The sequence below is a fragment of the Lissotriton vulgaris genome, chromosome 4_1, assembly GCF_964263255.1.
Source record: "Lissotriton vulgaris chromosome 4_1, aLisVul1.2, whole genome shotgun sequence".
Taxonomy (NCBI): domain Eukaryota; kingdom Metazoa; phylum Chordata; class Amphibia; order Caudata; family Salamandridae; genus Lissotriton; species Lissotriton vulgaris.
Window position 1 is genome coordinate 476790073 of NC_141691.1, and position 72089 is coordinate 476862161.

Below are 72089 nucleotides of genomic sequence, written 5' to 3' on the forward strand. Positions count from 1 at the left end.
ATGAAAGCACTTAGCAAGTACAAAAGATCACTAATCAGGAAGCACTAAGGAAGCAGGTGCCAGCTAAAAAAATATTCTGTGACACATTAATCAGCCCCAAATTAATTCAGGTCACTTGAGGCAGGGAAGGTGTGCTTGCGTTGCCACAATAATGTACACTGACTGGACAACCAGAGGGTGCTGTGATGAAACAGAGGGTGGCATGGGTGGGCCAGAGGGTGGCATGAGTAGTCAGAGAGTGGCAGTGGTGACAGAGAGTGGCAGTGATGAAGAAGAGTGTCCCAAACAGGCTGGACACGTAGAAACAACAAGTTCGCGAAACTTGCGACCCGACAGGTAAGTTCGCAATTTGCGAAAGTGTACAAAACCCTCGCGAACTGGCAGAAACCCGCGCAAACACAAAAAAAAAAAATCCGCAAATTCGCGAGAATTCGCGGATTTTGCAGATTGCGAGTTCGCAAATCCGCAAAATTCGCGAACGCGAGATTCGCAAAATTCGCCCATGCTTATCTATAATGCTGCTAGGTTGGACGTTACAAAATCTCCGTTCAAGCTATGTGCCTTGGCGTCTAATCAACACCACGTCATTGATGCTGGATTTAACCTTACAGATAAAAAAATCTCGTTGGCACACAGGGGAGCAGACTATACGGTGCTGAGCATAGAAAAACTGGAAAGATTACCATTTACTGTTTCTGGGAAACCAGCCATAGAATGGATAATACATGGCACCATTACGTTACCAGTGACGATTTTCCAGTTTCAGTACTGCTTAAAAAATATACCAGCAGGCCTGTATGAAAGGTTGGGTAAAAAATACGTAAAGTCAACCTGGGATTTACCATACACACACAAATGTTGGAGTGGGCGAAAAGAATAAGCATGGGCGAATTTTGCGAGTTCGCAATCCGCGAATTTGCTGATTTGCGAATTCGCAATCTGCAAAATTCTCGAATTCGTGCGAATTTGCGGATTTTTATATTTTTGCATGGTCACAGGTGTTCGTGGGGTGCTTTGCGTGTTCACGGGTGTTCGCGGGGCGCTTTGCATGTTCGCAGGTTATTTTTTTTGCCTGGTTAATCACTGCCACCCTCTCGTTTTTTATGTCCTTCTGCCCTCTGTACCACTCGTTTCTGTGCCCTTCTGCCCTCTGCCTCACTAATTTTTTGTCCCGTTCTGCCCTCTGTCCCACTTTTGTGCCCTTCTGCCCTCAGCCCCACTTGGAATGGCGCCGGCAAGCTGCCAGCGACATTCTAAAATAGCTACAAAGAGCTTCAACAGGAAGCACTAATAGATAAAGTAAAGCAGGTGCTCCAGTTGAAGGTCAAATTAAGTTACACAATCATTAATCACCCCAAGTTTGGGGTGATTAATGATTGTGTAACTGAATTTGAGCTTCAACTCGAGCACCTGCTTTACTTTATCCATTAGAGCTTCCTGTTGAAGCTGACTTTTGTAACTATTTTAGAATGGCTTTGGCAGCTTGCCGGTGCCATTCTAAAAGAGTTACAAAAGTCAGCTTGAACTTTTGACCCAATCCGTTCCGCTCGTGTAGGTTGTGGGAAATTTGTGAATCTCGCGGATTGCGAATTTACTGAAAATCTGCAAAATCCGCGAGCGGAACGGATTTTCCGCCCATGCTTAGAAAAGAAGTAATTCTTAGTGGTACACAATGTAACAGCGCACTAAGCGGTACACTTTTATGTCAGGGTATTAAATTACATGGAGTCTGTGATGGTTCTTCGACCAACTTATCCTGCCACCTGCAAGGTTCTCCAGCAGCAGTGATAGATCCAATTTTTAGGCTGCTTTCCAATGGGAGATAATGTTGAATGATCACATCTGTTGTGGAATGATGCCAGGAATTGCCTATCTTGTAACTGTGTCAGCCAGGGTCACTTGTTGTATGTAATGTAATGTAAAGGACACTTTTATAGCGCTCCTATCACTCCAAGGAGTATCTTGGCACTCACCCAACCCAGATGGAGGGGTTGGAGGGAAAAGAGAGTTGTAAGAAAAAAAGAGATGTAAGTATTGTTTCCTAAAGCTAAGACAGACGGGGAGTCGCCGTTATGGCCTTCACTGAACATCTCTTCTATTCAAATTGATACTTTAACCCCTTCGCTGCTAGGCCTTTTCCCCTCCTGTGCAAACCCATTTTTTGGCGATTTGGGTCAGTGCACACTTAGGCCCCTGTAACTTTTTAACCACAAAACGTATCCACACCAAATTTGTGTCCATTTCTTCTAACATCATGGGGATTCCAAAGATACCCAGGGTTTGTGGATTCCATTGGAGGGGTCTCAGAAATTAAGCAAAATACAGTAACATTTCTGTTTTTTTCAGAAAAATGGGTTAAACGGGCTGCAAATGTTATCAAAAAAGGGTTTCTGGGGCTAAAATCAGCATTTTCTCAGCTTTTAGGAAACAACAGTCTTTTGTCAGAGAACCAACATTTTTCACACAGTTTGGGCATTTTTCTGGGACATAGCCTATTTTTGCTATTTTTAGTGCTTTCAACCTCCTTCCAGTTAATGGTAGAAATGAGTTCAAAAGCAATATTGGATCCTGGAAAGCTATACATTTTTAAAAAGTATACAAAATTCTGAATTCAGAAAGGGGTAATTTGTCCAAATCCATGAAGGTTTCTTTAGAGAAAGTAACAGTTAAATATTGGAAAAATTGAAAATTAGTTGAAAAAACAGCCTTTTGTCTCAACATTTTCACCTGTAACTTCTTGTAATTTTGTCAGATCTTTGAAAAGCAATATACCGTTGCATCCATTAGACCTTTTTGGTTGTGGGGATATACAAGACTTGTAGTTTTGCTAAGAACCCATTGAACCCAGAGCCAAAAACTGAGCAGCAACTTGCAATGGTTTTATATTATGTACCGGGTATACAGCAATTATTCTGGGAAAATGTATACATGGAAAAATTGGTATGAAAGACACCTATGTATTTCTGAATTGGGTACAAATTATAGAGTTTAGAAACAGTATATATTTCCAAATTTTCAAAATTGGGAATACTCATACTAGCATGAGAATTATTGGTCATTTTTCAAAATGATTTTTTTTTACACATTGTACTTCATTTTGAAGGGAGAAATGCATGAAAACTCAATAGGTAATAACAGTTGATTTACAAATCTGAATTACCCTAAGTCTCCCGATAAAAACAGTACCTCACTTGTGTGGGTCGGCCTTGTGCCTGCAACAGCAAACATGGCAAAATGCAACGGGGTCATACCTCAATTTCGCAGCTAAAAATTGACCCTTTTTTGGCAAAGTGCCTACCTGTAGTTTTTGCACCCTAGCTCTGCCGGCACCTAGGGAAACATAGAAAACCTATACATTTGTGAAAACTAGACACCCAGGGGAAATCAGGATGGGGTAACTCAACTGCCTCCCAACAGGGTCTGTTACACAGAATCCCTTGCAAAGCTACATAATTTACAAAAAAAAGCATTTTCCTCACATTTCTGTGGTGGAAAGTTCTGGAATCTGCGTGGATCAACAAATTTCCACCCACCCCGCATTTCCCAAAGTCTTCTGAGAAAAATGGTACCTCACTTGCGTGGGTATGCCTAGTGCATGCGTCAGGAAACAGCGCAAAACACAACGCGGTCGCACTTCAATTTCGCAGTGAAAAATTGCCCTTTTTTGGCAAAGTGCTTACCTGACATTTTTTAACCCTAGCTCTGCCGGTACCTCTGGGAACCTATCAAACCTATACATATGTGAAAACTAGACACCCAGGGGAATTCTGGATGGGGTGACTCGACTGCCTCCCACCAGGTTCTGTTACCCAGAATCCCTTGCAAGCCTAAAAAATTGGCAAAACAACGTATTTTCCTCACATTTCATGGTGGAAAGTTCTGGAATCTGCGTGGATCAACAAATGTCCTCCCACCCCGCATTCCCCAAAGTCTTCTGAGAAAAATGGCACCTCACTTGCGTGGGTCTGCCTAGTGCCTGCATCAGGAAAGGGCACAAAACGCAACATGGTTGCACCTCTATTTCGCAGAGAAAAATTGGCCTTTTTTGGCAAAGTGCCTACCAGTCGTTTTTGAACCCTAGCTCTGCCGGCACCTCGGGAAACCTAGCAAACCTATACATTTTTTAAACCTAGACATCCAGGGGAATTCAGGATGGGGTGACTCGACTGCCTCCCACCAGGTTCTGTTACCCAGAATCCCTTGCAAACATAAAAAATTGGAGAAAAAAAACGCATTTTCCTCACGTTTCTGTGGTGGAAAGTTCTGGAATCTGCGTGGATCAACAAATTTCCACCCACCCTGCGTTCCCAAGAGTCTTATGAGAAAAATGGTACATCACTTGCCTGGGTCTGCCTAGTGCCTGCGACAGGAAACGGCACAAAACGCAATGTGGTCGCACCTTCATTTCGCAGTGAAAACTGGCCCTTTTTTGGCAAAGTGCCTACCTGTAGTTTTTGAACCCTAGCTCTGCCGGCACCTAGGGAAACCTAGCAAACCTATAAATTTTTAAAAAGTAAACATCCAGGGGAATTCAGGATGGGGTGACTCAACTGCCTCCCACCAGGTTCTGTTACCCAGAATCCCTTGTAAACCTAAAAAATTGGAGAAAGAAAACGCATTTTCCTCACATTTCTGTGGTGGAAAGTTCTGGAATCTGCGTGGTTCAACAAATTTCCACCCACCCACTTTCCCATAGTCTTATGAGAAAAATCGTACCTCACTTGACAGGGTCTGCCTAGTGCCTGCAACAGGAAATGGCGCAAAACGCAAAGTGGTCGCACCTCAATTTCGCAGTGAAAACTGGCCCTTTTTTGGTAAAGTTCCTACCTGTCGTTTTTTAACCCGAGCTCTGCCGGCACCTAGGGAAACCTAGCAACACTATACATTTTTGAAAAGTAGACACCCAGGGAAATTGAGGATGGGGTGACTCGACTGCCTCCCACCAGTTTCTGTTACCCAGAATCCCTTGCAAACCAAAGAAATTGGAAAAAAACACATTTTCCTCACATTTCTGTGGTGGAAAGTTCTGGAATCTGCGTGGATCAACAAATGTCCACCCACCCTGCGTTCCCCAAAGTCTTATGAGAAAAATGTTACCTCAATTGCCTGGGTCTGCCTAGTACCTGCGAGAGGAAACGGCGCAAAACGCAACGTGGTCGCACCTCCATTTCGCAGTGAAAACTGGCCTTTTTTTGGTAAAGTTCCTACCTGTCGTTTTTGAACCCGAGCTCTGCCGGCACCTAGGGAAACCTAGCAACACTATACATTTTTGAAAAGTAGACACCCAGGAAAATTGAGGATGGGGTGACTCGACTGCCTCCCACCAGTTACTGTTACCCAGAATCCCTTGCAAACCTAAAAAATTGGAAAAAAATGCATTTTCCTCACATTTCTGTGGTGGAAAGTTCTGAAATCTGCGTGGATCAACAAATGTCCACCCACCCCGCATTCCCCAAAGTTTTATGAGAAAATTTTTACCTCAATTGCCTGGGTCTGCCTAGTACCTGCGAGAGGAAACGGCGCAAAACGCAACGTGGTCGCACCTCAATTTCGCAGTGAAAACTTGCCCTTTTTTGGCAAAGTGCCTACCTGTCAGTTTTGAACCATAGCTCTGCCGGCACCTAGGGAAACCTAGCAAACCTATACATTTTTAAAAACAAGACACCCAAGGGAATTCAGAATGGGGTGTCTTGACTGCCTCCCACCAGGTTCTGTTACCCAGAATCCCTTTGTGGTGGAAAGTTCTGGAATCTGCGTGGATCAACAAATTTCCACCCTCCCCGCGTTCCCCAAAGTCTTATGAGAAATATAGTACCTCCCTTGCCTGGGTCTGCCTAGTGCCTGCGACAGGAAACGGCGCAAAACGCAACGTGGTCGCACCTCAATTTTGCAGTGAAAACTGGCCCTTTTTTGGCAAAGTGCCTACCTGTAGTATAATTTGAATCCTAGCTCTGCCGGCACCTACGGAAACCTAGCAAACCTATACACTTTTGAAAAGTAGACACCCAGGGAAATTCAGGATGGGTGACTCGACTGCCTCCCACCAGGTTCTGTTACCCAGAATCCTTTGTAAATCTTAAAAAGTGTAAAAAAAAATGTCCTCAAATTTCTGTGGTGGAAAGTTCTGGAATCTGCGCGGATCAACAAATTTCCACCCACCCAGCGTTCCCCCAGGTCTCCCGATAAAAATGAAACCTCACTTGCTTGGGTAGGCATACTGACTGCAACTGGAAAAGGCCCAAATTGTACGGTGGAGACTTAAAAATGACCTATAGCAAAAGTACCTTATTTTTTGGGGGGGACACCTGAGTTTTTTGCCCCATGTTTGGCGGCCATCTTGGGAAACTACCAAACCTAAACAGTTCTGAAAGCTAGATACCCGGGGGAGTTCAGCGAGGTATGGCATGCATGGGTCCCCCAACGATTTCCTACCCAGAATTCCCTGCAAACCTTAAAATTAGGTTAAAAAAACACTTTTCCATACATTTTTGCGTGGGATCTCCGTGCTGGCACAAATGTCCTACCATCCAGCGTTCCCCTTGTTCTCCCGAGTGAAATGATACGTCACTTGTATGGGTGGTTCAAAGCAGAACAGGCCAAAAATGTATTTTAAAAAAATTGTAGCGTTCAGTATTTACAAGAAAACACCGAGAATTCTACTGTTTTGGGGTCATTCTAGTCACAGGCCTTTGGCCCACCCACACATGTGAGGTATCATTTTACTCGGGAGAACAAGGGGAACGCCGGGTGGTAGGACAATTGTGCCGGCACGGAGATCCCACGCAAAAATGTATGGAACAGTGTTTTTTTAACCTAATTTTAAGGTTTGCAGGGAATTCGGGGTAGGAAAATGTTCCGCGACCCATGCATGCCATACCTCGCTGGACTCCCCCGTGTGTCTAGTTTTTAGAACTGTTTGGGTTTGGTAGTTTCCCAAGATGGCCGCCGAGCCCCAGGTCAAAAACTCATGTGCCCCCCCCAAAATATGGTACTTTTGCTATAGGTAATGTTTAAGTCTCCACCGTACGATTTGGGCCTTTTCCTGTTGCAGCCACTATGCCTACCCACGCAAGTGAGGTACCATTTTTTTCGGGAGACCTGGGGGAACGCTGGGTGGGAGGAAATTTGAGGATCCACGCAGATTCCACAACTTTACCACACAAAAATGTGAGAAAAAAAGCAATTGTTTTGCAAAATTTTAGCTTTGCAGTGGATTCTGGGTAGGAGAATGATGAGGGACCCACGCAAGCCATACATCGCTGGAGTCCCCCGGGTGTCTAGTTTCCAGAAATGTATGGGTTAGGTAGGTTTCCCTACATGGCCGCCGAGCCCCGGGCCAAAAACTCATGGGAACCCCCTTGCAATTCCAGGTTGGTTAGTGATAGATACTTTTGACGACGCATCGTTAGGTTTTGGGCCCTTGCCTGTTGCGGGTCCTAGAGCCACCCACGCAAGTGAGGTACCATTGTTATCGGGAGACCTGGGGGAATGCTGGATGTGATGAAATTTGTGTGAGCCCAGTGATGCCACGCTTACCCACACAAAAATGTGTGAAAAAAAGTAATTTTTCAGCTAAAATTGATGTTTCCAACAGATTCAGGGTAAGAGAACGTTGGAGGATCTGCGCAAGCCATACCTCCTTGGAAGCCCCCGGGTGTCTACTTTTCAGACATTTGTGTGGGTTTGGTAGGTTTCCCTCGATGGCCGTTGAGTATGGGGCCAAAAACCCAGGTGTCCCCGATGCAAAAGTAGGTGATTTTAACATAGGTAATTTTAAAGTTGCCTCACTACGTTTTGGGCCCTTGCCTGTCGCGGGTACTTGGGCCTCCCACACAAGTGAGGCACCATTTTTATCAGGAGACCTGGGGGAACCTTGGTGGGAGGAAATTTGTGTGAGCCCAATGATGCCACGCTTTCTAACACAAAAATGTGTGAAAACACAGATTTTTTAAGCAAAAATTGAGATTTGCAAGGGATTCTAGGTAGGGGAACATTCGGGGGATCAACGCAAGTCATACCTCCTTGGAAGCCCCCAGATGTCTAGTTTTCAGAAATGTGTGGGTTTGAAAGATTTCCCTAGATGGCCGCCGAGCACAGGACCAATAACCTCCCTTGCAAAACCACATTGTTTTGACTGAATTAAATTTTTCAGTTCAACAGCGTGAGATTCTTGGGACAATATTGCATGGAAATTGTGACAGACATTTTCAAGTTTGCAGGTCATTGTGGATAAAAAAATAACTTATAATTCACAAGAAAGACATGACCATATACTCCCATGGTTTAACAATAATATCTACATTTAGTAAGTTAAATATAGCTGTAATGTACATCTTAACAGAGTTACTCAAAAGTCAAACATTCCAGCACGGCTATCTATTCCTCAAACACACACACATACTGGTTGGATTTGGCACAAGGGCGAGTGATGGTACAGTACATAAAATTTTACTAACAAGATATATCACAGAAATGAAATGCTCTGTCAATAAATAAATGCATAAAAACCAAACCAGTGACTCGCAACTCGTGAGCTGTAAAGCCACGACAAGGCACCAACTGTTTTACAGGCCATTCACGCACCTTTCATACCTGATACACACTAGACCATTGACACCATCCGGAAGGAAAAGCAACACATTACAACATTCACAAAAAGGGACAAGGTACACCCTACTTCAGAAAGAGAAAAAAGACAAATATTACTGCACAGCCATCTAATCCGCAAGCACACACACATACTGGTTGGATTTGGCACGAGGGTGAGTGATGATTCAGTACATACAATTGTATTCGCAAGTAATTTCACAAAAATGAAATGCACTGCGAATAATTGAAAGTATGAGAAACTGAACCACAGACTCACAGCTCGTGAGCTCTAAAGCCACGTCAAGGCACCAACCTCTTTATAGGCCATTCATACACCTTTCATACGTGTGACACATACAAAACATTCACACCGCCAGCCGCGGGCCCATCACATTACAACACTCACACCAGCAGACAGGGCCATTCAAGGGCCCATCACTTTCACACGCCCACATTCCTGACACAGCAACTACACATAATGATGGACTGGGTGGAGTGTCGCTCAACTAGCAGAGTGTGTAGTGACCAACAGAAAGTAACTACTCACACACAGCCAGCCGAGCGCCAGTCCACACACACCACCATCCAAGCACCAGGCCATGCACACCACCAGCCAAGCACCACTCCACGCACACCGCCAGCCAATCGCCACTCCACTCACACCGCCAGCCAAGCACCACTCCACGCACAACGCTAGCCAAGTACCACTCCACACACACCGCCAGCCAAGCACCACTACACGCACACCGCCAGCCAAGCGCCACTCCACGCACACCGCCAGCCAAGCACCACTCCACGCACACCGCCAGCCAAGCGCCACTCCACGCACACCGCAAGCCAAGCACCACTCCAAGCACACCAACAGCCAAGTGCCACTCCGCCACACCGCCAGCCAAGCGCCAGCCTACGCACACCACCATTACATTTTGAATTTTTTTAAACAAAACAAACAAAATAATTGCAAATAGATAAAAATCTAGTAACACAAAATCTGTAACTAAATACATTGCTCAAATGCCAACCATAAAAAATACAAATTATTTAAAAAACACAGACCAGGCAGTACCTTTTACCACTCATGGATACTCTCAAAAATTCTTTTGTGTGTGGTAAGCTCTATAACAAGCAGACACACACAGCCCAGGGTTAGAAGGACACCCAGGGAAGTAAAGACGAGTCTCCTTCCGCAAACCTCTTCGCCAACAGACTCTACATCTCCTAGCGGGAAAGTCTTTTGTAGATGTAGGAGGAATATAATCAGGAAAGTGGCGATCTTTCAATCGAGTCACATCCTCCACCTCTCCAAATCTAGGAACACTTACTTGCTCCACAACAACAAGGCTAGATATCACAGAGTGCTGAAACTGAAGAAATGTCAACTTTGACCCAGGAGAACACTCCTTGAACACAATAAAAGCATTGAAAGATGCTAAGTTGAGGCATGTACACATCCCTCCTGTCCACGACTTTCACAGCTAGTAGTTCGCCACAACGTAAGGAATTGCACTGACCCCTCTGAAGTTTCTTGCAAACAAGCTCCTTTGGAAAACCTTTGCGGTTAGAGCAAATTGTGCCACATGCAAAAGTGTCCACTTTAAACAATTCCTTAAACAATTGCACAGCAGTGTAGAGGTTATCAAGGTACAAATGGTGGCCTCTGTTGAACAGTCTTCTAGCAAGATCCCACACAATTTTCTCTGACACTCCAAAAGCGGACGGACAACCAGGGGGGTCAATAGTGGAATCTCTACCAGTGTACACACGAAAATTAAAAACATACCCTGTCTTACTCTCAGACAACATATACAGTTTAATTCCATAGCGTGCCCTCTTGCTAGGGATATACTGCCTAAAAACCAAACCACCTTTCAACAAAACCAAAGACTCATCAATAGAAATTTCTTTCCCAGGAATGTAAATCTCTGAAAATCGATCAAGAAAGTGATCAAGAACAGGCCGAATCATAAAAAGACGGTCACAGTCAGGGTGACTACGTGGCAATGCCAAAGAATTATCCACAAAATGCAACATGCGTAGCAAAAGTAAGCTGGAAATATGGCTGTTGCCATCAAGGGACTGGTAGACCAATATGAAGCCAGGTTCGGCTTCTTTAACAAACCCATCAATAAAGTCAAACCCAAAAACTTCTTCAGCTCTTCCAGATTTGTGGGAGTTTACTGGGTAGCTCTAGAGTGGGGCCTAAGTTTGTCACTGTTGACCCTCAAAAACTGTTCAGCATACAAATTAGTCTGCTCAACAATCTCACCCAAAAACACATCATCCGTAAATAACTGAAAATACTGTATAGGCAAAAAGTTTTCACAATCTACTCTACACCCTGCATCACCGCTAAAGGCAGGCAACACCGGCTGCACCATGTTAGGATCAACCCAGAATCCAACACTTCCAGTAGGAAGACTAGCAGCCTCAGGCTGCAATCCAGATGCCTCTTGCACGATCGGCACAGCAGTGTCCTCCTCTAAAACAGGCCCTTCATCTGCACTGAGAGTACTTTCATCATCCGATGATTCCATGTGGAAAGAAAACTCACTGTCAGAATCTTCCCCATTATCAACTACAGAGAGAGCTTTCTCTAAATTAATACGATCCATTTCTCGTATTCGTTCTGCAGTTTCCAATTGCGTGACTTTCCATGCTTCATTAAAAGTAGCATAAATGCCAGCGTATATGAAACGTTTATGACGTGGTTTTTGAGGCCCTAGTAAGAAGTCTCTCAAATCAGCGCCATTTTTAAGTAAAATTAAGTGTTGTTTAACCTCTGTAAGTGTAGATTTCTCTAGCCATTCGAGGCATAGTTTTACTACACTGCATGTTGTTACTATCGCTGGATGTTGTCTCTGGACATATCTTGGGTCTGGCCTAGTTACTGTAAACCCTTGTGTCTTGTTCAGGAATCTATCTTTACAGTTATTTGTGTCTGTGGGCCAGATTAACAATTTTTTCCAATCAGGATCAGTTCTGTTTTTGAGTAATATCGATGCTATGTCGACCCCTCCCTTTGAAGTGTTTTTACTATCAGCTGTAGGTACAGGTATGGACGGTTTGTTTATATCTTGGCTTGGCCAAGACAGGATGTTTGTTGAACAGTGTCATTCAAAAACATTATTTGTTCAGGAATAATACATGCTCGAAATAAAGCTTCTATTCCCTGTACTTGCCAGTCTTTGGCGCACCAGACAGTTTTTGTTTCTATGTTGTCTCTCCAGGAGTTGAAATCTAACGAGGACAGCTGGGCATAAAATGCTGCTGAATAAATTTGCTTTGTATTGATTAACATACTTTTCATTCCTGTCTTATTAACATTTTTAAAGTAAAATGTTTCCGGATTTGTGGTATCAAAACCTGAGAAATATGGACATTTTTCAAAAAAAAAATTTGAGCTACCCTTTGGTGGCGTTGAACAATGTTCCTATTGATTATAAGTATAAACATTTCTAGGCTTTGCAGATTTGTGCAAGTAATAATGACCATAGTGATTGTAACAATACATTTGTTCATAATCTGATGAAACTTCTAAATATTCATGGTTTGTAAATTTTGCAGACATCTCTAAATCTGACATCATATTATTAACAGTCTCAAAGTCCCAATCATCATAAAATGTGCTGGGTGAAACAAAATCACTCAAGGAAACCTTGAATTGATGTGGAATATTCAGCAGCTCGGCCGGACCATAAATGGCGTAATCAGTTCTATCCCATGCTATACCACCAGGTATGGGAACGGCTGTGATGTTCACTGATGACAGGTCTCTTTGTTCACGATGAGATGATTTGTGCTGCTTCAGGAGCAAGTTGATGTTCTTACTTGTTGTGTCCATTTTACTATATTTCCCATCTATCAGCTTTCCCAAACTTAATACAAGAATGAGCCAAAGTAGGAGAAAAAGTACGCCTAACACAATCAAAAATTCAACCCATGGTGAAACCAGATAAGTCTTTTCTAGTTGCTGAAAAAGTTCTGTTTCTTGGTCTTTGAGTTTTGTTTGCTGGCGTTGTTTCGTGTTCACTGGGATGCTCAGAAAACGCATCAAAATTGATGAAATAGCCAGAGGTAGTTCTGTCAATTGTTGGAATTGCATCAGGATTTTTTGAAATCACTGGAGCTACCGGATATTTTGTCATATTAGTATAATCAGATGCTACATCATTGTAGACAGAAGTGTCTTGACAAACTTATTTGGGTTTCAAAAGGCACAAGTTCCATTGCTTTGTTGCATAGTCCTTCTTTCCTCACTGCAGATTTCTCAAAGGTGATGAGTCTCTCAGTTTGAACCTCTTGGATAGTAGCAAGATTTGGTCGTCTGCTACATCTTTGGAGTCCACTGGGCCTACTACTTGTTATCGGCCACATGATGTGGTTTTTTCCATGTCGATTGATACAAACCGGTTCTCCTTTCTTCCAGCAAGGGACGGCAGTAACACTGTTCTTGTTCCGTGGATTGCTAGCACTGGCACTGGTTTTCTGTATGAAGGCCCACATTCCTTCTTATCTGTGACCTTTTCTCTGACTAGATCCCCAATCTTTGGAATCCAGACAGGCCCTGCTGGGACAGGTGGTTTTTCTTCTGTGGTCAGTGGCTTCTGTAATGTGTTGCTCAGACTTCTTCATGTTTCAATTAAGTCCTGTAAGACAGCCAAACGGTCTTTGATATCAAAGGGTTTTTGTTCTACCACTGAAGTATGACGATCGAGGTCTTCGACAATCATTCTAGTACCAAAAATAATTTCATATGGAGTGATTATTTATTTATTTATTATTTTTTTTTTTTTCATTTCTTATATAGCGCTGGAATCAATCCCGTAAGGGTATCTCCGCGCTTTGCCAGCTATAGAATTATCAGATAGTGTGACATAAGAGGTTAAAAGGACAGAAATGCTTCTTGATAAAGAAGGGTCTTTAATGTTTTTCTGAAGGACACGTGGTTAGTGGTCATTCTTACATCAGTGGGGAGCTTGTTCCATAAGGCAGGTCCAACCGAGGAGAAAGCACGGTCTCCTTGTCTGGATTTCTTAGTAGCAGGGGTTTTTAGAAGGGCTTGATTGCTTGAGCGGAGAGACCTGCTAGGCTGGTACAGCTCAAGGGATTGTGACAGGTATTTAGGACTTTCTACATATAGGCATTTGTGGACCGTACAGCATATCTTAAAGTTGATCCGCTGCCGTATGGGGAGCCAATGTAGTTCTTTCAACAAGGGCTTAGAGGGAGTCCTGGCCGGTGCACTCATGACCAATCTTGCTGCTGTGTTCTGGACTACCTGCAAACGACCTACTGCATCTGCGTTTGCTAATGTCAGCAGGCCGTTGCAGTAGTCCAGACGACTGGTAACCAAGGCCTGTACAAGTGTCTTCCTATAGGTGGCAGGGAGGTATGGGAAGATTACACCCAGAGAATTTCGTGGCAGATTGTTTAAACTATGTGGGACACTTATTAGATGTTTGACCCACCCGTCACCCGAGCCTAATACCCTAGTTGTTATAGATTGCTTTATGTCCCGTTTTTTTCTTTCCACTACAGAATTTCCCTCAGGATGGAATGGACTTGAGTACCACAATGCAACGTCTATATTGGCCATGGCCTCTTTGTAAGCTTGAGAGCTAAACGCAGGACCCTGGTCAGAATGTAGCGTGCCGATTGCGTATCGGCCAATAAAGACTCGCAATTTTTTATAACAGTTTGGGCATCAGCCAAGCGCTGAGGCTACATCCAAATGAATCTTGAGCATGAATCCACTGCGACCATAATATATTTATAGTTACCATCCTTTGTAAGGGACCACAGTGGTCCAGGTAAACACATGCTAATGGTTTATCTGAAATTAAAAGGGGCGTCTGCGCCGGGCGTTTCACTGTTGAAACATTCATTTTCTGGCAAATTTTACATTCCAAAACATAGTTTCTGGTCTGTTTCCTCATGCGCGGCCACCAGTATCTTTGTTTTAATAATGACACTGTGGCAGAAACACCTGCATATGCAGAAGCGAACCCTTCATGTGCTGCTAAAATTAGGCCTAATCTATGTTCCATGTTTGGAATTACACTATCCCCCACTCCAGGATTTGAGCAAAAGGAAAATTATTTACATCAGTTATATATGAGTACTTGAGTGGAAAGCCTTTTGGTAACGTTTTACCGCTGTATTTGTTGGAAGCGGTGACAGCCTGCATTATTTTGCTGTCTGTTTTTGTTTTTGAACGAGTGATTGCAGCTACGGAAGCTGTTTGCACAGCTGCCTTCAGGGCTTCAACAGCCAATGAATTCCCTTCAACATGAACGCCATCATGCTGATGACTCAGTGTATGATTCATGTGAGTCTTTTGCAGTTCTTTCTGTAATTGAACTACTTGTTCCCAAAGCAACTTATGCTTGATTGGGACACCTATTGCATCTTTGAAACCATTTTGAACCCAGTTCTGCAAGTATTCATTGTAAGATTGGATGCAGTAATACGAATCGCACACTATGAATGTCGGGAATTCGTGATCGGTATTTTCAAGTGCCATCTTGAAAGCCTGTAGTTCAGCTCGCTGAGCTGTATAGTCTCAGAGATTGAGTTTTTGTGACTACGGGTCTGAATTTACCATCACGCCTGCGACCTTTAACAATCGCGCACGCAGCACTACAAGCTTGTTTACCCCAAATTGCTGGCTGTGCTGATCCGTTTGTATAAATTATACATTCGTACTGTTCTACAGGCAGAATTTCAGTTGGCAGAGGACATTCTTGTTCGTATTGTAGAAATTCTTGAGTTTTCAAGTAGGGGGTTAAAAATGTATTCCACGTCGGTTGCAGCAAGAGAGTTAACCCATTGTATCCATCTTGGATGTAAAGCCTTAGCATTCGGATTGCTTGCTTTTGTCACTGCCTCTAAGGCAGGTACATGAGTAACAACCATTATGCGTTTACCTTGTGCGAGAGCTCTCTCTTGTGCTACTGCAGTTTGTACCGCTGTCAGAATTTTTTCTGTTGAAGTGAATTTCATTTCAGCTTATGTGTACAAGTGTGGTTTGTAAGCAATTGGTACTTTTTCACCTTCATTAAAGGTTAAGTACGTGAATCTACATCTTCCTGGGATTATTCTGATTACAAGATTGCGTACGTTTACGCGTGTCTGTAAATGTGATGTTGCTAACATGTCTGTTTGCACTGAACGCAAAATTTCTGTGTGTTTTTGAGTTCAATTAGTTGGTTTGAAATCAGGGTTGATTAATTCATAGGAAGGTTTAACCCTTTCGGCGTAGTTTAGAATGTAAGTTCTTCCGAAATTCAGGAAATCTAGAAATGCCTATAAGTTTTTCAGCATTTTTGGAGGTTGGAGCAGCGCACACTTTTCGAAAAAGTTTGCTTCCAGGCTTTTGCCTTCACTTGATAACTCATATCCTAGAAAAAAGACGTTGAGGTGGGCAATTCTTGATTTCTTAAAGTTGAATTTGTACCCTTCAGTGGCGAATCCAAGTATAATTGTATTCACTCAAGTGCCTGTCCAAATCATCGTCTGTTAGATAGATGTCGTCGACATAAGATAATGCCTCATCATCATACGTTTGCAGTAACTCTGTTACTCTGGCTGAAAATAACCCTGGACTGTTCTTTAATTCCTGGGGGAGACGACATAAGTGACGCTGTGTCCCAATAATTGAGAAAGCAGTCAAGTTCCTGCTTTCAGGTGCAATGTTTTGACAGAAGAAACTGTTAGAATTATCTAATGTGGGTTTATATTTTTTGCGCATAATGTTATTCATCAGTGCTGCACTGTGTGCAGTTTGTACTGCAAAAGTTTTGCAACAAGAGTTTAAATGTCTGTAGTCCAAAACTAGGCGATATGTATTGTCTGGTTTGGAGACAGGAAACAAAGGATTGTTCATGGACGAGGTGCATTTTTCAATCACCCCTTGATATTCAAGTTGATCTAAGATCCCCCTGACCTGTTTTTTAGCTTCTTGCTTAACTGGATACTGCCTCTGTGCAGTTGGTTGAGTTTTTAACTGGATTTTATGGTGAGGAGAATCCTCATCCCATCCTACATGATTTTTATATAATGCTGGTGCCTGGGCTACTGTCCATTTTCTGGCATAGGTGTATTTTAAGTGAATTGGAATATGATTAGAGAAGGCTGGCATAATGATGTCTTCGTCATGTGGGCACTCCCTGACATGTTGGTGGCCAGTCCTTTTCAGCTAGAAGAATGTCATAACCCTTAGAGAGCTTCTCCCAAAAGAGTGCTCTTATTTTCCTAGTTATGTCCCCCTCCATCCGAAGCGTTACTTCATATAATGGGGTACACTAACCCTGGTATCAGCTGTTTCAACTTGAATGTACTCATTCAAGACTACTGTCTCCATATGATCCTTCAAGAACTTGTGAGCTGTGGTGACTTCTGCTGCGCTGTCCAGCATTGTCTGGGCCCACTCCCCGTACTTGAGTTGTGTCCTCAAGATCCTTGGCATGTCTGATTTTTAGACCTGCTACCTTCTTCTTGGTGAATTGGGTTTTCTTATTTTTTGGAACGTGTTGATCGTCTTTAGACTTCACGCGTTCTTCCTTGTGTTCTGACCGTCCTCTTCTTTCCGATTTCTGTGAGGAAGTCTGAAAGGTACGAGAGGAACGTGTATCAGTATCTTGATATCTATCAGGTTTTCTCAAATTATCCTTGTTCCTGAGGTTATACCTCTTTTCAGAGGGCTCCTTTTGAGGAGACCTACCTCTGGATTGAGAACGCTTCTCTTTAGGAAGTGTCTGTCTAGTATATTCCCACTTTTTTTAGGAGTAGTGAGAGTGTTTTTAATAAAGACCTTTACATGACTTTCTGTTAGTTGGGGCTTAACTGGTTTTCCGACCCAAACTATCTCTACCTAGTTCTTCATAGGATTTTTCTATTATTCTGGCCAGTTCATATGGTTGCTCAGTTACATCAAGTTCTTTAAATTTGTTGGCGGATCGCCACAGATGCTGCTTCACCGCTCCCACCTCCCAGCTGCTCCTCCCTCCCTATCTCCCTCTTAAGGTGGCCGCACAGTGGCGTAGAAGCGACCTCTGACCCTGCTCGCAGGCAGGTTGCTCCCCACGCCACCACACGGCCGCCAGCTGCCTCGGGCCTGCTCCCTGCCGCCCGCCTGATTTGCCGCCGTTTCCCGCTCCTTCCCACCGCTGCGTCCCTGCGGCCCTGCCCCACTGTTCCCCATTGGCCACCCCGCTCTGGCCTCCCAGCTGCTCCTCACTCCCTATCCCCCTCCTATGGAGGCCACGCAGCGGCGGCACCGCTGGCGCGCCAAAGGCACGACCGTCCGTGCCTGGACCGAAACCCAACACAAGAACCCCTGGACCCCGTGAACGCCACAACACCAGACTCCGCTACGACGCCAGCACCATCCACGCACTCAACGCCGGCCGAAACCACACCTGCTTCCAAGCCGCCCTAAAACGGACTCACTGACCTTTCTCCTGCCACACCTGCAGCTTCACCTGTGACAGAACCACCAAACCTCCAAGGACTGGACCCAACCACCTCCGCTGCATACTCCTCAACACCAGCTCCACACGCAAACACGCCGCCGAGCTCTGGGATCTGCTCGGCACCTCTGCCCCAGATGTGGCCTTCCTGACCGAGACCTGGTGGAACGACTCCTCGGCACCCAACATCGCCATAGCCATCCCGGACGGCTACAAGATCACCCGCAGGGTTCGCACCAACGGAACCGGAGGAGGAATACCCATCATCCACAAGTCCACCCTCAAGGTCCCCACCCATGCAGATGACACCCTCAACACTGCCGAACACCTGCACTTCCAGTTCCACACCGACCCCAACACCACCCTCAGAAGAACACTCATCTACAGACCGCCCGGAACCCGAGCTCAATTCAGCGACTCCATCGCCGACCTCGCCATCACCCACGCACTCGCCTCCACGGACTACTTCCTCCTCGGGGACCTGAATTTCCACCTAGAGAACAACAATGACGCCAACTCCGCCACCCTGATCGACAACCTCGCCAACCTCGGGCTAAGACAACTCATCACCGCACCCACCCACGCCGCTGGCCACACGCTGGTCCCCGACTTCTCTACAGGCACCCACGTCGCCCTCGACCACACCACCGAACTCCACTGTACCGACCACCACTGCATCCATTTCACCTTCAATAAACCAACCACCCACCACCTCACCGAACAGCTACCTTGCCGCTGCTGGAGCAAGGTCACCGAAGACCAGCTGATCACCACCCTCACCCAAAACCCACCCACTGACCCCACCAACCCAGACACCGCAGCTCGCAACCTCGGACAGTGGATTGACAACTGCGCCAACACCCTCGCCTCACTCAAGAAACCCTCCAACAACCACTCCAGCAAGAGAGCCACCTGGTTTTCCGACGAGCTGCAGACCTCCAAACACGCATGCCGGAAACTGGAGCAGATATGGCTCCACGAACGCACACTGGACAACTACGCAGCCCACAAGGAGGCCACCCGCAGACATCATCACCTCATCAGATTAGCCAAGAGATCCCCCTTCAAAGACTGCTTGGATAACAATGCACACGACAGCAAAGAGCTCTTCAGCATCGTAAAGGAACTCTCCAACCCCAGCGCCAATACCAACGACATACCGCCCACACTAGAACTGTGCAACTCACTAGCTATCTTCTTCCACCGCAAGATCGCTGACATCCATGACAGCTTCAACACCATGACTACGCCAGACCCCAACTCCCCTGTGAACACCACCAGCACCAACCGCCTAACCTCCTCGTCCAACGTCAACAACGACGAGACACACAAGGTCATGAACTCCATCCACTCAGGCTCTCCGTCAGACCCGTGCCCACACCACGTATTCAACAAAGCAGACGCTGCCATCGCACCCCAACTACGGAAGGTCATCAACATCTCCTTTGAAACAGCGAAATTCCCGGAAAGCTGGAAACACGCCAAAATGAAAGCCCTCCTCAAGAAGGCCAAGGCGGACCCAAAGGACCTCAAGAACTTCGGCCTATCTCCCTGCTCCCGTTCCCGCCGAAGGTCATCGAGAAAATCGTCAACATGCAACTGGCCCGCCACCTGGAAGACAACAACATCTTTGACCCGTCCCAGTCCGTTTTCAGACGAAACCACAGCACCGAGACAGCCCTCATCGCCGCCACAGACAACATCAGGCGCCAACTAGACAACGGCGAAACATCAGCCCTCATCAACCTGGACCTGTCAGCCGCCTTCGACACGGTCTGCCATCTAAGCATGAGCGGAAAATCCGTTCCGCTCGCGGATTTAGCGGATTTTCAGTAAATTCGCAATCCGCGAGATTTGCGAATTTCCCGCAAAATCCGCAAACGAAAATCCGCGAACGGAACGGATTGGGTCAAAAGTTCAAGCTGACTTTTGTAACTCTTTTAGAATGGCACCGGCAAGTTGCCAGAGCCATTCTAAAATAGTTACAAAAGTCAGCTTCAACAGGAAGCTCTAACAGATAAAGTAAAGCAGGTGCTGCTCAAATTCAGTTACACAATCATTAATCACCCCAAACTTGGGGTGATTAATGATTGTGTAACTTAATTTGACCTTCAACTGGAGCACCTACTTTACTTTATCTATTAGTGCTTCCTGTTGAAGCTATTTCTAGCTATTTTAGAATGGCGCTGGCAGCTTGCCGGCGCCATTCTAAGTGGGACAGAGGGCAGAAGGGGACAAAAAATGAGTGGGGCAGAGGGCAGAAGGGCACAGAAACAAGTGGTACAGAGGGCAGATGGGCATAAAAAACGAGAGGGTGGCAGTGATTAACCAGGCAAAATAAACCCCCGCGAAATTGCAAAGCGCCTCGCGAACACCCGCAAAGATGCAAAGCGCCTCGCGTACACGCAAAAATAAAAAATCTGCAAATTCGCGCGAATTCGCGAATTTTGCGGATTGCCAATTCGCAAATCTGCAAAGTCGCGAATTGCCAATTCGCAAAATTTGCCCATGCTTACTGCCATCGTACTCTAAAGACACACCTCCTAGAAGCCGGAATCCAAGAGAAGGCCCTTGACTGGACCACGTCCTTCCTTTCTGGCACAACCCGGAGCGTCCGCCTCCCGCCCTTCCGATCCGAGGCCACCGACATCAGCTGCCGTGTCCCCAGGGCTCATCCCTCAGCCCGACGCTGTTCAACGTCTACATGGCCCCCCTCACACAAGTGGCCCGCCAACACGACCTCAACATCATCTCCTACGCCGATGACACCAAGCTCATCCTCTACCTCACCAAGGACCGCACACCGCCAAAACCATCCTCCACGAAGGAATGAAGGCCGTCACCGACTGGATAAGGAACAGCCGTCTGAAGCTGAACTCGGACAAGATGGAGGTACTCATCCTCGGACCCACCCCCTCAGCCTGGGATGACTCCTGGTGGCCTACCACACTGGGAATAGCACCGACACCCACCGACCATGCACGCAACCTAGGATTCATCCTCGACTCCTCCCTCTCCATGTCTAAACAGGTCAACGCCGTCTCCTTCTCCTGCTACATCACCATCCGCATGCTCCGCAGGATCTACAAGTGGATCCCGTCCGAAACAAGAAGAACGGTGACACAGGCCCTCGTCAGCAGCAGACTGGACAACAGCAACACACTCTATGCAGAAATCCCAGCCAAACACCTACGACGACTACAACGCATCCCAAACGACTCCGCCCGACTGATCGTCAACGTCCCCCGCTGCAGCCACATCATCCCCCACCTGAGAGACCTACACTGGCTCCCCGTCGACAAGAGGATCACCTTCAAGCTCCACACACACACACACACACACACACACAAAGCACTCCACAACGGCGGACCAGCCTATCTGAACAGCAGACTCAGCTTCTACACCCCCACCCGCCAGCTCAACTCTGCAAGCCTCACCATCGCCGCTGTCCCCCGCATACAATGAACAACCTCTGGTGGCAGATCCTTCTCCTACCTCGCCGGCAAGACCTGGAACACCCTCCCTACTCACCTACGGCAGACCCAAGACCTACTCCCCTTCAGAAGACTCCTTAAGACCTGGCTCTTCGAGCAGTAGCGTCACCCCCTCCTCTCAGAGCCTTGAGACCCTCACGGGTAAGTAGCGTGCTTTACAAGTACTCTGATTGATTGATTGATTGATTCACCTTTAATATTAGCTAATATTATAGCTGAGACCTGCTTGAAATCTTTAAGTAATTTCATACCCAAATTTAAAGCAGGCTCTACCCCGTATTCATTTTGAATTTGTTTCAGGACGTCTGGTGTTACCGCCACAAACGGAACAACATGTGTTTTTGTGTAGATTGCAGCAAAGACTGTACCCCAAGTGTCGCAGTCCTCCAGGTGTGGTGCGATCCCCATCGGTAAACAGATTGTTAAAATTATGTGGTTCTCAGGAGGTGTACTATCAGAAAATACTGCCTCAATTTGAGTATTTTTTTGAGCTATCCAAAATGGAATTTGTTCCTTTTTTGCGGGCAATTAACCAATGACTGATTGTATAGTCTATGGTGTAATTTTATTTGTGTTCCCTTGGTAAGGGGTTTGCTGTGGAATCCTTATAGGAGGTTGGACTGTTAGAGTCCGCATGACATATTGAACCAATTGTTTTTCAATTAGTTGTTTTAGTTGAACTAATAGGTCTGGACCTGACATTTCTTCAATGGCAGGATGTGGTGTATAGCTGGCTAGTACCGGCCATGTTGCTCCTGGTCTACCTAGTGGACCGAGCCTGGTAATGTGATTTTGATGTTGTAGGGCGCCTTTAACCAGAGCTGATGCTCTTGGTAAGTTAGTGGAATTTCAATGTCCTCGAAAGGAACGTATTCCATTGGATTCTTCTCTACTTTGTAGAAGTGAAACACATGCGATACTGCAATCGCTTCAAGGAAGATTATCCATGAATAGAATACCTCTATCTGCCGATATTCGTGTGCCTCTATAACAAAAATTACCCTACCACCTCTTGATGATAGGCCATTTTGTATAAGCTGTATAACAATGGTTTTCCTTACGTTTTCCAGGATGATTACAGCATCTGCATTGGTTTTTTGGAAACCTGTAATGTTTAAACCTGGTCGGGCTGTAGCTGCAGCTCTACCGGTTCTGTTATTGCTACCGGTCTCGGTGTCGATATCCGACATTTTGTTGACTGAAAGTTTGCAGAGAAAGTTTCAAGGAAACAAAGATAAGGTACACAATATTTTGGAACACTGTGTCCTTCAACGTTGAATCAAATCAAAAACTAATACATAGGATTTTCATCCTACTCAGTAATGGCGGATATTTTCTCCTTTTACCCACTCCAGACGTCCATTGGAGTATTTTACGGGAAAAAGGGATCTCTGAGAAAAGCACAACTGAGTTACTCTAGTATCTAGCATTAAATTAGTGCCTTATCAAACGTTGGGCGCCATGTAGTGTAGTCCCTATATTCCCAATAGGCTCTGAGCATTGGAATAATATATCCTATAGATGTGACATCGGACTTAAGTCGACTAGGTCTCTATCGAATATATTATACTTATTTGTGAGTGCCAGGTAGCTCAGCAGTCACTAGAAACTTTCTCGAATACACAATTAGGGATTAGTTTCTGACAACCGCATAAACATGACAACTTTGTTTCCCCAAGTTAAAACGTATCTTCAGAGTTGTGGAAACAATAGATAGATATTTCACTCAGTCAATCGTGCATGCTTCGTTTCAACAGAGGTGCAGAAAAATAGAGAGACAGGCATTTTCAATAAAAGTATTTATTGAACAGTCTTCTTTCTCAGGCAGAAGAAATGAACTGCTACAATCGTAATACTGGCTGTAAGGTATTATGCGTATTGCAAGAAGAGTATTATGAAATTATACTGTAAAAGCATGGTATGGTTTCTAAGCCATAAACTACATACATAAATAACAAAGACTAAAAGGACCCAACTGGTGCTTCTAAAATACGCCTACCCCGATGTACTTAACCTAAGTCTAGTACAAGGGAAGAAGTAAGTGAGGTGTAGCATAGGTTTAGTTTTCTTTGCCAAGAATCTATCCAAGATTTCTCTTAGGGTCTAATCAGTTCCGTACTTTGGTTTAGAATGAAGGAGGTCTGGTATCTCTGTCTCGGGAATCGATTTCCCAAAACCCCACAAGGGGAGCTAGGAAACACTGGAGCTGGATTCTCATAGAGAGAAAGGCCTCTCTGTCAGTACGTCAGCTGGAGGGTGGGCTGCCTTCGGCACTTGCTGTAGCGAGCTGCGTCGGGCAAGTAGATAGTCGAACTACTCCAAACCACTGTGTGTTTGCTAGGGCAAATGTAGGCATATTTATACCTTGAAGGTGCTTGGTTTGACGTAAACTCGGACATAATAACGTCACCAAAGAACCCCAAGGTAATGGTAGTTCTTTGAAAACGCCATGATTTCTAGGTCAAATCAATATTCAAGAAAGAGGAGGTCCCTGACTGCTGAAGCCGAGTTTTCCAAGAAATCGTTTTGGCTTTTTGGAACTAGTGCAAGTAGCCATGCCTGTATTTGGACTGGATGGGTTATGTTTAAATATGGTTATGATTTCAATGCCTATATAAGGACAAGGTGAATTCTACCTATATAAGGACATGAATCGGTAAATTACACTTGGGTCCAAAAATGCTATAAAACAAGTGAGCCCGTGAACCACATCTGGGCATACCCGAGACGTGGGTCCCGTGCTCTCTATGCCACTGGAATCAAGCTATCCTGGCTGATGAAGGGTGAAACTCTGAAACCGGTCCTAAGATGCTTGTTTCTGTTGCGGGGATTCAGCTCATGCACAAGACCTCAGTAAATAGTGGTGTACCAAAAAACTCACCTCATTACCCAGAACCCTAACCGTCTAGCATCAGTGTCTCATTAGCTCCCCGTCCTACACAGCTCATTTTTATTCTCATACCAGTCCACAACGTGAGTAATCAGAGACACGGAAAAGTTTAAAATATTTAATTTAACAACGTGCTCTAGATGCAGTATTTTTGCTAAGATAAGCAGGCATATGATTAAAAATAATATGATCAGCATTGTTACAATTCCATAAAACACAAAAGGAGAAATCATATTATAATGATAGTGGACATAGGTCCTATAGCGTCTTGTGAACCACCCTCTCCTGCTAGGAACTAGGGGGCATATTACCAACAACTAGCGATAATTATCGCTATGTTGGCTTAGCGGCAATATTATTATCGCCGAGCTCCGCCTATTTTTATCGCAGATAAACCTTGTTATTATCAAAGTTGATCTCAAAAGCGATAAAAATCGGCCGAAATGCATGAATATCGTTGAAAAGTCAGCGATATTCATGCATTACCGAGCTAATGCTCTTAGCCATGTTATCCACCTACCATTGGATAACATGGCTAAGAACTGCTCTGGGCAGGCGTTAGCTTTTGGAGATATTCGCGCTTAGCGCGAATATTTCCAAAAGTAGGTAATAGGAGATAGCGATGTTAGCGACTGTTTACAGTCGCTAACATCTTGGCACGCCCACTTTGCATGTCATTAGCGATAAATATCGCTGACATGCAAAGCGGGCCCCAAGATGATCGCTTTCTCCTACTAGCTGTTGCTAACTGGTGTTAGCGACAGCTAGGTAATAGGGCGATAAAATTATCGCCGCTTTAGCGGGAAAAAATTCTGCTAAAGCGGCGATAAGGCCCTTGGTAATATGCCCCTCGGTTTTATAATAATAGAAGAACTCTTAGGCTTGAATGGGGAACCCCATACCTCCAAGATCAGCAGAGGTGAATCACATCTCAGGATCAGCAAAGCTCTTGGTGTCTGGAAGAGGTTGTCGTCCAAGTGCCCAATTCATGCATGCAATGTTAAAGGCACTAGAATGTCTGTTGGCTGCAGCTGTGTTCGTGCTGTGTCTAGAGTGTGGACCGATCAACCGGAATAACAGCCTACATTGTTATGTTGACCTTGAAGGCTTCTGCACGCAGTGTAAAGACTATGGTCGCGATGTAAGCCTAGGGATGTGCAAAATAGACCGTTCTCATGCGAAGGAAAGTTAAGCAGTTTAACTTACAACAACAGTTACATGTAGTGTTGTGTGCAAAAGCTGCAAAGTGGTAAAATGGCGTTTAACTTCTAATACTCCTATGCTAACATAGCAATGTGTGGCAGCAGGGCCCTGCCTTCACTACATTTCCAGTTCAGGGAGTACCTGGCCTGTCATTTCGGGCTGGACCGTTGCCATTGGACGCAGGGTGAAGACTGATTTGCCTATGGCTGGTTCAAACTGGAATGGTATGGGGAGCAAAAAAAAATTATAGATTTATGCCCAAATCTCTGTACTTGGGTGAATGTATGACATTGTTTTGCATTCTGTCCATCAATTCTAATTTTTGCTTATTTAGAGTTTGGCGGGTGCCGAACATCTGCCCAAAAGTGGCAAATGTGCCAACACCCCTTCTTTTCCTGCATCCACCATTCTGTAAATAAAGCCATGTGTCCGCTTTTTAGCGAAGGCCATAATAGCTTGTACAGGGGGAAAAAGCCACGCATTTAAATTGTCGAGGTTTATCCTGCCTCTTTTGGCAAACTCCTATTCCACAATGACAAGCTGACACCTACTGCGTGCACAAGTATATTCAGGACAGCCTTGAAAACTTTAGCGAGAGCTACCTGCTGATGGGCTGGTTGAACCAGTTCCCTCAATTTAATATGGTCTGGGACTACCGGCCACCCCTCCCTGTCGTGAGCACCACCACATCAACCCCTAAAGTAATTAGTCATCCAAGGAGTTTTCTTTGGAAGGCGGGGGGTTTCACAACCCCCGGCCGTATTTATTAAAATATGAAAACAAATTAAAAATTGTTAAAATAAAACATTATTTACACAATCAACAATATGCAAAATTCTGACATTAGATTTACAGCAATGTAGACAGGTATGAAAAAGGGCTATTCTTAACAAATGTCTAATACAGCGTGTTCCTAACCGAATCTAACATCCTACGTATGAATTTTGCATCATAACATTTTTGGGCCTACGGCAAGATCGCTAACCGGTGTCAGATCCTTATTTTCCAGCTACGCTCTCACGTATGAGTGCGCATGCACGACAGGGCCCGGTTACCGGTAAGTATGGGCGAAATTTGCGAATTCGCGTCGCGCGAAATCGAATTCGCAATCCGCAAAATCCGCAAATTCGTGCAAATTTGCGTATTTTTGGTTTTGTGCGTGTTCGCGGGTTTTTTTGCATGTTCGCTGGGCTTTTTGCGTGTTTACGGGCCGCTTGAATGGCGAAGTTGCCCATGCGGTCGGTTATGGGCACAGCACCCTCTGGTTCACCACTGCCACCCTCTGGTTCATCACTGCCACCCTCTGGTTCACCACTGCCCCCCTCTGGTTCACCCCTGCCCCCCTCTGATTCACCCCTGCCACCCTCTGGTTCACCCCTGCCACCCTCTGGTTCACCCCTGCCACCTGCTGGTTCACCACTGCCACCCTCTGGTTCACCCCTGCCACCCTCTGGTTCACCCTTGCCACTCTCTGGTTCACCCCTGTCACCCTCTGGTTCACCACTGTCACCCTCTGGTTCAGCACTGCCACCCTCTGGTTCACCACTCCCACCCTCTGGTTCACCCCTGCCACCTTCTGGTCTTTCTAAAAACCACTGTGTGAGGGGCGCCTAGGGCCTTGCTGATAAGTCGACGGCGTCTCGATCCGTGGAAATTAGGATCATCTTCAGGACTGGATGGGTTGGTGGCAGTGCTGTAAGGAGGAGGAAGGGCTTGTGTCAAAAGGGGTTAAAAACACCAGAAGGGTGTAGGTAGCGTGCATCAGGATGTGGGTCTCACCGTATATCGCGTTTGGTAGGCCATGTGAGGGAGGCCGGTTCGTGGGAATACTCCGCTTTGTCTGGAGAAATTGCAGGGCTCTTCCAGTGTTGAAGGCAAAGGAGTAACCCGTTAATCTGCTGCTACTTAGTGGGCTTTGGATCTAGGAAAGGGAACAAGAGACCCTAATAAAGAACGGGTAGAGGAATCGCTGACAGAATCGGTATCAGGGGCAGAGACCGCCAACTTACCCAACCAGTTGGCATTCCCACGTTTGAGAGAGAAGGTAACAGACACGGATAACGGTTTTTAAAAAAAATCAAGGAAACAACGCCAGTTTCATCCCACCTCCTGTATAATTAATTATTACAGAGATCTAAGGAACTTCAATTTATTGTCTGAGTCGGCTGACCAGCAGTACTTTCCAAAAAGGACCAGGCCTCCGAGTGGAGCAAGGTCCGCAAAAGGCTGTCCTACATCTACACAGTCCTGATGAAGACCCGTTTCTGATGCGCAAAATCAGTGCATCGCTCCCCAGGGTCGAAACGTCGACGCATTCCCTTCTTGCATGAACCAACTATTAAAAATCTTTTAGGACCCAAGAATTAATTGATGTACCTACTGGATTATTGTACATATAGTTGTCGTTACCAATAAGTCTATGAATTGACAATTTTACATGTTGTTTTAATTGTGTACCAGTCTTGCACAGAATTTATGTGTTTTGAATGTTTTATGGACAGCAACTTGAACACTTTGATTCAAATACAGAGAATATGAAAGTGTAGGAGTAAAACTTTATTTTTGCTTTGTGGTCAGTGTGGTTGATTATATTGGTATAGGTACCACTGTCTTTGTACCCTAATTAGAGACGAAGTATACAAATAATACAATTGGAATACTATACTACTGTGTATTTCTGTCCGACAGAACCATTATTATTTATTGTATTACCCACCCAGGTTCTGAGGGTTACAGGGTCACCCCATTACACGTAATAACTTACCCAACCAAGCATGGTTAAGGTGTGGAGCAATAGCAGGTGCAATCCCGGTGCGGCGTGGTCCGCGGTGCTATACGATCTGAATTAGGCGTGGTCCACAGGGTAAGGGGAATACATCTGTTAACAAGGGAGAGTCGATGAGAGACGCTGTATAGGTAGCATATCGTGAAGGAAGGTAGTAAGGAGCCCAGACAGGCAAGTAACGTACCTTTCCCAAAGGACTGGACGGCGCGAGTGAATCGCTTTCCCGGCGTTGCTGGGGCAACCGGGTGATAGAATCAAAGCTAAATAAGGATAGGGCGATGGGTAGCGTTGAATGACGTGGGAACGGGTGCATTCATTAGACCCGTGGTGATAGGTGGAAAAAGAAGGGCGGGACTGGGAGGCGGGACGCAAAAAGGGAGGGGGGAGCCGGGACGGCAATACAGGTATGCAATGCACTCAGATCAAGGAGCGAGTCTAAAGGAAGGGGGAGGGGGAGGGCACGGGAAAGAAGAGGGCGGTGTACTGAATTCAGGTGGAAAAGAATAACTGGATGGATGTTACTCCACGCAACATTAGTACACAAAAACATGAAAAACTGCATGGTCAGTAAGGAGGCATACTGGTAACAATACATCGATTGAGCAAGCCCTAACAAGGGTGATACCCACAGAATACATATGGACAATATTAGTTCGTGTAGGGGGGCAGGTCAGAACATAAGGGAATTTAGTACACTGGGGGAATAACTCGGTCAGTACACAAGTACTTAATGGTATAGTCAATTAAGAGGCATACTGGTAACAATACATTGATTGAGCAAGTCCTAGCAAAGGTGGTACCCACAGAATAAATATGGACAATATTAGATCGTGTAGGGAGGCAGGTCAGACCATGAGGGAAGTTAGTACACTGGGACAGTACACAGGTACTAAATGGTAATGGTCCCGTTCCACTCATCAATAGTGTTAATACCAATATTGACAGAGTCACATAATGTCATCCACTTACATTCACTTCTATTGAGGAGCGATCTCATGTCTCCACCTCTGGTTGGAAGTGACAATTGTTCGATCACTTGCCATTTGATGTCTGTATCTTTATGGTTTTTGTCCAGATAATGAGACACCAGTGGCGCTGTTGTTACTTTACAATTGATCCGGCTTTTGTGTTGAACAATCCTGTTCTTGACACTCTGGGTGGTCTTGCCAATGTAGATTAATTGGCAAGGACATTCGATGGCATAGATCATATTAGTAGATCTGCAGTTCGTGTGGTTTTTTAAAGTATAGGTTCTGTCTTTGTATTTAAACACTTTGGTATTGGTGGTAAGGTCACATACCGAGCAATTCTGGCATTTGTAATGGCCCAGGACCGGAGGTAGGCCCCATGCTGCAGTGAGGGTGTGGCGGTCCGTTGCTTTTTCAGGCCAGCTAATGGCATGTACCAAGTGGGACGACAGATTATCCCCACGTTGATATGAGAAGAGAGGTTCCTCTTTGAAGGGAGCAAAAGGGCGGAGGATCGACCAATTCTTTTTAATTATTCTGGCCACTTTGTTGCTACTGGGGCTGAACTTAGAAAGAAACGGGATTCTTTTGAGGGTTTTTTTGGTTGACCGGTGAGCAGATGTTCACTGTGGCAATACCACATTCTCTTACGGGCTCTGGATACAAGCCGTTTAGGGTATCCTCTGGCAATACGTTTTTTGCAAGGATATCAGTCTCTCGTAAGTAGTCATGACGCCACTTGCAGTTTCTCCTGATGCGGAGAAATTGCCCAAAGGGCAAACCATCTCTGAGTCCTCTTGGATGGTAGCTGGTATATTGGAGCAATGTATTTCTTTCTGTCTGTTTGCGGAACAGACGGGTACCAAGTTGGCCATCCTCAGCATGGATGGTGATCTCTAAAAAGTGTAAGTCGTTATGTGTGCATTCACATGTAAAACAAAGATGTTCCTGGGATTGATTTAGCTAGTCAATAAACGGCAAATTAATCTGCCCCTCGCCAGGGGAACGGAGCGAGTCTGGGGAACGCGGGTACAAGAGGGCGCCTTACGCGCTCTCCAGGCCTTTTAAGCTCTCTGATCTTGGGGGCAGACCAGCACGCACTGTCCCGCCCCCTCCTGGCTCCCCCCCCTTGCCCCGGAAGCACTACTAGTGCCTCCGGGTCAACGATAGGGGACCTGACCAATCGGTGGTGGGGCACCCCCCCAGCCACGTTATCAAGATGCGGCAGGAAGGGGGGGCACGTCCCACCACCGAGGATCCAGGGTAGGGGGAAGCCGGGCCTGCCATACGTGCATGGGGGCCGAGCATCCCCCCTTTCCTTTCTTGTTGTGCTTAGGGTTGGGAGTCCACCTTCTTAGCGCCATGAAATCCTTGGTGTAGGAGCGTTCTGCGAATGATTGTGAGAAGTTGGCCTGGTAAGTGATGTTCACTATTCTAGTGAGCACCTTGTACCAGTCCAAACGACCCCTATGGTTATTGGTTGTAAGTCAACCTTATAGACCAGCTATCCTATTGGTAGCATGGACAAAAGCAGACTTAGGCTAAACTCAAGAGGACATGTGAAGCCAGCTGTTTTACCACATGCAATCCCTTTAATACCAAATGAAAGGACACCACACACGTTATATATTATAAAATATATGTATTTATTACCTGAATAATCCTCTGTACTATTTATGAGGACAGAAGCACAAGCGTTAAACAAAGAACTTCATATAACATACAAAAGTTGCACAAATATGGATAGGATATAGTGGCCACTCAAACCATATACTAAAATAGTGGTATAAGAACCATACGTATACTATATCTAAGCAAGGGGTGATTACACCACCTTGCCCCAGCTGAGTGATCAGCCAGTTGTGTCAGTTTGGATGGCCAGCCAGGGGTGGCAAAAGATATGCCGCAGTCCCTGGTAGGCCTTGGATGCACCTATGCCCTGGGTACCTATAGTACACTGTACAGGGGCTCATAAGGTGACCCAATCACAATTGCAGATGTACCTAGGCTACATGGAGTCCATTTTAAAGAGAGAGCAGATAGCCTGGGGCCCTGATTAGCAGGATCCCAGGCCAACTAAGTCGAAAACCAGGTAAACACTAGGCAAAAAATCGGGGGTAACCATAGTCAGGTATCCACCTTCCTACAATGATCACAGAATAACACCTTGCCTTGGAATGTTCTATGGTATATGGAAAACGGGGTTTTAACGGAGAATGGAACGCGGACCTCTCACTGCAGTTTCAAAGTATTCATTCCACTGTAACTTCATTCCCCTAGAACCTGCAACATTAGCTATAAGTTCTGTCAATGACCAGACAAGTCAACGCCGTCTCCTCATCATGCTGTCACATCCTTCGCAGGCTTCGCAAGATCTTCCGATGGATCCCGACCGAAACCAGGAAGACGGTCACCCAGGCCCTCGTCACCAGCCGACTGGACTACGGAAACACCCTCTACGCCGGAACCACAGCCAAGCTACAGAAAAGACTCCAACGCATCCAGAACGCCTCCGCCCGACTCATCCTGGACATCCCCCGACGCAGCCACATCTCCGGCCACCTGAGGGACCTGCACTGGCTCCCCGTCAACAAGAGGATCACGTTCAGGCTCCTCACCCACGCACACAAGTCTCTCCACAACCTGGGCCCCAAGTACCTCAACGACCGCCTGACCTTCTACACGCCCACCCGCCAGCTACGGTCTACCAGCCTCGCCCTCGCCACCGTACCACGCATCCGAAGAGCCACCGCCGGATGCAGATCCTTCTCCTACCTGGCGGCCAAGACATGGAACTCCCTCCCCATTAACCTCTGTTGACCCAGTACCACCTCGCCTTCAGGAGACAACTCAAGACCTGGCTGTTCGAGCAGTAGCGGACCCCTTCCCCCAAGCGCCTTGAGACCCTTCCGGGTGAGTAGCGCGCTATACAAGTGTTAGGATTGATTGATTGATTGATTGTCGCATTATGGGCATTTATACTGCCAGCAAATAATAAGTCCTCTTAGCTCTGTACCTCCGTTTAAGAGATGAGTCTTTGAATCTTGGGATGGACACCATTCAGAACAAAGATAACTAATAAATCGTACAGCTTCTACTATTCCGGGACAGTACAAAATGACTAGATAAGGGGGCGTGGCTTGGACGGCAGGAGGTATGGCCGCCTGAACCGAGTGCTCTGCGGAGAAGGGAGAGCGAGCTCGGTGCCTACATCGCTTCCAGCGGCGAATACCAAGCCAAAACCCAGGATCCGGTGACTGGACCCTAGCAGCACACTTCAATGCCCTGATTTCGGGCCATGTTCACTTTTTAGTGACTTTGCGGGCCTTTTGGTCGACCACGCGTCCCTCGTCCGGACTCTGCTCAAAATGGCGGCGCCCTGTCTCAACTACGGCGCCTGACCCTCGAGTGTGCCGGAGGGGCTCTCACTGGATTCTACGACCTCCCGCCGGCATTACAGGTCACACAGCCCAGGTTAGACCCCAGCCAGCGGTTGTATGTCGGAAGGGGGTGAGCGAGTGATCGGCGGTGATAGTGTCTTTCAGCTCCTCGCGCCTGACTCTAAAATGGCGGCGGGGCCACCAGCGAGCTTCACGAGAAGACACACCGACCCATGGTGAGCTCCTATGCCTATGCCTGTACCTGTGCCTATATGTTTAAGCCCATGTGGGGAGTAACTCACTGCTGCAGGTCTACCACAAGTCAGCACCATCGTGTGCTAAGGTGCTAATTGTCGGTGGCGCTGATAGTGATAGTGATCCACTTAAAGATCCACTTAAAGAACGAGCTTACAGATGCCTACAGACCTCGATGTGCTTCAAAGCCCTCCACAAGCCAATCTGCGGCCTTCTTCAGCCATCTGATGTCCTAATCTACTGCCAAATGAAGGTATGTGCAGCCCTACCTGCTTCGCCACTTCTCTCGTTGGTGGCCGGTGCCTAAGCCCATTTCTTTAAAACCACTAACATCCTAGGTGGAGTTCTACTTCCACGTTCTACAAGAGCAGCCATTACCCAGGGTCATACGGCCTCCTTTTGCGTGGGTGCCAGTCGCGACAGCCAGCAGCGTCTTCCTACAGTATACATGGTCTGGCTGGCCCCTCACTAACGTGATCAGGGATCAGCATCGGTGATTCCACTGCCATCTCTCAGCATGTATGAGCCCGGCCTCGTCAATAAGCAGTGCCTTTCTACAGCGATTAAGTTCGAGCAGGCTTCCAACGAGGGGGAACTCAAACCAGGCAACAATGGCAAATATAGAGGACAGGAATAACCCAAAAAAAGTAAAACCTGGAAGTCTGTTGGACTCACCCATCAAAAGTAAGACCGACATGGCAGCCAATATAGAAATGATCCTAAAGAAGATGGCAGATCTACATGAACTTTCCAAATCTACCAAATCCAACACCGACTCGATGCAACTGGAGCTCACTGCAATCAGAGCGGATATAAATGTGATTAATATTGGCTTGGGCGCAGCTGAGCAACGAATAAGCGACCTGGAGGACATATCGAGACAATCAGTCGCCAAAATCAAAAATCTAGAAAAGATCACGGAAGAGATGAAGCGCCACAATGCAGAGTTGGAGGACAGGAATAGAAGAGGCAACATCAAGATCTTTGGTGTGCCGGAGAATTCCGAAAAAGATGCGGATTCCTGCGTGGCTTTCCTCGAATCATGGATCCCCATGATAACCAAATTGTCCTTCCCACACGGCCTTGAACTGGATAGGGCACACAGGATCCCCACCTTCACTGCAAAGAACTCCAATGGCCCTAGACCGCTGATCTGCAAACCACTTAGATTCCAACACGTAGAGATGATCCTCCAATTCGCGAGAAGAAACCACGCCATCACATGGGAAGGCCATAAAATCATCTTCACACAAGACTACTCTAGAGACACGGTATCAATCCGCAAAGGGTTCCTGGAGCTCAGAGACAGGCTAAGATCCAAAAGCATTCCTTTTTCTTTTGCTGGACCAGCGAAATTCAGGATCATCGCCAACGGCCATCCGAGATATTTCACAGACCCCAAAGCCCTTGCAGCTCTTCTGGAAGATCGGCAGGAACAAGAAATGGACCTAGCGTTAGGCCTCTCGAACAAGAGGAAAACTTGATGTCATATGTTTTCACATGCAATCAGGCTCATTCTCAGTCTCGAGCGCAAATGTAAAGTGTCATTGTCGTGCTTTATTGGTGCTAATCATTATCTCGCGGTTTCAGGTCTCCACATGTCTCCACAGGTATCCTCATCTGTAATGTGAGTAGGCCTTGTGCCCCATGCATCATTATTATTATTACGCGTTCTTATCACGTTCGTTGCATCGTCATTTTATAGGCTTCGTTTTTGCAAGTTGGCTTGTGCCCAGATAGAAGATGGTTACTTTGATGTAAGAATATTGTTCTTTATTGCTCAGAAAATGCTCCTATGTGCTCACCAACACAGGACAGTTTCAATGTTTTGGATTTCTAGACTATAGAGTTAATGGATTTGTCATGCTTTAATGATGCTAGTCATTAACTTGCGGCTACAGGTCTCCACATGTCTAAACAGGTATCCTCATCTGTAATGTGAGTAGGCCTTGTGCCCCATGCATTATTATTATTACGTGTTCTCCTCATGTACGTTACTCCGTCATATTATAGGCTCCGTTGATGTAACAATATTGTTCCTTATAGTTCAGAAAATGCTCCTATGTGCTCACCATCACAGGACAGTCACAATGTTTTGAATTTCTAGAGTATAGATTAATGGTTTTATAAAGTTATTCATTCCGCCCATGCTCAAGAGTAAGTTCGAGGGCATCATAACTCACCGTCAGGGATGGTTGCACTAGTTGTCTGATGTACATTTTCAAGCTTTATCCCAACAGTGTTTTACTTTATGACTGGAAGCTTCTAGTTATCTTCTATGTATCCCTTAACTCCGCCTTGCACGGGTCTGCCGTCGCACTCCCGACGTACGTTTTGGGGGGGAGGGACAGAGGGTGGGGGTGGGGAGCAGGGGAGGGGGGGGGGGTAGGAAGGGGAGAAAATGGAGCTGAAAGGGTCCAAAGTGCCCCTATGTCCTTTCAGTACGTTCTATGCTGTTTTGTCCTTAAGGTTACCTATGTCACAAATGTCATTTGTATTTTTTTACAGTCCACTATGAGTCCACATATTGTCCCTCATGTTGAGCAGCCGGGGGGTTTGTCCACTGCCTGCCTTAGGTCACAGCGCACTACCTCAACGACGTTCCTCATCCCCAATGGCTAAGACAAACTCGTTGGCCGACGACCTCACAATAGTCTCTCTCAATGTTAAGGGCTTAAACCACCCGGTAAAAAGGAGGAAAATTCTTGATTATATCACCAAGTCAAAGGGTGACATTATTTTGCTGCAAGAATCCAAATTGTCCGAGGAAGACCTACGTTTCCTTAATATTCATTGGGCGTCACACATCCTGTCCTCACCAGCTTCCCACAAAAAAGGAGGGGTTATTACCATCCTAGCGAAAAAAGCAAACCTTACTCTAATCTCACACTCACACGACGAAGTAGGCCGGCTGTCCATTACTAATCTTCTCAGGGAAGATGACCCTATTCATGTTCTAAATATATACGGCCCAAACGCAGACGACCCAGATTTCTGGGAATCGGTCTCACAGTCCCTAGAACCTATCCCTACGGATGATCTGTTGATAGTGGGAGGTTACTTTAATCTCCCCCTGGACCCGATCCTCGATAGGCAATCCAAATGTGCCTTCCACCATTCCCGCTCACATGACGCCCTCCTTCGCATATGTGACAGATATCACCTGAAAGACTCGTGGCGCCTACAAAATCCAGACGGTAGAGATTACACGTTTTATTCTGCACCTCACAATTCCTATTCACGTATCGACTTCATATTAGTTTCAAGCCCCTTCACTCACCTTATAGAGGAGACAGAGATAGCCCCCAAACTAGTCTCTGATCACGCATGTATCAGAACCAAACTGGCTGGCTCCAGATCGATCTTACCACCTAGGAGATGGCGATTCAATGACGAGACACTTACAGATCCCGCAAACAAACTATTAATATCGGAGGCCATAGAGGATTATCTCTCTTTAAATGACACCCCCGACACTACACCTACCACCCTGTGGGATGCTCTGAAGGCCACAATCCGCGGGACCATCATCACAATTAGGGCAAGAGTAAACAAGACACTCAATAAAGAGCTAGTAGATCTAGAGCAGCAGATTGCCTCACTCGAAACCCAACACAAAGCCAACCCGCTTGACCCTACCGTCTTTGATACTTTGACCAAGAAAAAATATGAATATAACACCATCACCAGCAAACGGGCGGGGGTATGGGTTAACCGATTCAAGGCCCTGAAACTGTGCGAGGGCAACAAAGCAGGGAAACTGTTGGCCTCCTATCTCAAACACAAACAGAAACTGACTACCATATCGTCCATTAAAGACTCAGGCAACGTCACACACACCAAACAATCTATCATCCTTGACACTTTTAAAAAATTCTATGAAGACCTTTACAAAAATGACAAGGTCCTAGATGAAACTGCCTGCGCAAATTACCTCTCTTCACTCCACCTCCCGAAAATTTCGGAATCTGACAAATCCCATCTGGCCTCCCCAATCTCTGGTTCGGAAATCAAAACAGCGATTAACACACTGAAGAACAATAAAGCCCCCGGCCCAGACGGCTTCACCGCACACTTTTTTAAGGCCTTTGCGGACCAAATTAGCCCCCCACTCCTAAAACTCTTTAACTCCACTGCAATCAATGGCGGTGTATCTCCTTCAATGAGCGAAGCCACAATAATAGTACTGCCAAAAGAGGGGAAGGACCCACTACTCGCTAAAAATTACCGTCCCATATCGTTGATAAATCTGGACTGCAAGATTTATGCTAAAATCTTGGCGAGCAGACTAAACTCCATTCTCCACAAAGTAATTAGCCCCTCGCAGGTTGGCTTCCTAAAGAACAGGACGTCCAACGACAACACTAGACTACTATGCCACATCCTAGAAAAGGCAAAATCCTCCTCCGCGCCAATGGTAGCAATAACCTTGGACGCGGAAAAGGCATTTGACAAGGTTTCATGGTCCTTTCTGCGCCAGTGTATGTACGCCTTCAACCTGGGCGATACCTATACCAGGATGGTGATGGCCCTCTATTCGGCGCCTTCGGCCAGGATTGCTATAAACGGCACCCTCTCGGAACCGTTCCGTCTCTACCAGGGTACAAGACAGGGCTGCCCTCTCTCACCAGCACTCTTTCTCTTGGCCCTTGAGCCCCTCATTACAGACATAAAATCTAATAGAGACATCGCGGGTATCTCCTTTGGGGACACGTGAGTCAAGTTAGCTGCATATGCAGACGATATCTTGATTGCGACCGAAAACCCTACTACCTCCATTGCTGCCCTAATGACCTCGATAGACAGATACTCCTCCCTCTCCGGATACAAATTAAATAGGGATAAATCCGAAGTAAAACCTCTAAATGTCCACACTTTGAAAGAGGTGTTGGGCGACTCCGGCCTTCTTTGGCAAACAGGAGTGATTAAATATTTGGGAATCGAATTCACGGATGAGTTATTGAGTACCCTTAAACATAACGAAAACAAAATCCTGAACAAAATCAAAAATCTGCTGGACGGCTGGTCACCCCGTTTCATCACCTGGTGGGGCCGTATCGAAACTATAAAAATGATGATATCACCCTTGGTTAACTACCTCGTCACGATGCTCCCACTCGTCCTCTCCAAAGAATTCCATGCTAAAGTAGATAAACACATCTCGGATTTTCTATGGCAGGGCAAAAAAGCGAGAATTAGTTTAAAAAAACTTCGATTGGATAAGAAACTGGGAGGAGTTAATCTGGCGGATTTTAAAACATACCAAATAGCATTCTTAGCAAAACAGGGGTCTTACTGGATATCCTCCCAACCGGACTATAGCCCAGTTTGGCTGTCTGTAGAAAAAGCGATTCTGAAGGGGCTCAGCCCAAGCGCCCTACTCACTGTCAAACCCAGCCCCACCCTAGGTCCAGGTCTAATCTTCAAAAACACGAAAATGGCTCTCTTAAAAGTCAGTAAATATTTACCACATCAATTCCGAAATTCACAGTGGGAGTCTTTATGGCACAACACAACCATCACATACAAAGGGAAACCTCTCAATTACCAAGCCTGGATAGACAAGGGCGTCATATTCCCCCACCAACTCGTCGGAAACGCCCTACCCCTAACCTTTAAAGAAATTCAGGTTAAGTTCCTCCTCAATAATATTGAATTTTATAACTTCCTACACATTAAAGTAGCTCTAGCAAAGGCTAATCTGAAAGATGCCACTCCTTCACTCCTAGACTTATTCCCCTCCCTTAACAAACAAGGACACCAAGTCTCTAGCTTGTATAAATTAATGCGTCCGCAAGCGTCCTCCCTAAATGCACCCATCCAACAATACTGGGACTCATTCTCCTCCGTACCGAACTCGGACACGATTTGGGCCAGAACGTGGGAATCCACCACCCGCCACAAAATATGCCCTACACTGTCTCAAACCAAGTTCTGGCTTCTACATAAAGCATTCTGGACTCCCAGGAGGTTGTTTCTTCATAAAATCAAGGACGATGACACGTGTTGGAACTGCTCAGGGGTGGGTGGAGATCTGGAGCACCTAGTCTTCAAATGCCCCTGTGTTATCTCGTATTGGGACAAGATCTTTGGTTTCGTGAAGGAAGTCCTCCATATTACTCTACCAAGAGAATTCTCGTCGCTTGTACTAGGTTTTGCCAAAGCCGTCACTCTCAACGAAAACGATAGAGCCCTACTGGACCTGCTGCTGACGGCTGGGGTTAAAATCATACTTAACAACTGGAAAAGCACGAACAAAGCCTCCTTTCCTCACTGGTTGAACTGGGTATCGTACTTGAGAGGTGCTGACAATATATCCTTGACCTCCTCCCCGTGGAGACCCCCATCGAGGAAAATCTGGTCCTCGCTGGACACTCATTTTGATACATACAAACCTCCTTGAATCTTGTTTACAAGGCCCAAGAGCGTGTCATCACACAATGTTTCATACTGATTGTTAGCCAATCTATGTTTTTGCACATTCCTAACCACAGAGTGATGACTCCAGCTCCCACATGTCCTACAGGTTTGGGTTACGAAAATGTTCAGCTTATGTAGCCTCTGCGATAGTGGGGTGGTGCCTAGCTCCTTCAAGGTCAGGCTTTACATGACACCAGTTATCATCGGAATGTATGTGGACATTTTAAGGGTATCTTATGTAACGTGATGGACTCATTGTTTTATGTTTTATGGACTCATTTGCATTATTGGTGACAATTTTCTGTATTCCTATTCATGTGACTGTAACTATTCGTACTGAACCGACTATTCCTGTACTGATGATTCTCTTTGCAGCTCCTAATAAAAAATCTTTTGAAATCAAAATGACTAGATAATCACATTTAGATTTTTTTAAAGTGCTAAAGTTGTTATTCAGATTTTATTTACACCTAAAATTGAAACATGTTTTCTTATGGCATTGCCCCTTTGGAGAATTTCAGCATTGTGTCTATTTATTGTCTTGTATGTTTGTTAATCCAGTGTGACTTTTACCTTATGCTGCTTATATGGTCACTGACCGAAATAAAGTATTTACTGAGATTAGATAATCGGAAAAATGGCTGTGTGCTCTTTTTTGACCCACCCAGAAGTCCTGAAAGAATGTCACTATGAGACATGTTTCTTTGCAGCACCTGTGGCATGGTCTGTCTCCGCTGACATCCGAGTATTGCTGGTCTGATAAGGGATTACCGAAGGAGGTATCAGACGAGGTGGCATTTTATCACAAGTTAAATCGTTCACGCGCCGGATTTAGAAATATCCCACATAATGGAAATACCTAGCTCAGGGGCCAGTGTGCAATCAGTGGGCTCTGAATGGAACAGTACCCCAGGCAGCTGCAACATGGCGGGAAACTAAAGACCTGTATTCCAACTGTCATTAAATAACGGCTTCACTGAAAAGCCCACCTATTTTTTTTAACAGTGAAGAAAATGATTTCATGTCTAAACGAACAGAAAATACAACACTTATTTATTTATAACATCTGCGCAATTAAAGCCAATCTATGAAGGAAATTACTGAGAAAAGTACTGCAAACGTAAAATGGCAAAACGTGTCTACTTAGCTTTCTGGCACCTCAAAAGCATACAGGTTCTCGCTAAACCGTTATTAAAATGTGGATATGAGTTTTTATTCTGCGGTCGAATTGTTTCCTAGGGCAGCACGAGGTTATTACGACTGAGCAGAACAAATCAACCGCTCCTGGATACTGAGCAAGCGTGTTTATTGCTCAGAGTCAGCAAGAGCGATAAATCGATTAAACTCCACCAGAAGGTGAAATCAACCTATATACTTGTATGCGCTGCAGTTCGGGAAGTGCCACCTAATCGATATGCTCTGGCCAGAAGTAGGATATATATTTGCCCTCTCATAGAAGCCACAAGGACATCCTTATTCTGGAAGTGGGACGAACACACACATTTTTTAGTATTCTGTGTACATTAAGAGTCCACGATACATTACAGCAGCAAACAATTTTCACAGCTGTCATCAAGCTTGCTTGCGAAGCAGCAACATAAATCAACACACACTACACGACTCGGAGGCACACAAAAATGATGAAAAGTAAATGATGTTTTAGGCCTCATGGCGTCACTAGCGTGCCGAGAGTCACCGGAAAGATGAAGGAAAATTGTATTTGTACTCCCCTACTGTACAAAATAATGGAATCATAAATATTCAGTCTTTTTTTGCTTGCTTGGGAAGTCCTTGCTCTAATATCTTTTCTTTGCCTGATACAAACTGTTGCTCGATTCCTCAGTCAGATTTTGCATCTATCTCTTGTTTTTTGTCAAGGGATGTCCAGTTTGTGCTTCCAAGAATCAAATATTCATTCGCAGTATTTGCCTCCTTAATAGATACTCGTTCACAGGTGCCTTTAGAAGCGTTGTGTTCCTAAACCTTTTTTTATGCCTCAGGGGTGACTGAAGCAATTTGTCACAGGATTGCGTTTCCGCTAGCTTAATTGCATTTACAACTGTCAGAATTTCAAGATTTTTTGTGATTCTTTCTAATATAACTCGGCCACTTCTCCTCTCTCACTGTTTCCCCCCGAAACTGGCTGCCACTCCTTCTTTAACAAAGCGAGATGTGAGCTCTTGTTGAGATAAAATTGTGTGATCGGCCGATTGCAGGTGAGGTTTTGACAGGCCCACTAAGCCTTTAATACCTACGTTTCAAATAGATAAAAATAATTGAATACAATAAGCATTGGTAAAGCCAACAGGTCTCGCAGGTTTTGTTTGCGCTGCTTGTTGTTTTCGGCGCTGCTGCACAGCAATTAGCAAAGAACCGAAAACGGAATGGAAAAAGGCAGGAATGGCATGACCAATATTGCCGGTTGGCTCATTCTGTAGGCTCGTGCATGTATCACCACAAATGTCCATGCCTACAGAGTGACATGGGTGCCATTTTCTTCTTCTGCAATTTGCAGATCCAAGTTGGTGCACGGCACTTGGATAGGTTAATAAAAGAAAATTAAGTAGGAAAGTGCATAATAAAAGTAAAGAAAGGGCAAAGGCAAAGAGCGGATGAGGGAGGAGGAGATAAGAAACACATGAAGGAGCAGAGCTACACGCGGGCTGGTGGAGAAGCATACCGTGGAGTGAACAACAGGAAGAACAGGGGAATGGGGGAGTTTGCTTGGTGTGAAGCACACAAGACAATGAGCAAGGGCGAGAGCAGCACAGAGCATGGTTGTTTGGGGTGGAGAGGCACAGGAGAGAGGGCGAGAGAAAGGTGAGCAGCACGAGAGGCAGAGAGTTAGAGAGGACTTGCACTCTCATAGAGTGCTTAGTCAAAAAGAAAAAAACAGTATCCTAAAAGTGAGCAGTGGAAGGAAAGAAGTAAGGAAATCAAAATGATGGCAAAGAGGCTAAGCTCTAGGTGAGGGGCAACCACAAGAAGAGAAAGAGAAGCTAAAGCAAACTCAATGAATAAGAAGCAAGCAAATGAGAGTGACAATAAAGCCAAATAATGGTAAACAATAGGCAGGCCGAAAGCCCATTGTATGTTCTTGGTAAGCCTAAAATAGACCTCTCGCAAGCAGACAGCTTGCATCATCTGGTAGGAGGAACCCTAAAATGTTCCATGTAAAGTGACATATAAAATACAGATTATATTTTATTATTATAACATTTGAATATTTCCAACTGCATCCTTTTTTAGTGAAAGTCTAGGGTCGCACTCCGACTCCACCCACCAGCGGGTGAACCCCAGGAGCATCACGGTAATTGCAGTCTTTGTAGCGTGTGCGCTATTTCGAAGATTCGTGTGTTTTAGCAAGGTTGCAGCACCAACTCTGGACACCGGTGTTTCGGAATGATTGTTCCTCATCAGCAGAGTGTAGGATATTCAGGGGTTTGCTGCGCAGGCTGCCAAGTGTTCTCAGGTTGATACCTCTCAAGGCGCGTGGGTGCGTGATCCGAGCTCGTCAGCTCATAGCTCGAGGGAGCCAATTTAACTGAAAGTCTAGGGTCGCACTCCGACTCCACCCACCTTTTTTAGGTCGAGCCTAGGCAGCGCGCATGCGCTGTCTGCGAGACCTGGAGTAATCTCTACACGCAGTGTAATCCCGCCTCCAGCTTGCCATTGGTTCATTCGTCCGTTGCTGTTCTTTAGTGGATTTTTATATGTTGGTGCGTCCGATACATCATTACCATTTTCACCAAGCAGCACCGACCTCCAACAGTTTGCCTACACTGTAAAAGTGTTTGTGGTCCTTTAGGGACTATTTTTTTTATTTCCTGCTGGCCATGGTGCCTGCTAGATGGGCCGCCATGCGCAGAAGTTTAGCATGCATGGGCGCCACACTTGAAGTTTTACCACGGCTGCCATTTTCATGATTCTTGGCACGGGCGACGATGTGCATACGTTTCACATTCTGAGCTAACATATAAAATGCAGAGCCCGCTTTCATATGTGCAATATGGGGGCCACTGCATTTGGCGAGTAGTTTCATTTGTGAAGCGAACAATGCGGGTAGTTACACATTAATAACAGTATGGCTCAGCTGCTATGTCAATGGCATCGCACTGTAACTCACACCGTGGGTGGTTTTCTATCCCATGTCGTGACCCGCCCCAACCCGTTACCCACCAGCATAGCTCACTGAACCCCTAACTGTGTTGGCTTCCGGCCGCCCAGAGCACACCCATGTCCTCCACTACACTGCAGCTTAGCTGAGCCAAGCCCTCATCCTCAATAATAGCAGCTTTGCCGCTGTGGGAGAATCAGAGTCCTTGCTTTAAGGCTGCCCATACCAAATTATCCCTCACAAAGTAAGTACCTAGTGGAGCAGTGCTTACAATAGCGAGCATTTGCAACACAAAAGGTCTCGCACTTCGAAGAGTTTCAGCCATTGCAAATTACAATGCCTTTTATTTAATTATTTTAAAAACCTACAGGTTTTCAAAACACATACATAAAAGGCATTATCATTTGCAATTCCAATAGCTCAAAGTCTCGGAAAGGCAAGATTTTTTGCATTGCAGATGCTTTTTTGTTTTTTTACTGCAACTAGTCAGTCATTAAAACTTTATTTGAGTTATTACAACCATAAAAGTATACACTATACATTTATAAACTTTATAAAAACACGAGTTAAAATTTATAAAATTGCAATTCAGTCATTTCCCGGAGGATAACCCTGGCAACATTATTTCTAACAGTATCCTCCTGAGATGTTAAAAACACATGAGAAAACATATCTGACTAGACCTTCCAAACATAATACATACATTAGAGTACAGTCTCGATAACATATGCCTATAACTCTGTATTCTGGAGGAGCTCCCTAACTCGAATCATGTATTTCCCCAAGGCACAGGCTATATCCAGGTTTCCCATCCCCACCAGGAGCTCTGCAGCCTGCTTCCTATTCGTAATCCTGTAATTTTTGAATAACGGGCCTAAAATCTCCTTACGTATATCAAGGGTCCTCCTGCAGTCTAATAAAACATGAGTAATGTCACAGGTGGAGCCTAATATACATGTGCAATTACCATTACTATTAATCATGAGGTTTTTAACCCTGGTATTTACATAACAGGGGTTTACACCCATTCTCAGTTTTAAAACCTCTCTTCTTAATTTCTGATTCGGCAGCCTATCCAAGTACGGGTAAGGATGATCTTCTGAATTCCATACTTGGATCATATGGGACACTGATATTTTTTGCCAAAGGTACTCGTAATCACAAGTACGGGACACATCCGCTCCCAACGACCGTAGTTCTTTTTTGCCTATATTGGTGTGTCCTAACTGGGCATCTAGTTCTATTCCTAACTTCCCATAAGCTTCCTTTAATGAGAGTCTGACTTCTTTAGCCCATGATAACTCACTGGAGGTAATTTCCTCTCTACACCACTGTGCAACTAGGGAGATAACTTCTGATTTAATTTCTTCCAGAGCAAATGTTTTGTTTTCCAGCTTCCGGTCAGTCACTAGAGATAAGCTTTCCCTACCGTCGGTGTTTAAAGTTGCACTGCGCTGGAGGCGAGGAGAATCGCCCTAACTGAGCTTGTAAAGATCTTTGACTGTGGGACTAGGTAAGTGTCGCAAAATGTTACTGGGTCTGGAAGCTGCATGTGTTTTGTTGTGTGATACATGAGTAAGTGACACTCAATCACGCTCGTTTTAAACACTGGGGAATTCACTTTGTATTAAAATAGTTAAGCGAAACGACAACCACGTCAATTTGACTCGTATGACAAGCTCGTTTTCTGAGAACATGGGCATTACAAAATTTTGAGGGGTGTGCAGTTAGAATATGGCATTACCAAACAGATCCGCATTGGGGATGATCTAGGAAAAATGGAAATAGCCTTTTTAGTTTTAAGTGTATTTGTAAGAAAAGAACTGCGTAGTGAGCTAGTTTTCCATCCTTTCAGTATTGCATATATCAGCATTGTCATCTGCAGGACTATTCGGTGTGGTGAGCACATATCCTATTTAGTGTTAATTACTCTCACAGCAAACCTTTTTAGGTCTCGCTGAGCCAACGCGCATGCGTTGCTCTGCGAGAGTTAAGTAAGGGCTTTTAAAAATGCTCCCAAAGTCTGCAGGCGGATCAGGTACAGTGCATGTGCGCCAGGCACGCGCACCATTTGTCCGCCTGCAGCCTTTGGGAAGACTTTCGCGGCCGCTGTGATGTTCTCAGTGAGCTGCGTAGCCACTGAGAACATGGCTATGGCCATGTTCATCATGGTGTTAACGATCACAGTGCAAGCAACGCCATCCGCCAAGAATCGTAGGTTGATGGAGCTGGCATTGGTGGCTTGTGACTGCAGTGTGGGACAGAACGATGCGTAGTGTAACTTGTGAGTGGTGCCCCCAAACCACATTGCAGGCAGCAGCGGCAATGTCGGCTTGCAACAGCATCGTCGGTGAGACCAGGGCAGTGGAGTGAAGAGAGGCGGTGCAAACTGCAATACCCACAAGTCGGGGTGAAAGCAGGAGCTTGGTGGCGGTGGCAGTTGGTGTCATCGGTGAGACCAGGATTGCAGTGCAAAGTACAGTGGTGCACTATGCAGTGCCTTCAGGTCACGGAGCCGGCAGCGAGTTAGGTGATGGCAGCAGATTTCGGTTCCCTCTGTGGCAACTGAAACACACAGTCCAAGATACGGTACCCAGAGGAAGGTGAAGTCTTTGTTGTTTCTGAGACTCCTTGAACAGGTGGCATGCTCTACTTCAAGCCCTTGGAGATACTCAGAAGAAGTTTTGTAGAAAGTTCAGTCTAGTCCTTTCACTGCACACAGCCACTACAGGCCAACACAGCAATGTTCACACAAAGTGGTAGTCTCTCCTCCCAGCGTCTTCAGCTCTTCTTCTTGGCAATTTTATTGATCCCAAAGAGTTCCAAAGTCCTAGTGTCAGGGCCCCAATATTTATGCCACATTTCCCATTGAAGTTGGCACAAACAAAGTACCACTGGCATCCATAAACCCGCTCTGTGTGGCTAAAGCCAGTCTCATTCCAGGAAGGGGAGACAGCTCTGTGGAAGGCAGCTACAGTTCATTCAGGGGCAAACACCAACTCCTCCCACTACTCTAAATGCAGCCAGGTCTATTCAGCCTGGCTATGAGTCACCTAGGCAGGGCAGGAAACATTTCACCCCCCCCCCTTGTGTCATTCTAGTGTGAATGCACATCCCCTGCTCCTGTCACTCTGAACCCATATGGGGAAAATACAAATGAGGAACTACTTTCTAAAAGTGCTATGCAAACAAATAATGGATGGAAGGCTGACTAAATAATGCATTCACCCCCAGTCAAGAGATCTGGGTTAAATCCATTGCCCTAAATGGCCAATGATATGCCAACACATGGGTCCCTTGCTAACTGTGAAACTGGATTTAAGCTAGCCTGGCTGATGAGGGGTGAAACTCTGAAACCTGTCCCAAGAAGCTTGTTCCCGGCCAGGAAGGACCTGGCCTGGCAGTTCTAGCTGGACTGTTCCCATGAGGAACATGGTGAAGACTGATTTACTTATGGCTGGATCCAAGCTGGGGTGCCATAGTGAACAAAAGAACAATGGAATAAACCCATATCTCTTGACTGGGGGTGAGTGATTGATACTTTTTTTACTCCATCCAGAATCTTGTTGTGTTTGCTATGTTCACCGTAAGTAGCCAAGGTTATGCCCAGACGTGAGTCCCTTGCTTGCCGTGCCACTGGATTCAAGCTAGCCTTGCTGGTTACGGGTGAAACCCTGAAACTGGTCCCAGGATGTTTGTTTCTGGTCCACGGTGGACCTGGTCTGGCAGTTCGGGCTGGACTGTTCCCATGAGGAACTGATTTGCATATGGCTGTGTCCAAACTGGGGTGGCATGGTGAGCAAAAGAACAATGGATTAAATCCAGATCTCCTGACTGGGGGTGAGTGGTTGAAACGTTTTAGCACTCCATCCATCATCCTGCGACTTTCTAGAAGTGGCATTTTCAAACACACACTATAAAAATCCTCTTCTAAAGAATGTATCTTTAAATTCAGAGTTCAGGAAGCCTTAACTCTATTTCTCTATCTTGTCCCAATGGAAAGTAATGTGTTGAAGATGCTATATATCAACTTCCATGTCAGCCTATGGGACAGACAGCATTTCAATAGTGAAAATTAAATTGGTAGCATTTTACTATCAGGACATGTAAGACACACCAGTACATGTCCTACCTTTCCCATACACTGCACCCTGCTCATCGGGGTACCTTGGGCCTACTTGAGGGGTGCCCGACATGTAAAAAAAGGGAAGTTTAGGACCAGGCAAGTGGGTAAACTTACCAGGTCAACATGGCTGTATAACTGCGTGCAGACCTTGTGGTGGCAGGTCTGAAACGTCTTTTAAATGCTTTTTGTGTGGGTGACACAACCAGTGCTGCAAGCCCACTAGCAGCATTTGATTTACAGGCCCTGGTGCCACAAAGTGCACTGTACTAGGGAGACAGTTGTAAACCAAATGTCCCAATCATGGAAAGACAATCATAACACACTTTACAGTAGGAGCACTTGCACTTTAGTACTGAATAGAAGTGAAAAACTGCGCAGAGACACTAAACCAGCAAAAATGAAGTACAGCACACCATCAAAACCAGGAGGTCAGCAAAATGCCAGTCGAAACACATCAAAAGTAGCCAGGCCTAACAAACCCTAATTCCCCAAAGGAAATCGTGGAAATAGATCTATCCTTTCGTTGTTATCCCGGGCATGCCTAAAGGGAGGCATAAGAAAAACATAAATTGGCATTTCAAACATTTATCGGTTCAATTGGATTCTTGTGTAAAATATGTGTGCTGCATTGATTAGTAGAAGGAAACAGAGCTTTGTGATCATGATGCTAGGGTGAGGAATATTAAGGTCAATGGATGCTACAAGGGAATTGATTTCTGGGAAGATAGTTACTAAATTGGGAGTTGTATTGAATATATCACACTCCAGTGTACCACCAGGATATCACATGTAATGAAAGCTCAAGAAAAACAGAAATCAAACTGTTGGAAGGAGAAAGATACACGGAGAGGACTAAAAATATATTCAAAGAAATTTTTATGTAAATTCAGTAAGGTAAATTGCAATTAAAGATATGGGGAGACAAATAAAGAGCAAAAAAGTAATGAACAGAGGTATAGGTAACATCAACACATCCGTTCAAGACTTAAACATCAACTCCAGTTGGTTATGGCAGACAACCCACGAAATTAATTAACAATGGTTGTGTGCTTGTGCCCATGCAGCGTAGATGGAGATGATGAGGATGTCGACGTTTCGGTCTATAGTGCTTCCGTCATGAAGACCATCATCAGGACCAAACCATTCATTGCAGGTAAAAAAAACCTAAAGTAAAACAGTAAATAATCAATTAATATATATACAAATATAAAATGTAAAGAAACAGATTTCTCACGTGTATCAAAAAACTAACTAACATTCATGGAAAATAGTACCCCTTCCTGGTACTGGTGTGTTACATAAATAACGGAAATACATGACAATTAATAAATAAATCATCAGTTGTCAAAAATATTTGTTAGATGGAGAATTTAGTAAGCATGATTAGACCAACATATTCAAAAATTATATCCATCTAAACTAAAAACACATATGTGTAATCATTAATCCAAGAAAACATGTCAGAGGACAAAAACTCTGATACAGCTTGTCTCAGATTTGAAGCATTTTGTTTATCATTGGCTATATAGCTAACCATATTCTTCTAAATAGCTGTTTGGCTGTTTGAAATATAAAAATGGATACAGGCTTGGTCGCATATATCAAAGGTTAGAAAAAAGAAACAAAGACATTTAATTTGTCATATACAGCAATATCAATCATATAACTCAGGAGCAACTGGTAGTTATTAAATTTGGCCTATTTACAGAAATCGCCTATTTACAGAAATAAGTGAAAGATGATAACGTTTGTCACCTGAAAAAACACGTTTGAGACCTTCTCTTTAAGTGTGAGAGGTATCGGACAGTGGATCTCGAATAAAGATCTAGAAAGAAATTAAACAAATAATGACTAAACTCAAATCTAACAATTGGGGAAAACGGGGAGTCAAAGGCAGTGAAACGTACCTAGACTGCAGCGTGTGTGTGCCGCTGGTGATGTATCACGATTGTGTGCAACCAAAGGAAATCTGTAATTATTAAAGGACAGACCTGTCACAAATTATTTCGACCCTGAATAAATTGGGTTAGTAGAGAACAAACCGCAAGCAGACGGGGAGGTGGCATGTGTAGTTTGACTCATTAAATCAATAACGAAGGGTCGCAGTTGTTCTAAGAACGGCACATAAACACGGAAGCAACACTGACAGAAACAGGGCCAGTTTAAAAGAGATAAGGCCCCACTAAGTAGTACGAAGTAGAACAGCCGTTGACAAACTTAAAAAAGCAGTGGTGCCACGGAGAATACCTTAGAAAGTAGTGAAACCGACAGCAAAGCGTCTAATAACGGCAGTATTATTAATTAAGAAGCAAAACGCTTGTCTCTTCTATTGGAAAACCATCTCTGGAACTAATATTAAAAATATTAAAAAGCTACTCTCTAAAGTAGACTGCAACTATGAATCCATCAAAGTGCCTCAAACTAAAATGCAGGACGAGGATAATTACTTACTTAATTTCCTGAGTAAACAGCAGAACGAGACGCGCCCAACGGAGACGGGTAGAGTTTGTCAAGTGTTTGTGTAAAACACGTGGCTTTTAAAGCCAGCACTAAGCACGACGCAAAGAGCTTGAAACAGGACTTGTTACTGAACGCATAACTAGTTTCACGAAGAAAACAACTTATCGGCCATATTACAATGGAGGAAAACCTAATTCGGTCCTATAGTAATTGTGAACTATTCGCTGGATGTTTAAGACAATCTAGTGGTACTACACTATTTTTGTGTATAGCTGGTCAAGGCAAACAAAAAATAATCGCTTTGACAATATGTTTAAAATCATATAAAAATAAAACTTCCGACATACTAGAGGCCGCTATATTTAAGTCTGAATTATACTAGAAACCATCTGGGGTCCATAATGTCACTACATGTTGTGGAAACATAAACTTAGCGATCAACATTGAAAAATCATCTGATAGATGTACAATTATATTGGCAGAATGTGGAGCGTCTATATAGAATTTACAGATGGCAAAACCGGCATTATAAACGTGGAGTTGAGGGTGACAAACAAATATCATTCACAATGAAGAACAATGTTTAGAAATTATTTATTTAAGTTATGTCTGAAAAGTTGTGAGGAAAAATTTAGCCACAGAATTTACTCACTTATAAAGAAAGTGCACCTAAGTGAGACATGACAGCGCATGCCATTCTGTACTCGAATTTAGTCCATTTTTAACCGACTCAGCTAAACAAATCCAACGCTGTTCTTTAAGGGTTAGTATGTGGTCAACATTGGGTTGTCTAATTGTAGGTTTGACAACCTCCACGACCCACCAGACTAGGTCATTTTCACTATGTTGTTTGACGGAATAGTGGTCGACAAGTGGAGCATTTTCAGTTCGACACCGGATCCTGGATTGGTGTTGAAGGATACATTTTTTGACAGGTTGGGATGTTTTACCCAGATATTTGAGGCCACACGGGCACTCAATGCAATAGACAACATTTGTTGTATTGCAATTAGAAAACGTTTTCAGGATAAAGTTTTTATTGTTCAGTGTAAATTGTTTGATATTCTTGGTGGTATTACACGCTGTGCAGTGATTACACTTATAGTGACCCAAAAGTGGACTTAATTGCCTCATGTTGTCAACAAGATGGGTTTCTTTGCTGCTGTATGCATGCACAAGCCTGTCCCTTAAATTTCTGCCTCTTTTAAAGGCGAACAGAGGTTTGTCCACCAATTCTGGGAGGTCTGAGAGCAGAGACCAATGTTTGGAGATCAATTTTTTTATAGAGTTGCTAGAGGTGCCAATTGTAGTCACACAAACAAGTCTTGGTTCATTAGTTTTTTCTTTGACTTTAAGTAATGACTCACGGTCATTGTACCAGGCTCGCTTGAGTGAGCGCTTCAGAAGTCTATTCGGATAGCCACGTGCCAACAATTTGATTTTAAGGAGATTAGCTTCTCGGAAATAGTCAATGCGTCTTGAACAGTTTCTACGTAAACGCAGAAACTGTCCAAACGGATGGCCATCACAGAGGGCTTGGGGGTGACAGCTGTTGTACTTCAGGAGCGTGTTTTTAGCTGTCGGTTTCGTAAATAGAGTGGTGTAGAGGGTGTTCAAGAATCGTAAATAGGTATCTTGATACATCTGCCCCTGAATTCCATGAATAATCCAGGAGTTCTTTAGGCGTAAGCCAGCAGTATTAGAGCAGTATTACAAAATACCTCCCCTTAGCAAAATCTTCGTGGGCCAGGCTAGAAAACTAAAATGGTCAACACAATATGCACATGCTAGACTGATTACTATACTTCCTGAAAAACTCTTTATATTAATCTAACAAACTGACATGTGATTCTTCTTGTTACCTTAGAGAAGCATGTAAACAAAGCTGAGGAGATCTACACCATTAAAACAATGTATATCCCAAGATTTAAGAATCAATTGAAACTTGTTTTGTTTAGTTTTGACACTTCTAACAATGGGTACAGTTCCCCACCACGACTGTGTCTCCCTCTCTCCATTTTACTCTTCTTCACAAACATGCCAACGTTCTTTCCTCTTCATGCTGTTTTTGTTTCTTTCAAAGGTGACATGCTTTCTTGTTGCTTTAGTAATGTTCTCTGTATTTCTCAAAACTACTGTCTTACTGTTGATTGAAAATCACAGTGACGCAACTCGGGGTAGACCGACTCTAGGAAAACATCTTAAATAAATGAATATGAGCAAGATTATGTAAGGACTGGTAAATGAACATTCAAATGTTATTGAAATAAAGTAAAAAAATACAAAAGTAATTGATACAAACTATGTATACATTTGTATGGAAAATTCAGTAGGAACATATTCCTAGAGCACAATGCGTGCATCTTGGGTATAAAACATTTATGCGACCCAGATGATAAGTGTCTTTAATAAGAATGTTTGGAAACCCCCCTAGACTCAAAAATACTAAAACATATTGTATTGTTTAAAAAATATATAAAAAATAAAAGTACAGAGTTCGCCAGGGCAATGTAGGAAAAAATGTTGTTTGATGTGGCCCTTATCATCACTTCTGACCCATGGCAGATCCTGTTCCACTTTGTGCTGCAGTTGTTGTTCTCTCATGAGCGCCTACATGGCACTTGGACTCTCACCCAGGGATGCCATCTGGTTATCGCCAGTAGATGGGAGATTGTCTTAGGGCATTGCTTTCCAGTAGATGCAGAGGAAAGGAAACTGGGATCTTCGTTAGCAGATATTTGTGTTATTAAATATGACATTCTTCTATTGTAAAGTGAACAAGGTGGCACAAGACACACAGGAGCAAATGAGACAAGAAAAAAAGGCGAGAGGAACTACATGAATTTAAATGATATTAGCAAATGAGGAACTGGGGAGTCACGAAGAGTGTGTCGTTGACAATGCTTCACCTACATGGTCAAAGAGATGGCTACTTTTGGCAGCAACATCGTGTCAACGTCACTGCTGGGAGAAACATCCAAGTCAGACTGTTTCATCACATTAATGCACAATAATGGACTGAACTTTGTGTGTATCATTTTATTGTGATATGTTAGGAAGTATAAAAAAGGAAAGACATGATTTCATTGAACGTTCAGAAAGAAGTTGACATGGGATAAAGAAAGGCCATGGAGGAAATGGGTGTTTCTTGGAACACGTGGGGGCTGAAACAATGGAAGAAGATGGGGGAAATAGAGAGAAGAGAGACAGAGATGTGAGACAGGATATGTGGGCTTCAGGGAAAGAAAGACTGGGAGGCTTGGTACAGGCAGATCGACATGGAGGACGTGAAACAAGACATGGAGACAGGGAGAATATAAAACAGTATAGATGGGACAGAATTTGTATCAGGTAGAATAGGGGGAATAGGAAGGACATGAAAAATGGGTAGATGAGACCAGTGGACGTGGAATGAGGAAAAGGTGACAGAGAGGATATGGGATGAGCCAAGACATGGAACACCCTCCCACTGAGCCTACGACAGACCCAAGACATGCTGACCTTCAGGAAGATACTCAAGACCTGGCTGTTCGATCAGTAGCGCCCCGCCTCCAGCGCCTTGAGACCATTGCGGGTATGTAGTGTGCTTTACAAATGAATGATTGAATGAGAGAAGACATAGTAGTGAAGAAAGGGAGAATATGATTTAATTTAAAAGAGAGAGAGGAAGAGAGAATATGGGATGGGGTAGGGGAGGCTGGGGGAGAGTACACTGTCTACAGTGGTAATTGCTTGGCCTTCCAAAGTTCTTCATGAAATGGAAGCTGTTGCTCTATGGGGTTAATTTTAACACTTTGCATTGAGTCCACTGCATGTTAATTTAGCTGTCTTCGGAATATCAGGAAGCATTTCATTCACACATATTTTTCTTGTCCTTCTATTTATTTTTTCCTTTATCTCTGGTGCATTTATTCACCCTCATGGCAATGACAATATCTTTCCAATCCTACCATATGATCCATTAGGCTGAATCACTGAGACTTCAAAGGCAGGGGAATAGATCACACCAGTTTTCTACTACAAAGCGATCCACTATGGGCCTGATTCACAAAGGTAAACTTACACTTTTGTGTAACTTTATCATTGTTTGTAATTCACAAAGGGGTTCAGGAGTAGTATTTTTACAAATGTGGAGTCCCTAACAAAAAAAGACCTATCTTTTTATGTGCGGAGATTCGGCACACGTAAAGATGCTACTCCCAAGTCCCTTTGTGAATCGAAAACAACTGTAAATGTATAGGAAAGTGTATGCCAGTGGTTTGGGGGCGTTACTGGCTGTTGCAGCAGGTTTGCAGTGGTGCAGAAGTGTGGCCCCGGGGTGTACGAGCCAGCCCCATGCTCTGTTGGGGGTCAGCTGTTTCAAGCCGCAAGCTGCGTCGTTTTTTAAAGGCAGGGGGCTGCAATGATCCCCTTCCGGGGCATGCCTGACAGAGCTAATTGCTGCCTTGACTTTGGATGGACCTGGGGGGTGGTGATACTGGGTCAAGAGGAATACTAGTGTCCTGGTTAATCTGTAAATCTGCAAGTGGCATTAACATTGTTGGTCCATATTCGGTATTCATTTCCACAGTTTCTCCTTCCACCTTGCACATGAGCCCCTGGCGCTCTAAAGGCACGCATGGCAGTGGCCCCTTTACATCATGACAGACCCCTCAGAAGAGAGGGGCTGAGAAAGATGAACAACAGGGTCAGGGGGTCTCTCATAGCTTATCCCTAAATAAGGCCGCTTTTGACATTAATATTGATGCCATGGGCTCACCGCCTCAGACTGTGGATATTAGCAGCATAGTAGACGCGAAGGGGGGGGGAAGCCCCAAGCAGTTATGGCTTGAGAAATAAAAAATGTTGCTCTTCAAAATCTATAGGTAATTCTATTACTGCTCTCCCGGCTCCTGACTGTGGCAGAATTTTCTCAAAAAAATCTGGCAGGAAGGCAGGGGGTAAGATTTCTCCTAACCTCTAAAATCTCCACTTACCTCCTCCAGCTCCATCGGCACAGCAGGAAAAAGAACTGTCCCAGCTGAGAATAGCCCCGTCCCTCAGATCTTCCTTTAAGGTGCATTCTAAACCTCAGCAAGTAGGTGAACCCCGGTTGGAAATGGTGGAGTCATTTCAAGCTGTGAGCTCCTCTGATAAAATTCCGGAAGCAACAATGGACCCTAAATGTGATAATGACTGTGAGAAAAGAGGTTGGGTTTGAGTTGAAGGACAGGAAGATCTGGCGCTCTAGCGAGCACGATAAATAATAATAATAATACGGTGTTTTATAAAGCGCAATCAGCTATCTCACGAGGAGGTGTCCCGGCACTGTAGGAACAATGTTGTGACCGTGGGGAGAAAGCTGGAGAGGATGACATCTAGCGTGGCTGGGCAAACAGCCAGGTTTTCAGCAAACGCTTAAAACAGGCTTCGGATGGGGCCTGTTGGAGAGCAGGGGGCAGCGAGTTCCATAATGTCGCCACATTGGCCGAAAAAGTTCGTCCACCTAACCTGGCACTTTTCGCTCTGGGGGCTGCAATACGGACGCAGTTGTTGGATCTAAGGGAGCGGGCTTGAGCATACCTTGGTAGTCGGGCTTTCAGGAAATTTGGGCAGTTACCGAATAGAGATCTAAAGGCCAAGGTGAGTGCTTTAAATTTTATTCTGCTTGCAACTGGTAACCAGTGAAGGGAAAGGAGGTGCGGAGAGACTGAGTGCTTGAAGGGAATCCTCATTAAGAGTCTCGCAGCCGCATTTTGGACCAGTTGCAGTTGTTGTATAAGATACTTCGGTAAGCCCAAATACAAACCGTTAGCGTAATCCAGCCTAGATGTAACTGTGGCGTGGATTACAGTTTTACGGCAGCTAGCTGGTAAAAGTCGAAGAATCTTACGAAGATTCCTCAACTTACTCATACAGCAACCAGCCACTTGCTGAATGTGTGATACAAAGGACAGCTTGTCATCCCACCGTACCCCTAGATTTCTTGCTGAATGGCTGGGCGAGGGGGCTTGTCCCATCTCTGCCGGCCACCACAGATCAGATGGTGGAGGAGGGCATTTGCCGAAAAAGATCACCTCTGTCTTGCTAGCATTAAGTTTTAGTTTATTGGTGTTCATCCAGCAGGCCACATCTTGTAGGCACCCCTTAAAGCTCAGAAAGGATGCCTCTGACACTTCTGAATATGGGAACACCAGCTGGGTGTCATCGGCGTATGAGATTGCCTTGATCCCCCAGTTGGCAATCAACGTGAAGAGTGGAGCAAGGTAAACATTAAATAAGAGTGGGCTCAGGGCCGAGCCCTGGGGGACACCACAGCTAAGGGCTTTAGGTGAGGAAGAGACATCCCTTAGCGCCACCTTCTGAGTCCTTTGGGTCAGGTACGATTGTAGCCACTCCAAGGCCTGGCCCTGGATGCCTATCTCCGCCAATCGTAACAGCAGTATATCGTGATCGACCGTATTAAAGGCGGCATTGTGATTTCAAAATATACGGTGCAAAAAGGTCAGGGGCAACAAACCCAGCAGAAAACAAACCCCTGTAAAGGCAAGGGACAAGTCCCATTCCATACAAATAAGTCCAAGTCCTGTGCACACGTTTCAAAATGATAGGTTCTGATGTCAGTACTCAAATGAGTGAAACACGGTTTATGCAAATAAGCATAATGAAGGTCGAGATCCAGAGATGCATAAAGAATAGTTTTATTGTTGAAATTTGATCAGTACATATGAAAATAAACTAGCCAACACGTTTTTCCTCACATTATATGAAGGATGTGACTCTTCAGGGCTGTATATTTTCTAAAGCTGAATGGTGAGACGCAAGTCCGGTGATAATTCCAGCCCGGCTGCGACACGTGGTTAGGGCGGACAAAACCAATATAGTGAAGTGATTCCCAGCTGGGCGGTGTGTGCCAGCAGGGTGAAGACTAGGGGCGGATACGTCCGTAGTGTGCGACCACAACAAAATCAGGCAATCTAAAGGGTGAGTGATCATCATGGGTATTTATTTATTTTATTTATTTGTGTATTTTATAGAGCGCGCAGCTACCCCAACGGGGTGTTCCGGCGCTAGTAGACAGTCAGAAAATGGCACATGACCTAATCCTGGTGGCAGAATAGTCAGGTCTTGAGAGATCTACGTAACTCAAGTTCCGACTAGATCATGCGAAGTTGGAGCACAAGTTTGTTCCAACGTTGAGTGGTGCACACTTTGAAAAATTTACCTCCTGATCTGTTTTTTTTAAATCTGGGGGTGACAAGTAGAAGTTTGGTGTTAGAGCGCAAAGCTCTAGAGTGATTGTAGGGGCGGAGTCTGTTTCTAAGGTAAACTGGTCCTAGACCTTTGGCTGTCCGAAAGGCCAATATCATTACTTTAAACTCAATTCTTTTGGTTATGGGGAGCCAGTGCAGCTTTCGCAAGTAGGGGGATATGTGTTGTCTTAGCGAGACACCACGGACCAGGCGGGCTGCAGCATTTTGGACCGTCTGGAGTCTGTGGCTTAGGCCTTCTGACAGACTCAGGTAAAGTCCTTTCGCGTAGTCTAGATGCGATGTAATAAGTGCATGGACCACAGTTTTACGAGTGTTGCTAGGCAGGTAGTCAATGAATTTTTTAATCATTTTAATTTTACTAAAGCAGGCAGCAGAGACTATCTGAACCTGAGTGGCAAAGGACAGACAGTTGTCCCACCTGACGCCCAAGTTCCTGACCGAATCTTTGGGAAGAGGGGTAACGCTCAATTCTTCCGGCCACCAGAGGTTGGAGGCAAGGGGGGATGGTTGGTTAAAAAACAAGACCGCGGTCTTATCCGCGTTGAGTTTTAGAAAATTACGGTCAATCCAGTCCGCAATATTCCTAAGGCAATTTTTGAGAGGGTCAAAAGTGGCAGTGGATACATCATTATAGGTGAATAAGAGTTGTGTATCATCAGCGTAGGATGTTATTTTAATTCCTGATTTTGAGATCATTTCAGCCAAGGGGGTGAGATATACATTAAAAAGAAGCAGACTTAGTGAAGAGCCCTGTGGGACGCCCCATTTAAGAGGTCTCACAGTGGAAGTGTAGGGATGGGTTTGAGCCTGTTGTTTGCTGTCTGAGAGAAAGGAGGATAACCAATCGGGTACTGTACCCTGAACCCTTCTGGACTTCAGGCGGTTCAGGAGTATTGGATGGGAGACGGTGTTGAATGCTGCAGACAAGTCCAACAGCACTAACACCGCTTTGGAGCCTCCATCTAGAGTCCATCGTATAGAGTCAGCCATTTCAATCAGGGCTGACTGTGTGCTGTAACCGGAGCGAAACCCAGATTGAGAATCATGGAGGAGACCTCTGGACTCAATAAAACTGGCCAGTTGTTGATGGGCCAGCTTCTCCAAGATCTTGGCCGGCGCAGGAAGAAGGGAAATGGGCCTATAGTTACCAGGGGCCTCTGGGTCGGCATTGGCTTTTTTTAGGATGGGAACTAGAAATGTGTGTTTCCACGCTGCTGGGTAGATACCCGACCTCAGAAATGTGTTCCAGATAGAATTTAGAAGTGGATTGAGGAGTCCTGCCAGGGCTTTATATTGTTTAGCTGGCCAGGGGTCACTAGGTGAGCCAGACTTGCATTTTAGTAATTCCCGAAGAGAAGTTTCTTCAGAAATTTCAGTAAATTCTGCGAGTAATGATAAAGGGATAAAGGGATTGTTCCACTATAGAGTAGGTGTGGTCATGAAGTTTGGCAAATCCAGGAAGCTACCTCACAATTTGAGCCGTGTGCACAGGACCTGGACTTAACTAAATGTGATAATGTCTTGGCTGCTCAGACAGACCATTTGAACCTTCCAACTTTAAATAGGCATCAAGTGTTAGGGGATGGCGACAGTGACCTCGCCAGTCTCCTGAATAGTTTGCCCAGTACCCCTTGCGTTATCACTTGAGGTCCCTCTGAAAACTAACATTCCCAATCAATTGGAGCTGATGAAGATGTTAGAGGGATTATCCTCGGACATTAGCAGTAAATTCATCATCTCAGAAAAGAATCAGGCAAAAAATCAAGAGACACGCGAAGCTCTAGAAGTGAAAATATCTGCAATCACTGAGATAATTTGTCTGCTGGAGGCCTCTGTTGAGGTTCTGACTAAGGAAGTAGAGGCCAATCGAGTACACAGGCAAACATAAAAAAGTGGCAAAAAATCTCTTCTGGACAAAACTGAATCTCTTGAGAAACACTGCAGACGGAACAACATTAAAGTTCTTAATGTCCCAGAGGGTTTGGAGGGTGATAACATTAAAGCTTTTTTGTAGGCTTTTTAAAAGAGTATAACCCATCCATTGACTCCTTAGATCTTGAAGCCGATATTCAGAGAATTCACAGAGACTTGTTCTCAAAAAATCCAAATAGAACAACACCTAGGAGAATCCTTTTTTTAAATATCTTTATTGAATTTTATATTTACAGATCACTACCACCCCCCCCCCCCACCCCCGGTCAGACAAGACAAAAAAGAAAGGCAGAAAACAAAACAGAAGAAAAAATATATATATATATATGCAAGCATTTGGGAATTAGGGATATTGGATTAACAGTTCATACAATAGTAGGTTGATGCAATAATCAATCAAAACAATTCCCTTCTATTAAAAGTAATACAAATCTAATCTGATCAGTGATGTACTCCAAGTAATTTACAAAAGTTTATAAATTGATATTTACAGTTTTGAAATCAAGCTGATTGATATGACATGCTACAGGGAGTTGCCTTGGGATTGAGACCATTCGATCAAAGGATTCCAGATTTTGAGCCCCCTGGCCCTTCGCCTCCTGCCTTTTTTTTTTATAAATAGCCATTTCTAGGTTAAATATGGCTAACAGTCTAGAGAACCATTGTTGAAAAGATGGGGGATTAGGATCCAGCAATACAAATTCTTAGGACCGCCATAGCTATAAATATAAATTCATGTCCCGGGAGGGGTTCGACAGAACTAGTTGCCCCGAGCATAATCATTTCATTAGAGAGGGCTAGATCAGATTTTAAAACACTCGTTAAAAACTTTTCAATGCTGAGTTTTAGGGAGGATAGGTTTGCCCAGGAAGAAAATATGTGCATACAATCAGCATTAGGAGTCATACATCTAAAACAGCAGGTGCCCCTCCCAATCCCCCATTTAGCAATTCTGTCTGGAGTGTAGTACATAAAAAAGCAGGTTTTATAGAACTGAGTTTGCAGTTTTGTTGACACGAGGATAGATCGGGACAAGCCATAAGCATAAGTAAACTCTTCCAATGTGATAGCTATTTTTCCCTGCCACTTCTGCGCCGTCTTTTTGAGGTTGTCTGGGAAAAGGGATAGTAAGAGAGCAAACATCCCCCCAATGGTGAATTTCTTCGATTTTTTAAGCGTTTCAGCTGCTAATATTTTAACAAATACGGTATTTCCCCTAATCTGTTGTAATAAAAAATCTCTGAATTGCAGATATTTAAAAAAATCTCTCCACTCCAATTGATATATCTCTCTTAAAGTTTCAAAAGAATGTAGCCCTTCATTTGAGAAAAGGCATCCAATATGCGTGATTCCAGCTTTAATCCATTTATCGATACAGGCACCTCTAAAAATTTCCGAAAGGGCCGGGTTATTGCCTAAAGGAGAATAGAATGAGAGTCGTCCTAAACCCAACAGTTTCCTCACTGCTTTCCATGCTTTAAACCCCCCCCCATTAAGGTCCTTAGGTGGACCTTTTTGTGGTAGCTATCATAGAGAAATCGCCACAGATAGCCCTTACTCTTATTACCCAATACTAGCTGATGAATTGAGGGTTGGTCTTCCCCTTCTCCTGAGGTTATCTCAGTTCTATCCAATAAAAAAAGTTTGTGATTGTATAATAACATAGAGGCCCAATAATATACCTTAAGGTTAGGGAGGGCTAAACCTCCTTTTTCTTTAGGAAGGGTCAGGAGCTTGTAGGCCCTTCTGGGTTGTGAATACGCCCAAATGAAACTAGTAAAGGTGCATTCCATCATCTTGAACCAATGTTCCGATATTTCTAGATTAATTGCCCTAAACATATAGAGTAGTTTAGGGAAATAAACCATTTTTAATGTGTTTGCCCGGCCGATCAAGGTTAAATGTAGGTTATCCATGCGGCGGAGATCTTTCTGCATTTTATCTAACAAGGGGCTCAAATTTGACTCAACCAATTTATCAAGCTTGGATGTGATACATACCCCCAGATAGGTCGCATTTGCTGTGACACGAGGATCTATCATAGTGCATTTATCATTTAGGACCACTTGGGTTTTACTCTGGTTAAGAGCATAGCCGGCCACATTGCCAAAGTTTTCAGCCTCAGTTTCAATAATGGGTAAGGCTGATACCGGGTCGGGTGTAACTATGGCAATGTCGTTGACGTAGGCGAGAGTCTTGGTCATGTATCCTTGGGTCAATATAGGACTAATACCAGCATTAGTTTCCACGCTGCGAATGAAAGGATCGATATAAATTGCAAACAGCAATGGTGAGCATGGGCATCCCTGTTGAGTTCCCCTTGATATCATTAGTTCTTTAGAAAGATCGCCATTTACCATCACTACAGCTTTAGGATTGATGTATAATTTCTGTACTGCCTTAATAAATCCCTGTATAAATCCCAGTTGGCTCATTACCAGACAGAGAAATGACCAGGAGACCCTGTCAAAGGCCTTTTCGGCATCTAGAAGTATTAGCGCCAACGGGTCTCCTGTCACCTCTGTACTGTCAAATAGGCTGATCACTCTATGAATGTGATCTGTGGTTCCACTTCCAGGCACAAATCCATGCTGGGATATTTATACGAGTTTATGGATTAATGGTGCAATACAGTTCGCTATTAATTTGGAATAGATTTTAGAGTCCACGTTTATTAAAGTGATGGGGCGGTAGGAGCCCGACTGATCTGGAGGTTTTTTTTTTTAAGGAAAACGACTATTTTGGGTTTTGACCATGATCTTGGTGGTTGTCCCCCACGAAATATGTACACAAATAAATCTAACAGAATCTCTTTGATTTGGTCTAGAAAAGTAATATAGAATTCTAAAGGAATAGAGTCCAGGCCTGTTGCCTTTCCTCGGGGTAAGTCTTTAACTGTCTCTAGAATTTCTTCAAGGACTGGAATCTCCTCTAGTGCATCTTGATCTTCTTCAATAAGTCTATTAGGTGTATCTTGTTCCAGGTATTTCCTCATACTGTCTATATCAGCCCCCCTTCCTCCGAGTATAAAGTGCTGTAAAAGCACCAAAATGCTTCTCTAATCTTATCACTCTCTGAGACCAAACCTTCCACTGGGTCCACTATTTCGCGTATGAGGTTCTGAGATGTTTGATGCCTCATACGTATGGCCAGTTGATGGCCAACCAGCTCGCTTACTTCATAGACTTTCTCACTATGAGCAGTGGCTTTTTTAACCGCTTTGGTGGTGAATGTGTTCATGATAGCCGCTTTATTAATTGCCACCTGATATTGAATTTTAGTCAGTTCTTCTACCCTTAAAGAGTCACGGGTTGCCCTAATGAGTTCTTCTTCAGACCCCTTTCATTTCTCCAATAACAAACTATAGGAATCTCTAGCCATTTTATTAGCCCTCTTTGAATATTGCATGGTTTCCCCGCGGATCCCTGCTTTTAGAGCATCCCACACCATTACTATTGTGGTGCTCCCTACATTGTCTACTAAGAAATTGGGAATCCATGTTCGCATATGATTACAGTAGTCGTCTTCAAGGAGCAGGGATCTCTCAAAGGTCCAATTTCTCGGTTTCTGGCCAGTTTGTGTTAGCCCCAGAGTGCATACAAGGGGGTTGTGGTCAGAGAGTACGCAGGGTAGTTTTTCTACTTGTGTAATTGATCTTAATGTCTGTGATAATAGGAAGTAGTCGAGCCTTGCATGGAGACGGTGTAGGTTTCAGAAGAAAGTGTAACCAGGATCCTCAGAATTAGAGATTTGCCACCCATCCAGGAGTCCGTGCATATGACATAAATGTTTTAGGGCTTTAAAGACTTTAGGTTTCCCCCCATGGTACACCCAGTTATCACTTATTGACCAATCGGAGGGTAGGTTAATATTAAGATCCCCACAGATAAGTAGTGGTAGTGGCCAATGTGCGAGTTCACTAGAGACCTCATCAATCACAGTGGGATCATCGCAGTTGCTCCCGTAGATTGAGCAGATGGTAATTAGTTGTGACTGTTCTACCTGACATTCTGCGATTGCCCATCTGCCGAATTTATCAGTTGTGTGTCGGTTGAAGCTGAATCCTCTGCCTCTAGCTAATATTGCCACACCCCTAACACGTGCACCCTGAGAGTTAGCACAAACTAGTCTATACTCCAGTGACCCCTCAATATGCGTTTCCTGCATGCACACTATGTTGGCGCCTGCCGTTTGTAGGCCTACCGCAACAGCTTGTCTCTTTTTAATTTCGTTTAGGCCGCAAATGTTAAGTGACATAATCTTCAGTGCCCCCCTTCATTTGTACAAAGCATCCAGAAAGAATATCCCCCCATAGGCAAAGTGTCAGCTAAAACTTTGTAACATCCTTTTTTACTGTAGCTTTTAAAGAACCAGTCCGACCTTACTACTAAACCCCCCACCCCCGTATCCCACCCCCTCACCCACCACCACCAATGGAGGTTACCTGGCCCAGGGGCCAGGGACGTGACATCCGCCGAGAACACTCCAGTGAGCCCGCCGAGCTCCCCGCGAAAAAGACAACAAAAAAAAGTATATAAAACACACAGCCTGGAAAGGAAAAAGAAGACATGCTATACTAGAGGTACCATCCATTGCCGCAAAAAGGGGCCTCTCTATCAGCACGCAGTCTAATACAGTCTAATACACTCTTTAAATTATTAGCTTGCAAGTCTGTTAGGTTTGCTATATTACAGAGTCCTTCATTACACATAGGTAGTCGCCTGAAGTGACATCAGCTTAATGGAGTAGGAATGGCCAGTGTTGAGTAACGAGTCAATACAATATAGTCTTGTACGATTTACCCCACTGGCTTCTAGTCATAAAAAAGAGAGAGAGAAGAAAAAAAAAAGAAAAAGAAAAGCAATTTTACACCGTTTTGTCAACCAATCCTATCCTATGATAGCCGTATGTATGGTTTATCTATAATCACAGGATTTTACGAAGCACATATGGTTATTTCTCCCCCTCCATTTCGCATTATTTATGTCCTGAAATCTCATCTAGGTAGATTTTTGCTTGAATCTCAGAGACAAAACTGTGAGTACGACCTTGATAGACAATCTTTAGTCTCGCCGGATTCTGCAGAAACACTGAAGCTCCTATTTTTTGGAAGGGGTCAAACAGTTGCCCCAAACGCCACCTCCTCTCAACTGTTGCATGGGCAAAGTCTGGCCTAGTAAAAAAGGTTGCCCCTTCAAATCTTCCCTTACAGGTGGGTCGGGCTAAGTCATAGAGAGCCTGTCAGAACAAGGAGTTCCCAAAAAAAAGCAGCATGGCTCTAGGATGTTGTTGGGATGCTTCTTTATGGGTTTTGATCATTAAGGGAAACCTATGAGCCCTTTGAACCTCTTTCTCCCAGTCCCAGGATTGAAGTTCCTGGAATGTATTTCTGAGGAGGGCAATCATGTACTTCCTTGCATCGTCCTTTTCGGCCCCTCGAGAATACTGAGGAAGCGGAGATTGTTCCGGCGCTGCCGATTTTCCTGCTGTTCGAGTTTCCACATGATGTCTTTGACGGCCTCTTCATGTTCCTCAGATTTAGCCTGGAGTGATGTAACGTTCTTCTCAAGTTGCTCAGTTCTTTCCTCAACTGCCATCCGATCTACAATCTCAGCGCAGGTTCTACCCACCTTCCTCACTGCCCTTTGAAGTTTTTTTGCAGCCATGCGGGACCTGCGACTGTCTGCCTTGGCTTCAGCTTGAAAGCTTTTGATGGACCCCAGGATATCAGCCAGGGCGGGTTCTCTTTCGTGCCTGCCGTGCAAATCCTCTGATTCGATGTCCGCATTAATGATGGTCTGGTTCCCCCAGACAGGTCGGCAGGATTTGAGTGCACCAGCAAAGGTGGGGTTCCGCTATAAACCCATTGTAATTCAGGACTAGCCTCTTTGTCGGAAGAGTCTGGCTCTTTGCTATGGCGTACTCTGTCCCTTTTTTTTTAACAGTCTCTTAGAGGATGCATACTGCTCCTGCTGCCCAGAGTTTGAGATTTCATACCAGTTTCCACCTGCCTTCTCCTCCTTGCTGGACAAGGAAAATCTCACATCTGACATTACAGAGTCATCGGTAAGAGAATAGTAAAGGTCGATGTTGTCTGGTGTGTTTATCGGCCCTCCTTGTGGCTCCTTCCTCATATCTTCGGATAGTTGCCAGGGGATCGCTCCTTCAACTCTTGGGGATGTGCTTGGGGGAGGGATATGCGGTGAGGTGGCAGTGAGGGGCTTCTGGATGGTAGAGGGTTAGCAGGTATATCCAAGCATGAAGCTGTAGCCGTGTTAATGCCCTGGGTGTTCAAAGCTGCTGACATTTGCGGAGTCTTGGTTACTGCCCCTTCAACTGGTTTGACCATTCTCGCTGAGGCCGCTTCACTACTCACCGCCTCAAAGCTAGCAGTGATTAGAGGCTGGCAACCCACTGGCTTTTTCGAGACAGATGAAAAAGGGGGCAGGGTAGGGGCCGAGGAGCTTTCACCGGGGAGCCTGGGTGCTGATATATCCTTCTTTTGTACTTTGTCTGTGCCAGCTCTGCCTTTTGCAATCAGTACATCTGGCTTTGTGAGAGCGTCAAGTTTCCTCTGCCGGAGGGGCATAGAAGTTAAACCCTGTTGACTAGCAGGGTTCACATTGTTTGCAGTGCAAGTTGGGTTTTTAGGCTTAGTCACTCGGGCCCCCTTACCAGACATCGCCAGCGTTGAACTTGAGACAGAGATCCCAGGCTCGACTTGAGACAGAGATTCCAGGCTTGACTGGAGTGCACCTATGAGAATTCTAGTTAACTTTAAAACGTTCCTATTAAAAGAGTGCGTACTATCCGCTGCACTTAAAGCTTGCTCATTCTCCAAAGGTGACTGGTCCTTTCGGATTAGATCAGACCTCTCCAGAATCAAGCAGGACAGACAAAGGGAACTGGGGAAGTTTATTCCAACATTAAGATCCCTAGGTGAAACAGCCCAATCAAGGTTCCCCACTCTCCTAAAAGTAATTTGGAAGAATAACATGTTTAATTTTAGACACCCTAAGGAGGTAGAGGTCTTTATAGATCAAATAAAGGCTCAGGGTTAATTCTATAACTTCTTTTTCTGTTTACATTTTTTCCGGAGGAGGGTGTGAGCTCCTCTGGATGGTTTATCATCAGGCCCGGGGTATTATCAAGGAAGGTTTCCTTGGGAGGGGGGGATAGTTGGAGTAAGTTATTTTTTGTTTTCACAGGATGGGGAGCATATTAGGGAAAAAAGAAAAAATGTCCTCATTTGCTTCACCTAAAGGATATTATAAATATAAATGGAGTGGTCCTTGAGCAGGTAAACTGGAGGCTCCCTGTAATATCGGTAATAACTGTAATGGTGGGTCGGATAAAACCTTAATCACTCCTTTAACATCAATTGAAATTTAAACGTGGAATGTTAATGGACTAAGGGTTCTGAGCAGACTGAGGAGAATCCTCTAATATCTGAGCCAATCGAAGTATGATATTATCATCCTCCAAGAAACTCATTTAACTTTTCACGAATGGGGGACTATCCGTTCTAAGCAGAGATGGATTGAATGGTCCATTCACATAGCCCAAACATGCTATACCAAAGGCGTGGGGTTGATTATCAAGCACTTGCCTAAAGCATCACTAGGGAATGTTAAGACAGACACCAAGAGACGGTGGATCATTGGTGACTGATTCAGTCCAACTTTCTTATAATCATGGGGGATGATTTTAATATTCTTATGAATCCGGCTCTTGACAGGTCTAAAGGAGGGAGGGTAGTATCCACAAAGATGGGTTCTTTCATTAAAGTGTTGATGAAGGACTTAGGCCTGATAGATATCTGGAGGAGGAAACTCAAGGGATTGGGTGGCCCCACTGACTTTACTTTCCATAATAAAAAACACGGGCCCTTTTCCAGGACTGATTTCTTCCTGGTGGATACCAGACTGTTGAAGTGTGTTGCCTCTGTAACACATGTCCTAGAGCACCTCTCTGATCATTCTGCTGTAGCCTTGGAGCTACAAATACTGGGAGTTGTGTCAACTAAAAGGTTGACTTTTGACAGAACCTTACTCCTAGACCCCCTAATAATTAAGCAATTGAAGAAAGAAAGAATATTTTTTTAAACTAACAAGGATTCAGCCTCATTGGAGGCAATATGGGATGCCTATGCCTGGAAGTCCCGGATAGACCAGACTAGGAACAGAATTAAAGGGTTAACTATTGCAGACTCAGATGAGATTTCCTTGGACAACTCCAAAATAGAACAGGCTTTTGAAGTTTTTTCCAGGATTTATATACTGAGGTCCTAGTGGTCTCGGAGTCTCAAATTGAAAAATACATTCCCATCCCTCACAGAAGATCCAACTACTCTGCTGAATCAGAAGATCTCTCTGGCAGAGCTTAAGACTGTGATGAAATCTAAAAAGAGGTAGCGTAGCAGGGACAGATGGTATCCCTAATGAATTCAATGTGGCTTTAATTGAAGAGATTGCTCCTGTCCATGTGGTCCTGCTTGAAAAGATCTTCATAGATAATTAACCAAATTCCTAGGGCCTAGTATGAGGCTGCTGTCTCCTTGATTTTAAAGCCAAATAAAGAAGCAAGAAAATGTGAGTCATATAATCCTATCTCCCTGCTGAATTGTGACTATAACATTTCTAGCAGGGAGGTTGAACACTGTAATGAGTTCTTTGATTCATCCTGATCAGAAGGGATTCATTAGGGGCCTTCAACTTCATGATTTAACGCATGATTTAATTGGTGCGATCGATATAACCTCCACCAATAGAACATTTGGGTGGGGGATCATTTTGTTAGAGCTATTAGAAATATCTTTAAAACCCCCACTGCTAGACTTATTTTTAATGGTAATTTGTCTAAATCGATTATGTTGGAGGGGGTAAGAGACAGGGGTGCCCCCTTTCCCCTTTACTTCTCGATCTATATACAGAATCTTTGGCTTGCCTCATTTGAATGGGAAGGATGGGAAAAAGAAGTTGCGTTATATGTGGATGGTTTGATGATCTTTTCTAGTGACTCCCCCGTTATCCTGCCTAGCCTGGAGGAAATCTTGAGGAGTTTTGGAGGGTTTCAGAATATTTAATTAATGCCCAAAAAACAGAAATTATGACATGGAATACACAACTAAGTAACGTGACAGTTAAACAGCAAATTCGATAATTAGGCATACAAATTACACAAACTATTACTAAACTAGCCCAAGTAAATCTTGACTTAAAAAGGAAAGAGACAGCCGCATTATTAAGTTCTTTAACGGTCTTTCACTATCTATCCTGTGCTGTTCTAACTTGATTAAAATGTCAATCCTGCCAAAAGTTCCCTTCATTTTTGATACGATCCATCCATTTTTTGATCACTCTTCTCTGAAATATTTGCAAGGGATTATAAATAGTTTTCTCAGGTCCAACAAAGGAGTGAGGATTTCATGGAGGAAGTTATGATGTGCAAAGCTAGAGGGGGTATAGCTAGTCCTGACCTTCGATTCTACTGCTATGCCTTTCAATTAAAGAACGTAAGATCCCTCTTTTTGACTCCTCTTGTTTTCCTCAGCTGCTTTAAGCAATGTCCAAAAATACTCCTCAGGGAGGTGATGGCAGTTTGTTTAAGTTTCAGCACCCAAAATACTATCAAAACATTAAACGTAATGTTTTAAGATCTGCTTGCAAAGTTTGGTACCGTACCAGGAAGATCCTTAAGAGTCCATATTATAGCGCAGGTGCTCCTATTTGAAACTCCCCAGGCACGCCTGTGTGTTTAAAAGACAGTTTATCGATTCTTTTATTGGATGAAGGCATTTTGAAATGGAGTCAATTGTTACAAGATAATAAACTTCTTCCATGGGAGGTAATATGTAACAACACGCATCAAAGATTCTCAAGATTTAAGTTCTATCAGCTATCCAGCTGGGCTGCTAAATTGGATAAAGAGGGAGAAGTAAATGAAGAACATGAAATTAGCCTACGAGGCCCCCTCCATCAACGTAAAGAGGTCTCCAAATGGTATTGGCTTTTGGTTTAGGGGGAGCAACAATTAGTACCCATGGAGGAGTCCTAGAGAAGAGACATGCTGTTGACTAACGTAATACACTTATGGCAAGTATCGATGCGCACATTATGGAATGTGGTTAAAGCCACCCATCTTAGGAGAAATCATATTTTCACACTCCATAGGGCATACTGGACCCCAAAGAAGCTCTCAAAAGTAGGAGGTGAAGGACAGAAGGTCTGTCGGAAGTGTGCCTTGGGTGATGCTGACGACTTGCACATTTTCTGGCAGTGTTCTCCTAACCAGGGCTCCTCACACAATATCGGTAAGACTGTTTCGGAGGTCTTGGGGCTAGAAATCAAGGTAAGCTCCAAGTTTGGTTATTGTGGGGTCCTTCTAGAGGACAGTGCTAGCTATAACCTCTCTAACACCCAAGCTTCCCTATTATTCCTGTTAATCCTTCTCTCAATGATGGAAATTTGTTTAAAATGGGTCTCCACTCCACCCCCTGTAATATTACTTTGGGTTGCTTCGGTGAAACAAATCTATAGATTAGATCTTGTTAGCTTCTCAAGAAAAAGAATAAAAATGTGGGGGATTGGGACAGGTGGGTCAGTAGTCTTGATAATATAATATCCTGAAAATTCACAATACTTACAAAAAGTCCAATGATTAAGAAATAAATGAGATATGAGGAAGAGGTACGATCTTGGAGAGGTGGTTATTCCTCTCCATTAAATACCTTCCCTAGGATCTTTGCAGCCGGTTTTGATGGATCCCCAGTGACCAAGTAATCAGACGATACCTATACCTCCATCCGGGGAACCAATAACAAGCAAATTGCTTTAGGAATGCTCAGATGCAAATTTCACAGTGTATAAGACAGGCGTTTAGGGAATCAGAAAGCTAATAAAACTGACATTTGTCTACCTTTAAGTAGGTTTAACTGAATTAACAAAACATTTTTGAGCTTTATTTTTTATTTTGCATAATGTGTTCTAGCACCTGCTTGCCAATGTAAATTTATTGCTTAGCCACCTACACTACTTGTACGTTGAATCATGAAGCTCAACAATATCTTAAGATTGAAAGATGCGTTTGAATTGCTCTGTATAACTTTGCTTACATGTATTTGAATTTTCAAGCATGCTGTGCCTGTAATTAAACTCCAGAGATATTACACCCACCTGCATTCCCATGAGTAAGAATCCTAGGGGCATATTTACTAGAAAACAATGCAGCACGGCGCTGCAAACCTTCTTGCTGTGCAGAGCTGCATCAATACAAAAGTGTAGGGATGCGCCGCATTTACAGAAATATGATGCTTCCCTGTCCTTTTCTCTGCTCTGGAGCACAATTGGCTGCCTTGCACCAACTCAGGCACCCTTGCACCATGGTGCAAGGGGGCCTGCTTTTCAGGGATGATTGACACATTCCCAGGTTTACGAAACCGTGTACATCTGGGAATGCGTAAGAATCCATGGGTGTTGTTTTATTTAAATTTTTTATTTTAAAGGTTTTATATAGTACTACCTAGACCCGGAGGTATCAGAGCGCTTTACATGAGAATCAGGCCATAGTTACAAGTTACATTGTAACAAAGGGGACACAGTTATTAGAGCATAGCTACATAGTTGAATGTTCGGTCGAGACAGGCAAGAAGGATAATATGTGTAAGGAAAAAAGCAGGCAAGGGGAGAGGGGGTAGGATCAGGGGAAGTAGACAGCGAATGAAGGAGGGAAAGGGGATGGGGAGGGTTGATGGGGGCACACACCGGTAGACAATTAATAGCTGCGTCCAAAGTCCAGTAAGCTGTGATCCCAGGGGAAGTGGTATCATTCCCCCAACTCGGTTGCGAAAGGCTCCCTTTACGCAGTGGACTCCTCAGAGGGGTCTCTGAGACTCCAAGGCCTACCTTCTGGATCCTTCCCCAAAAAGGGGAGAGGGAGTGATTTGCAAGGGGTGCCATACAATACCTCAACTGTGAGTGGCTACCTTGGCACTGTGGACTCTCTCAGAGGAATCACTGAGACTCCAGAGTGTAAGTAATTGGATCTTTCCCCAACAAGGAAAGAAGGAGTGCTTAGTTAAAGGGCACAAGGGACAGGGGGCTAGGGGGCGTAGCAGGCAAGGGAAGAGGGATTAGGGGCAGAGGAAGTGGACAAAGAATGAAAGACCGAAAGCGGTAGAAGAGAGAGAGCATGAAAAGGGGGGAGGGTGAAGGGGACACATACCGGTAAACGGGTAAAAACCTTGTCTAAGGTCCGGTAAGCTTTGATCCCAGGGGAAGTGGTATTGTTTGTACTGCTCCGTCTTCCAAGTCTGAAGTGCGGCCCTCCACATTGTCCAGTCTATTTCCCAGGCCTACCTACTGGATCCTTACCCAAAAAGGGTAGAGGGAGTGCTTTGGCAAGGGGTGCCATACAATACGTCAACTGTGACTCCCTTGGCGCTGTGGACTCTCTCAGAGGGATCACTGAGACTCCAGAGAATAGAGAATAAGTAATTGGATCTTTCCCCAACAAGGGGAGAAGGAGTGCTTAGCTAAAGAGCACAAGGGACAGGGGGCTAGGCGGGGTAGCAGGCAAGGGGAGAGATTAAGTGCAGAGTGAATAGGGGCAAAGAATGAAAGAGGGAAAGCGGTAGGGGAGGGTGAGAGAGCATGAAAGGGGGGGAGGGTGAAGGGGGCACAAACCGGTAAACAGGTAATAATAATAATCCACATTTGTAAAGCGCACAATCACCCATAAGGGTCTCTA